General features: G+C 46.2%; 2 protein-coding genes across 2 annotated transcripts; both read right to left on the bottom strand.

The window, feature by feature from the left end:
- Positions 1–3,939: 3,939 nt before the first annotated feature.
- Positions 3,940–23,714, bottom strand: BFSP2 (beaded filament structural protein 2). Its single transcript, XM_034069656.1, has 7 exons — positions 23,201–23,714; positions 15,402–15,484; positions 13,454–13,610; positions 11,190–11,351; positions 6,057–6,188; positions 4,976–5,196; positions 3,940–4,179 (listed from the first exon to the last, which is right to left on the bottom strand). The coding sequence occupies exons 1-7, from the start codon at positions 23,651–23,653 to the stop codon at positions 4,176–4,178; spliced, it is 1,212 nt and encodes a 403-aa protein (XP_033925547.1). The 5' UTR covers positions 23,654–23,714; the 3' UTR covers positions 3,940–4,175.
- A 2,915-nt stretch (positions 23,715–26,629) lies between these two features.
- Positions 26,630–44,413, bottom strand: TMEM108 (transmembrane protein 108). The gene is given in 5 exon segments (XM_005152482.4): positions 26,630–26,961; positions 28,397–28,551; positions 37,458–37,763; positions 37,766–38,569; positions 44,252–44,413. Coding segments are annotated over 5 exon segments (1,401 nt in total). The 5' UTR covers positions 44,265–44,413; the 3' UTR covers positions 26,630–26,838.
- Positions 44,414–72,089: the final 27,676 nt, after the last annotated feature.

The following is a 72,089-nucleotide window of genomic DNA, read 5'->3' as shown; positions in this document are numbered from 1 at the left end:
CACTCTGCATCCTCTCCCACACTGCAGCATGCCTGTTGTGGCAGACGGAGGTGCCTTGGCTCCATCCTGTAGCTGAGTCTTACCATGATGCTGTTCCTTGTGCATCCTGATGCATTTTACAAAGACAGAGGGGTGAAGTGCTGCTCCCTGTAGGGGAAGTGATGCAGCAGCCACTGTTTACGTGGAGAGACTAAAAAGAACTGTGGGTGATGCAGGAGTTAGGAGCAGACTTCCATTTCCAGTCATTCAGCGTTTTGTCTTGCCCTTCTTCACACCCAATTATTTCCACTCTGTGACAGGAAGGTGATAGCACTGCAAACTGCTTTGGGTTTGCAGAGCACAAGCAAAACAATTCATCTGATAATACTTAACAAATGCCTGCTTAAGGAAGTTGGAGAAGGTGCCCTTAGGCACTGAGCAGCCTGCAAAAGGGTTCGGTGGGCCCTTGTGGCAGTGTAAGCCCTGGTTCTTCTGAGGAGCTTAACCTTCCAGTCAGCTCTGTGTTTCAGAAGGGAGGAGTGTTGCTATGCCCATTTCTCCACCAGCAGGTGCCATCTGAAAGCAGGCAGTGTTAGAAGAAGTGTGTGGTGTTTTGTTGAAGTATTAAATTTTACACAATGCCAGCTTGAAGTCACCTTAAAACCTAATTTTTCAGGCATAGAACCAGTATGCTATTGCTTATGCTAAACTGAAAACACTAAGCTGGTAGGCTAGAGTACCAGTTCCTGGCTGGGATGCTGCTCACTCAGTGTGAAATCTGAAATGAAGCATGAGCTAGCATTAGGCTGGTACCCTCTGCTTCCCATGAGGGTGCAGCAGTGTCTGTTCCAGCTGTGGCACAGAAGAAGCTGTGCCTGGGTGAAGAGGAGAATAAAGTACACATATGGTTTGACAGTACAGCAAATCCAGCTGAGTGACTAGCTAGCACCAAGGGGGTGGCTGTGTTTTACAGCCCTGACAAGTCCTCTCTCCCCAATCCAGCCCTGTACTGGTGCATATCTGACCCTGTGTTAGCCTAGGTTCAGGGAGCTGAGTGGCAGGAAGGTTTGCCTGCATTTTGCAGGGCTAATTTTCTGCTGGGTTTGCTTCCTGAACTGTCTCCTGAGATGTTGGGTGTTGGTGCAAACACAGGATCAGCGTGAATGGGAAGCACATAGCAAGTGAGGGGGGCATAAAAGTCCTTTATGCAGTAGCTGGCTGTTATGTTGTATTGTCTACAGCATCCTTGAGCTTCCTAACAGCAAACACCACAAATCCCTCCATAGGAGTATAGGTGTGATAGTTACTGCAGTAGGAGCTAATCAAATCTGGTTCCTAAGTTTTGGTTTTCTTAGGAAGACCAGTTGGAAACAGTTCACTTGTATTTAATACAGCAGCTGCTAAACTAAAGGAGAAAGGTAAATCAGGTTATGAACCTTAGAAGTGACAAATAGTTGTGAAAGCCTTTAGTCTTTCACGTTCTCAGTTTCCCATCTCACACAGTGAATGCTTAGCTAGCATTCAGGCTGGCAAGACATGCTGGAGGGGCTGTGTAGGTAGGTAGTGTCAACCCTTGTGAAAGCAGAGATTTCTTCACCAAAGCTTTAGCACTTCCCATGAAAACCCGTTTGTTTTCAAAAGGCCAGATATGTTACATGTGACTTCTGATAACTAATCACTAAAAGAATCTATTTCAGTTGCATTTGGTCTGTGCTCAGGATAGAGAGAAAAGCTCTTGGAAATCCATTATTTCTGCTTAGGTGCTCTCTCCCTTTCCAGCCACTTCCCTGGAGTACCTTGATGATTTTGCAATAAACCATTTTCATTCCACTGAATAAACATCTTGGTAGGAACCTAATTGAATTTGAATGAAATATGCTGGATCGTTTGAACCTACCATCCAAGCTGTTTTGGAACAAGCACTTGGAATAGGCAGGTAAGAAACTCAAAAGAAATCCTTCTTATCATTTCACAGTGTGGTTGTAGACTCATAATTTCACCAGGTTTATCTCTGTTAGTGACATTTATAAAGCACAGCTTCTCAGTGGGATAGCCAGCAGTGTTTCTTCATACCTACAGCATCACTAGAAAGCAGCAAAGAGATCTGACTCCAAATTGTATGGTTTTATGCTATAGATTTGATTATTTATAGAAGCTGCTGTTTGTAATTTCAGCACACATGAGACAGAAAGAAAACCTGAAAACCTTTCAGGGGGTGCTATGAAGAAATACACAGATAATGTGTAAATTCCCTCTTCTTTCTCAAATCATAGAGAAACTGCTCTCTCATGTGTCAAGAAGGAGGGGGAGGTTTCACTGATGTCCAGAAGTGACTGTCCCTAGATAGCATCCAGCGAACAACCCAAGGGTCTGTGTCATCTTTTGTACCACCTTTTGTGTCTGTTTTCTCTCATCATCACTATTGATGGAGTCTCAGCTTGGTATCTTCTGTACTGATGGGTAAGTAGTTATCACTGCCTGCATACTCCGAGGGAAGAAAAGGGGAATCTGCCATCATCAACCTTTCTTTTTTTGGTTGCTGTTAGATAATCTCTTAATCCAGTGAACTGGGGGATTTTTCCATCACAATCTTGCAGGTGGTACATGCCAAATGGCCTTTTTTTTTGCAGAGATTAGGGAATTGTTTGTCAAGTAATCGTATCAGGAAGGATTTTCCCATGTGTGGGGAAACAGGCAAGGGAAGGCATGGCAATACTTGTATGCTGATTCCTGTTACTCACTGGTGGGTCAAGTATAGTGGATTTGGAAGTGTATTTGATTTCATCAAAACTTAAATAGCTTTGTTAGCTAGTGTTTCAATTGAAGATCAAAATGTCTAGCAGACCACCTCTCATACATGCTGTCTGCCATTATGTCTCTATAATACATGCTGTTTCTCACTAGCCTTTGAGTCCTACATAATGAACTATGTTGTCACCTCTGTGTAACTGTTAATATTAAAGTCCTAATCCCACAAACATATGTATGTTTAGCTTCCCATGCAGGGACTTGAAAAAGAAAGGCAGCCATCTGCCTAGCTGCAGATGCAGCTAGCCTTGATACTGGGCTGCATTGAGAGGAGCATGACCAGCAGGTGGAAGGAGGTGATCCTGCCCCTCTGCTCTGCTCTCCTGAGACCCCACTTGCAGCCCTGTGTGCAGCTCTGGTGTCCTCAGCATCAGAAGGACATGGAGCTGTTGGAGCAAGTCCAGAGGAGGCCACGAGGATGCTCAGGGGCTGCAGCACCTCCTGTATGGAGACAGGCTGAGAACATTGGGGCTGTTCAGCCTGGAGAAGAGAAGCTGCTGTGGAGACCTCAGAGCAGCTTCCAGTAGTCTGAAGGGGGCTACAAGGATGCTGGAGAGGGGCTCTTCATCAGGGACTGCAGTGATAGGACAAGGGGTGATGGGTTCAAACTGAAGCATGGGGAGTTCAGGTTAGATATGTTAGATATAACCTCACAGTGTTCAAGGACAGGTTAGATGGGGCTTGGAGCAAGCTGCTCTTAGTGCAAGGTGTCCTCTGCCTGTGACAGGGGGTTGGAACTGGATGAGCTTTAAGGTCCCCTCCAACCCAAACCAGGCTGGGATTCTAACATTTTGTGTGATAGGGGCCAAAGTTTGTTATGATCTGTGAAAGGGCAGGTCCATCTTGGAACTTTATATGATCATACTGCACATGCAACACCATGAGGATATCAGTGTTTGAAATATAAAGAAAGAAGGGTAAGGGGGCTTTCATCATCATACCATCAAAATAAGAGAAACTACCTAGGGTCACCCACATGTTCATGCTACCTGGGAGCCTGTTCAAAGGGAGTTAGGCCAACCTGCCTTAAGGGATGCTGACAGCAAGAAAGAGCCAAGCAAAGAAAGCATTTACTTGCTGGGAAGTGGAGGGCCCATGTTCTTAATCCTATCATGACAAATACTGGAAGGAGGAAAAAGTCAAACAAACCCCCTGATCTTCTTTATGTTTATTGTAATTTTAACAACATGAGTAAATTGGAATCTGTAAGCAAAGCAATTACATGAGGAGGGTCTAATAAAGTTGTTCAAGCTACAACCTACTTCGATTGTTGAGTCAAACTGAATAGAGCAGGCTGCTTTTTGGGTTTTTAGCTTCCGTGAACAGAATGGGCAGTGACATCTGTTGCTTGCATGGCAGTGGGCTTCTGTGGGCTGGGAGTTTCATAATCAGCTGAAAGGAAAATAGAGAAAACAGAAATAAACCTACTGAAAGCAGGAAAAATGCTGAATTAAGAAGTATCTTCAGTGCAGCTGGATGAAATCCCATCAACCTCAAGTGGGATCTTATTATAACAAATAATCTCCCTGACCTGAGCAGAAGAGCAAGTCAAAATCTCTGCGTCAGATTCTCACAGGTTCCATGCCTAAGTGGTGATTAAGGTTCTTAAAAAAGCCCAATCCAACAACCCACCTGCTGTAAAGGCATTTACAGGTTATTCCTGGAGGACACATGTCAAGAGTCTGAACTGTGTTCCTTCACAAAAGGTACAGTCAGAGTGCCAGATCTGCTTTGAGGGGCACTGGTGTGCTTAGAAAGGGAGTTCCCCCAGGATAGCAGCTTCAGTATTAGGATTGTATAATAGCAGAAGGGAAGGCTTAATGTACCCAAGGCAAGAAATGAAAGAGCTGCTTTGCAGCTAATGTAGCCCCCAGATGCTGTAGTAGTCTTTTAATCTCACATCTCAAATCTTCAGGGAAGTGAAACTCATGGATCTGCTGGAGTATTGCTAAACCTCATCCTCCCATGCCAGTGCTGGAAACCACCTCCTCCCCAGTACATTAGGAATCTGCACAACTGGGATTGGGGTGTTATTCCCTTTGGCAGCTTCTCCAAACCTCACCATTTACCACCCAGCCTCATGAAACACAAGAACCCTCCTAGTCCTGTTCCCATCATCCTCACTACCCCTTCCCAAGGAGCACAAGTTCTCCATTCTCATGGCACACTTGGTTTCTAGGACCAGTACCTGCTGTGTTCTCCATCCAGAAGGCAGTGATATGCAGCAATGTCTTTCTCCAGCTGTTGTTTGCTGCTCAACAGGTTTTCACGATCCCGTTGCTGCTGCTCAGTTTCCATTTTGATTTCTCCCATCTCTGACTCCAGCTTGGAAATGACAGAGCCTAGGTTCTGCAGCTCGATGTCGTGCCAGTGCTTGGCGTCATATAAAGAGTTCTCCAGACCCCTCTTCTGTAAGGGCAAGACAGCAGACATTAAACCAGTCAGCTTTCATATCACACATGAAATGTGTGTCATAGAGAATGGTTGGGGCTGGAAGAGACCTCTGAAGATCATCCACTCCAACCCCTGCCAAAGCAGGGCCACCCAGAGCAGGTCACACAGGAACATGTCCAGGTGGGTTTGAATGTTAACTGTCCTCATCGCATCCCTGCATACTCTGACAACATCCCTATATTCCTCCCAGTGGCCTGTCCCTTTTTTCACATCCCATAAACTTCCTTCTTGCCAGAAGCTCCTTGCTCATCCCTGCTGGGCTCCTGCCTGCTCTGCTTGATTTCTTACTCAGAGGAGTGTATTGATCTTGAGCTTGGAGGAAGTGATGCTTGTATATTAACCAGCTCCATTGGACCCCTCTACCTTCTAGAGCCCTGACCCATTTGATTCCTCCAAGTAGGTCACATATGCCTTATAGGGATCTTTATTCAGGTTTGGCCAGTATCTCTATTGAATATGCTTAAGTGGAGAGGGAATATCTTGAGAATTCCTTTCTTTAGATACTTTGCAAAATGTCTATTACCATTACAAAGGTTGAACTACTTTGGTTACAAGGTGCAGGTATTCTTCCCATTGTCAAGCACTGCCCACCCAGCAATTATTATTGAGTATGAAGACATTGCAGATTGACATTTGAGGTTTGGTTGTCAAATGTGGCACACTTAATGCACCACGTCAATCAAGAAGAACCCAGAAGGGTCTGGCATCTCTGGAAACTGGAATACGGGGTTATTCTTAAGTGTCTATCCCAAGTTGGGAATGTTTTCCTTAGAAGGCATATTGAATTCACACACCATACACATGACATGACTTACCAAGGTCCTCAAGGACTCCGTTTCTGCTTGCAAGCTCTGTATTTTGCAGGCAGTCTCATGGAACTCAGTCCTGAGGCCCTCCACCAGCTCCTCCTCCTGGGTTCGCATGGCCGCGGTTGCTTCGGCCTGCTGCTGGTAAAGGATTGCCACTGTCATCATAACCTACTCAAACGATGGGTTAGTTTCCTCACATACCAAAGTGACAGCTAATATTTGCACAGTTTATGGCAATTCTGACTTCACATCTTGTTCTTCTATTTTAAAGCCCTCACTTGAACAATTTGAGATACTTTTAGTGTCAAAATTATCATCTTTTCTATGCATTTACTGTAAAATGGCTTATACCTCTAAGTGGATATATTTTATCTCTGGCAACAAAGGCTGTTCAGCATTCATACTGGCACATTTGAAATTACCTATAAAAAGAAAATGTTACTGTAATTCTCCATTTTGTTGCTATAATTAATATAATTATGCTATATATATGATATGGAATATAGAATATAGAATATAGATTATAATATAATTATGCTTTATACATTACATGGAATAGAGAATAAATAATATAGACTATAATATAATTATGCTTTATATATGATATGGAATAGAGAATATAGACTATAATTATGCTTTATATATGGTATGGAATAGAGAATAGAGAATATAGACTATAATATAATTATGCTTTATATATGATATGGAATATAGATTATAGAATACAGACTATAATATAATTATGCTTTATACATTACATGGAATAGAGAATAAAGAATATAGACTATAATATAATTATGCTTTATATATGATATGGAATAGAGAATATAGATTATAATATAATCTTGCTTTATATATGATATGGAATAGAGAATAGAGAATATAATATAATTATGCTTTATATATGATATGGAATATAGACTATAGAATAGAGAATATAGGCTACAATATAATTATGCTATTATTTTCTAAGAAGCAAAGTGATTTCACTTAGTCTGTTGGATTTCTGAGGTATTTATGACTTGATTTCCCACTTAGGATGCAGTGAGTCAGAGAGCAAGTCATCTCACACAAGTCAGGATAAGTTGAATTAAGATACTCTTATGTCATTTCATGCTCTTGTTTTTTGTGGGTTTTTATATGTGTGTAGGTCAGGGTCCTTGAAATGAGGTGAAGGAAAACATAGCTTAATAATGTCTATAGCTTTTAATGAGGGCTGAGATCAAGGTTTTCAGTCCAGAGCTCTGGGCTCTCTGGCAAAGGGAATTCTTCAGTCAAAACCTACATTTCTTCTGGTTGATGTTAAACTATGCAGAATAGCTCTGTTCCACTCAGAAAGTTCATCTTGACCCTGTCCTGCTTCTCTGATCATGCATTTTCTTCTCAAATAAGTTTAAAAGTAAGTCTGGGACCGTGCATCAGAAATAGTTTTTATAGGGGGTGGTTTTGGTACCATCACGTGAACCCCACAACTTGGTCACTGTGAGTGAAATCATCTCAGGTGCAGGAGGTTGTTTCAGTACAAGGTGAATCTCAGCCAGAATTTAGGCTTTCTGAAGCTGTATTGCAGAAGGTGAACTTCAATCCAAACACCAGCTGTCCTTCACTGAGGCTGTGCTTCAGAGAGACCGAAGCTCACCTCACTAGTCCTGATGATCCCAGCCTAGTGATCCCTGGACTTACCACTCTGGAGTCATTTGTGCCTCTTAAGTTGCACTGAGAGTGTAGCCTGCATGTTATTATGGTATGAGGACTATAATACCTCTTTTTAAAGGGCAAGAATGGTGCTTTTCACCTATATGTATAACCTACACCCATTACCTGAAGCTTAGTATCTCTCATTCACATTTACCCTGCTGGTGGCCCAAATGCTACCTATAAATCCAACTTGCCTTTACCACAGGTGATGTTGAACCTCCTCCAGGAGATACCTAAGCAGTCACAGCTACCTGACTTTAGTGATGTGATTGATACAACAGGCAGATGGAGTAGATGGGCCCTAAATACCGAGGATTACACAGCAAGTAAGCACACACTGAATGAGCTCTTCTGTAGAGAAACCTCAGCTTTGGGGTTCCTTCTATAGAGAAGTCCAGACATGGTCCTTGTGCCCTCTTCCCTTGTCAGTTTATGGTTTCTGCTCTGCTCTTCCTATTCCTGAGAGGCTCCACAAAGCAAAGGCCATACTGAACTGTGGTGCCCACAAACAACTGGATTGACCAGCATGACAGCTGCAGGAGAAAAGTGACTTTGATAAGCTCTGATTAATGCTGGGTATGTGTTAGCAAAGCAGCAAAGAAGGGAGAACCTTCCATGAGATGTACTCTATGGGACCACAGAGGAAGCTGTGTAATTGTGTGTTCAGAGCACAGCATTGCCATGGATCAACAGCTGGTCAAGAGACAGGACATCAAGAGGATTAAGGTCTAGTTCTGTTATGACAGCAGCTCAACAGCTTGATGCCTTGAGGGTTTACTGCACTGGGGATGAATCATGAACTGGAAGGGTTTGTGGGTGGCAGGTGGAAGCAGGAGCAGGGGTGGGTGTGTGGAATCAAACGACATGAATGAACAGCACCACGTCATTGAGGAAAGCATTTTCCAGGGAAGAATATTAAAGAGCTTGAGTGTCTTACAAGGGTTTAAATCACTTCTGACAATTCAGAGCAGGGTTTGAGCACTATGGACAAAGAAAGGTGCAGGTGTCAATGGACTGGAGTTTCGAGGTTAGTTTCTCATCTAAAAACATCTCATGTGAAACCCCATTAGGTGTGTATGTAAATTGGTATGCTTTGGTGCCTGGATATCCCTGAAAAATCCAGCCAAGACTGCAACTCCAGTCAGAAACGAAGCAAATAGGGCAAGAGTCAGAAAACAACAGAAATACTGCCCTGATGTGTAAGGCAGTGCTAGGACATCATCTGAAATACCTTGGCCTCAGCTGGTCACAGCTACAGCAAGGAGTGGGTACAGAGAATCATCGAACCATAGACTCACAGAATGGTTTGGGTTGGAAAGGACCTTAACATCACCCAGTTCCAAGCCCCTGCCATGGGCAGGGACACCTCACACCAGACCAGGCTGCTCCAAGCCCCTGTGTCCAACCTGGCCTTGAACACTGCCAGGGATGGGGCAGCCACAGCTTCTCTGGGCACCCGGTGCCAGTGCCTCAGCACCCTCACAGGGAACAGCTTCTGCCTTAGATCTAACCTGAACTTCCCCTGTTTCACTTTGACCCCATCACCCCTTGTCCTATCACTACAGTCCCTGATGAAGAGCCCCTCTCCAGCATCCTTGTAGCCCCTTCAGACACTGGAAGCTGCTCTGAGGTCTCCACGCAGCTTCTCTTCTCCAGGCTGAACAGCCCCAATGTTCTCAGCCTGTCTCCATACAGGAGGTGCTGCAGCCCCTGAGCATCCTCGTGGCCTCCTCTGGACTTGCTCCAACAATTGCAGGGAGCTTTCTATGTCAGCTCATGATTTAAAGAGGAATCCAGTCTGTGACTTCACTCTTCTTGCTTGTTCCCATTTTATTATCTGATTACTCTTTACCCCAAGAACAGCACATTAGGATGTTCTCTGTTACCCAATGGGGAACTCTTCTCTCATTTTATTTTCTCAGCCTGTTTTCATACTCCAGCCCCCTGAGAAATGAGGTTAAAATATCAGGGACCAAGGAAATCTCACAGGGAGAGACTGAAGGAAGTGGCAATGAGGAGCAAAGAGGAGGGAGCTGCTCTCCCTCTGCTGCTGCAAGAGTAAGAGCAAGTTTCTCACACAGTGTGGGTGACCAAATGATGCAACCTGGCCACGTAAGATGACAGAAGTCCACAAGCTGAAGAAAGCTAAGGTCTTGTTACCAATATAAATAGTGATAATCTAAATAGATCTGTCCTGAGATACAAAACTGCATGAGACATGAGATACATCATCATGTGGATGTAATGAGGGGTATACTTGGGGACAAAACCCTCTAGAATGTCATACCAGAACGTGATCAGAACCACAACTGATCTTGCCAGAGCACCAAAGCAGGAAGAACTAAAACTGGTGAGGGCTTTATGGATGGCTGAGCAGGGATAGGTTAGATATCAAAGGCATGGAGAGGGATCCAATGATCAGTCCAGTATGAGCAGGCAGTTTTGTCCTCTGCAAGACCAGATATTGGAAGGTGTGAAAGAAACAGGAAGAAAGAAGTTGTGGGGCTTTGTTTGCACAGGAGGAGGCAAACCAGGTCAGACAGGGAAGTGGGGACACTGAGGAATTGGTGTGTTGGAGGAATGAAACCTGTCAGTGAACCAGGAACAGATTTTGTTTGCAAACGTAGTTTTGGCCTTTACCTTGCTGTTTGCCTTCACTTCTCCCCACTTTGTACCATGGAATGAGGGGAGAGGGGGGTGTTCTTACTATATATGACATACAAATATTACATATAGCACAGCTGTAGTTACGATTTGCTGTGCTATAATAGCCACCGCAGAATGAGGTGGCTACTAATAGATAGAATCATTCCCTGCTGATCACCTATGATCATTACTTTTCTCATCACTTTCCATTTCTGAGTTAGCATCCAGCTTTCCCACTGCTGCCAAAGGAAACAGTGTTAAGGAGGAATCCATGAGGAGTCTGTGTAGTTAGTGGAGAGCAATATGTATTACTGCCCTGGGTTCAGGACAGTGATATATAGACAGTGATTTATAGACCCCTCTAACGTGTTCAGCAGAGGAGGGGCCCTAGTGAGAAGGGTAACAACTGGGGTTTATCCTACACAGAAGGTATCAACTGAGTAAGTTCTGGGCCACCTGATCTACTTGCAGATGTTCCTGCTCATTGCAGGGGGTTGGACTGGGTGAGCTTTAAAGGTCCCTTCCAACCCAAACCATTCTATGGTTCTATGATTGTTTTCCTCAGCCAAAATTTCAGAGCCCCTGAAGCCTCCCACAGACACCTGTGATATCAGCAGGGTCATTCCCAAGACAGCCACACACTCTGTTTGTACTTTCCCATGGATTTGGACCAAAACCCCTTATACTTTTACAACCATTTCTGTTTCAATGGGAAACCAAACCCCCAACCCTCAAGGTTACTGCAGGGTACCAGGTTTGTGTCTGCTTTAAAGCCTGTGCTGCTGCTGTGCTCACCTTGGTACGAAGCAGGACTCCTGTCTCCACACGATTCTTTTCAATGTCTCTCTCCCAGTGGATCCTGATCTTTTCCAGGATGTCATCCAGGCCACTTCCCAAGGGAACATCCAGTTCTTCCAGCTGAGATCCCGCAAGCTGCTTGTATAACACCTTCACATCCTTGAACAAGAATGACAGTGTAAAGTGAACTGGATGATTGACTTCAGATAGGCTCAAGGAAGGGCTCGTTTGGTGTCAACCAAGAGCATCATGACATTTGGCCCCGAAAGGCAACCCTACAGTAATGATCCAGTGCACTGGAGGGTTTCTTTGCCCCATATGGATTTGCCTTCCTTCTGCATGGGGAGGCTGAAGCCCTGCACCAAGGCACTGCCCTCACAGTGGTTAAGTTTCTCCAGCAGTCAGAGCTTGACACATGCACACTGCAAACGTGGGGCCCAAACCCAGCACAGCTGCACTGCCAGGAAGGCTGCAGTGGGGACATGGGACCAAGGAACTAACAGCTTACAGCAAATCAATCCCTGCTCTTCCCTCTGCTGCACTATGCAACAACATAGGCATCTATTGGGAGACACAACAAGCTGGGCAAGCCACCTGTGTGCTTTTAGGCATGTGCATGTTAGATGAAGAGCACTCTCCTTCTCTATGGCAACGTTCTGTTTCTTATAAGTGCTCCAAAGCCATGTAAGCAGTAGAGAATGGCTGTGTCTAGAACTTAAAGGTAGCCCATCAGCTGTACCTTGTGCTCAAGAACACAAGAATAAGTGAGGTTTGCACATGTGTCTGAACTATGTGGTACCACAAGCCTTTTACATCAATCTGTTTATGTGTTCTATGGGTGTGAGCAAAATGAAAAGTAGCATAAAACCATCTGATAACTGTATTTGTAAGCAATGGCCCCTGACAGTGACAATACTGGGGGGAAATGGGTGGGAATTGCATGAATTATGAACCTTTCAGAATGAAAGCCTTCAAATGTGCTCACAAGAGCTTGACATGGATTGGAGGAATACGAAGCTGGAATTAGTTCAGGAAGGTCCTTGGGATTTACTGTGCCACAGCTCAGCTGGATTAATCCCAATAGTTGCTTCCAGCCTTTATTCTTTACCTTCTCTTGAGCAGCTTCCCCTGGTGCTGCTGCCATTGGAAAACCAGGTCTGTGTTGAGCTTGCTCAGATACTCCAAATGGGTAAGGAAATGAACATCATTCTAACCTGCAAGGGCTCCTCACTGGCTAAATGTGGAGCATGAGAAGCTGCTGGAAAGGTGGTGTGTTTGTTATGCCATATATATGGGCAGAGAACAGTTTCAGTGCCACCTTTTCTGGTTTCAGGAACACAGACAGATCCTGTGTATTTCTATCAATGTTTTGTTTTCCCTCTTATCTAAACCGATTCCCATCTTTCTCATGCTGTGCAGCAGTGATGGAGCCATAGGTTATTTCCTGCAGAATGCCAGCCTTGGGGTTAGACTTCATCCTGGCAAGCCAAATCCACATATACCTGCCAGTGATGCTGAAATCTTGTGCTTGGAGATATAACCTGGAATAAATGTAAGGTAGGATAGTGCCTTGCTTCCATGAACCAGCTCAATTCAGGCTCCCTTTTACTTCTGAAGCATCAGCACAATTGCTTGTTGCCCCTTATGTGGGATTAGGAGTAGCTCCATATCCAAACCCCCATCAGTGAAGAGGCTGATGTGGATCTGAGCCTGAAACCCCTGTTGAAGGCAATAAACCACCTTCATGCAAATAGTGCTGGTGAATGTAATGAGTGGGAAGGCATTGCAGAAACTGGGTAATAATGGGCTTCCCTTCCAGCTGCCTGTCCCATGACTTGCTTCTGGGGTGTGTTGCTCAGGAGAGATTCTGTTGTGGGAAGCTGGGCCAAGCAGGGCATGTTCAGAAGACACTGGGTAATGTTCAGTGTTAATGCAGCAGGACCAGGGCTCGTTCCCTGCACACTCTTTACATCTCCAGCTCAGGATCAGACCTCTCTGTTGAGATGCCCACATAGGTGCAACCCTGTGACCATAGCAAGAAGTGATACCCCTTCTATGTCATGTTTATCAGGCAGGAAACGCAAGCAATTTAGAGGTTAGTGCTTGAAATTAACAGAGAGAGAAATAAGAGCAGGTTTCAGAAGAACCCCCAGCCCCAGACATGACAGAGGTTTTTAGTGCTTGTTTTGCACCAGATATATGATACCAACCAGATGAAACAGGCACACATTGGGTTTGCAGTGTCCCGAGTCTGGACTTACTTCTTCATGAGTCTTTGACAGCAAAGTTAGTTCTTCCTTCATGCTCTCTATCTGATTCTCCAGATCCATTTTAGTTAAATTAGCATCATCAATCACTTTATATAGCGAATTAATTTCATCTTCCACTGCCTTTCTGAACGGCTGCTCATTTTCATACCTGCAGAGAGCACAAAACCCCCCCAGAAACCTTAATCCAGCACAGTTCAGCAAGAAAAACCTGCTTTCTTTTCAGTGACACCATTTGGGCTAATTACCTTGTGTCCCAGACAGAGGCACAGAAGACACACTTTGCTCTCACCTTGTCTCACTGTGCTTGAATTGAACTGCCAAAGGACCCTGTCATTCACTCTGAGTGTAATAAAACAGGCCACGTTTGTGCTCTGCGCTGCCGTGGTTACAGCCCAAGAGGAGTCCTCAACAAGCACAGGGAGGCATATGGTATTTATATACAGTATGACTATGGGTGGCTCATTTTCTATTTGCTTGGCTGTAAAATGAGAGCAACTGCTCCTTCATCTACATGAAAACTGTTCAGAGCTATGGTTAATGTGCACATCAAATGCATTACTGTTACTAACAGACATGCTGATGGGAGTCTGGTCTATGTTCCAGGGCCCCAGCCCATCCTTAAGATGCAGTAGTATCGAAAGAGGGAATTGGAGTGGTTGGTTTGTCAACTAGAATTGCTGTCAAAGCAAACAGCTCGTTTCTAAGCCATGGCTGCAGTGGTAGGAAAAGGTTGTGGCAGGCAGTTGCTATTCTACAGCACTAACCCACTCGTGTTTCTGCCCTTTCATTTCAGGCTTTCCACTGAAGATGTGATGAATCTCCTTGGTGAGATGGTGAGAATAAGGGGCTTTTGCTATGCAGTGGATTGATTTGACACTGGTTTTGTGATTGATTTGACACTGGTTTTGTGCTGGAGACTGCGTGCCTACACCGCAAGTGTAGGACATGAAGCCATCCAATGAGTATCACAGAGCGGTACCTTTCTGAAATGAAAGGCAAACCTCAGAATAGGATTAATGCACTTTTTGATATGGTTAAATAAAATCATACCAGAGAGAGACAGAAGATTAAAAGGGATGATAAAAATCATAGGAAATAAAACCCGATGAGTCTGAAACACAGTTTGTGTGTCAGACCCTGCAAAAATCTATTTGTAAATGCATGAGTGCATTATGAGAAGAAGCTGGAAGGGTCACATCTCCTGAGTCAGACTTAAAGAGCTTCACGCACTCATGTGCATCAATATCAGCCTTTGAGAACAAAAAGACATCAAAGCAGTAGTTGGCCAGTATTTAAGATCTTTTGCTATTCCTTTCTCTCAGTAGAGATGAGGAAAACCCATGCAGCCCATTTGTTTTCTTATCTAACGCTTCCATGCAGACATTTGTAGTGGTTTGGTTTTCGCTTGTCAGCTGCTGCAGCAGAGTGGTTGTTACTTCTCAAACCATGTATGTGGGACTGAAAATTACAACTAAAAAGCACATGGGAATTTTGCCTTTATTAAATGTCAACCCAAATCTGAATGAATACTGACCTCTCGGTGAGAGACCAATGTCCGTATGCCAGAGAACAGCTTGAGTAATGTTGTAGTGTGTATCTCTGTTCCTTTAAATCCTCAAAATATTCCCAAATAACGTTAGCATCATTTTGCTGTTACAACCCCCTCCCAAGCCAGGTGAATGCCCCATCCCTGGCAGTGTTCAAGGCCAGGTTGGACAGAGCCTTAGGGTGACATGGTCTAGTGTGAGACATCCCTGCCCATGGCAGGGGTTGGAACTGGATGATGTTAAGGTCCTTTTCAAACCAAACCATTCTGGTATTCTATGAATAGTGGAAAGAATGAGCCCATTCCCCTCACTGAGCATTGCTCCATCACAGAGGAGGGGTTTACCAAGGTAGTCCCAAAGAAAGTGTCCGGTTGTTGCCACCACAACTTTACCTGTCTTTAAAGTCTTCAGCACAGGCTTGAATGTTCTCGGTGTGCAGCATGAGACGAGCATTTTCCAGGACTGCTTCACCCACCTAGAAGTAAGAGACAACAGAGCCCAAGCAATGAGGAGCGTCAGCACAGAACTACATGCACTGTACATGTGCCTTAAGCAGATGGATAGCTTTGATTCTGAAAATAAGCCTCTAGCCTCGGGCTGTTCAAGTGACTCATTCCAGATAACGTAATCAATTACATTTGTACCTATAAAGGCACAAACTCTCTGCAAATAGGCTGTAATTTGTCACCAAACTCATGCCTCCCAAGCATCCATCTTCTTGTGGAAACACATTCATTCTGATCAGCAGCCGGTCGCAAGGGGCACAATTCATTACAGGACGCAAGGTACGGTCATCACTTAAGGCCCACTTATATCTTCACGGTACAATTTAAGCAGCACTTATGCAGTTCCTATACTACTTCCCATATCAGCAGGCCTCTGATGGGTTGTCCTCTTTAGGGAGCCAAGGAATACTTGTTGCTTATTCTGCCTGCGAGCCGTCCTCAGCTCCCAGAGCATCGTTTTCCATCTCCAATGGGATCCTGTAAGCTCCTGTGGTGCATATGAGACCTGAGAAGCAGGGAGTCTTGCAAGGTTATTACACTGAATGGGAAATGCTTGGGAAAGATGGAGCAAATAAGACTGTGTTATCATTGCTACGGCTCTGGGGTGGATATTTAATGTGATCCAAGAAGGATATATAAAATGATGAAAGGGTTAAAAACACCACATGTGCACTGAGCTATGGAAGTGACCCAAACCATGTGGCATTTAGTACCAGAGCATTCAACCCTGCCAATAGCTATCTGGGGGCTCCAGCCTTCCCATGGTCCATGATGTCACTCTGAATGAGCTAAACTGAGCATCTCTTTGGTCTTTTTCAGGACATACCCATGGAGATTTGCAGTTGAATCTAAAGCACCACATGAATAAAAGCAGGTTTTAAAGTGGGATTAAAAGGGAGAGTTCTTGAAGCAGAAATCTGTCCTTAGACAACTGAGTCTGCAACTAAATGAGATCACAAATACCCCAAAGTGTTCTGCTGCCCTGAGCTGAAACCGGCCACGTCACATGGAGACATCAAGGCTGAAGTACCACAAGTGGGATCATTGCCTTAGTATGGTCCTCCCTGTCCTTCAGCCTGCTGCTTGGTGATGGGGTGAAGGTGAACATGCAAGGCTGAAGCATTTCTATGTGGTAATAAGTATTCAGCCCTATGAAAAGCAGTTTGATGCTCCAAATGTCTTACAAATGGTGGGACAAGCAGATATGAAATCTATGAAGGCATCTAGCAAGGAGAGATCTGGAGGAATGATCTATTCCCCACATTAAGAACCCCATAATGGATCATGGCATTAAAAGCACTCTGCATCTTCTAAAGACTTAAAAGTGGTTTGCTTACTTCTCACCTACTGTTAGGAACACAGAGGGAAGGTGGCTGTGGCTGGAAGCCTGGGGCTGGAGCTCCATTCCTGCCAGCTCCAGCTCAGCACTTGGCTTCCAAAGGAAACAGATCTCATACCATTGCACTGATGGCCGATTTTGCTTTCCTGTGGGATTTCTTGGCCAATTCCAACCCATAGGATAGAGGGATAGGCCATTGGAGACATGCAGCTCCAACACGCTGCATGCAAATAGCATCTAGACAGAGGAGAGAGGCCTGAGAACACTGGGCAGAAATGGGTATACAGCATGGGAGAATGAGGGAGAGCAGGAGCCAGGGGTTACAAAAGCCACAGGTATGGGCAAGGAGATGGTATCTCACCGCACACCAGCCAGCCCTGCTGGGCAACACAGGTACATGAGACCTTCATGTGTTTGCTGGCACACAGAACCGTCTCTGCTTCATTGTTCAACCCCTTAGCTCCTTCTCCCTGCCCTTTTCCAGCCCCATTTTGCCACCATGGGCTTGACACCTCCTCCTGCAGCACTGGGGACCTGCTGCTTTGCCATCCTCAGGTCCCAGTACACCAACAGACCTGAGTTTCTCCTGAAGGATGGAGGGAATACATTCAGTCTTTAGACGGCAGCAGGATGGAGCTAGAGGCAGTTCTTTGACCCAGACTCAATGGTCCAACTGTTTTCTTCCTTCCTTTCCTTTTCCTTTTCCTTACACACAGTGCTTTGTATTCCTGTCAACTCACACTGGTGTGGATCCTCACAGGAGCTTTGATTTCTCTTTCCTTCTGACTTAAAGTCTGATGAGAACGAATGTCTTTGAGGGTATTTGGAACATACCACCAGCAAAAGTAACATTGAATGCTGTGAGCTGCACGGTGCCACTCAGAGGTATGTCAGTGGCCACAGTTAGAGGCTGAATCCAGTGTAAGATGGCTTTTGGGCTGCAATGAGAGCAGAAGCAGGGAATAGCTGGGGATCTGCCCCTATACAAAGTGCTTCTTAGAAGTGCTTTTCAATAGGAACCTTGTGGGTTTATGGAGGCATTTGAGGTGGCTTCTTACCTGCCCCACAGTGGAACCCTTGTACCATGCTCCTGAGGACTTGGTCAATACCAATAGACAGGCAGCTAATGCCAAACACCCAGTGAGGAAGATGAGGGTTTCCAAAGCTACACACAAACCTGAGTGTACAAACAGCATAACACAGCCTAATGTTTGGCAGGCTTAAAAGAAGGGCTATGGGGGAAGCCAGCAGGCTTTAGCCTTTCAACCCTCCTGGAAACCAGCTGAGCATGCTTGAAGTCCAGCAGTGAACCTGCAGGGTGAATAGGACATGGTGTTTCTATGCAGAAACCAGGTATCCTGGGAAACCCTGATTTGCACTTCAGCAGAAGGGGTGTGAGACTCCCATCTAGCGGCCCTTTGGTTTGATTTAACTCAATAGACAGCGGGAGGCAGACAGGCAGCGTTCTGCTGACACATGTACTAAAGTGCACGGTGCAGCAGTTTAGGAAACACGTTACTTTCTTTGAGTCCATTGGGAATGAGAGGGCTTGCAATGCTGCAAGCACTTAGACATTGCCTCCTCTTGCACCTCCAATCCTGTGCTCAGCTCTGGGCCCCTCACTGCAAGAGAGACATTGAAGTGATGGAGAGGGGCCAGAGAAGGGCAATGGAGCTGGTGCAGGGCCTGGAGCACAAGAGAGATAGGGAACGGCTGAGGGACCTGGGGGGTTCAGATGGAGAAGGGCTGAAGGTCTTTTCCAGCCCAGTTGATTCCATGAGTCTATGACTCTCTGTTTGTAAAGCAGAAGGCAGCACTGTCCTCCCTCATTGGGCTTATGGTAGGCTTCAGTCACTGATGCTCCTATGGCATTTGAACAGCCAGAATTAGAAGTGTTATAAAAATGCAAATATCATTACTAACAATGGCTCCTTTAAGTCACACATCGCGTTCAACACCCCAAGCTGTGATGCACATACACCTTTTGAACACGTTTTCTTCAGCTCCTGAGCTAACACTGAGTATTTGTGGTATAAAGCATCTTAAGTAGAAAACAGCAACAGTTTTCTTTGATTTCACTGGGATTTTAGGGACATGAAAATGCATTTCTGAGTTTTAGAATAAAAACCTTACTCAAATCTGCATGAACATCCTGGCCCTTTTACTGGGTTACAACTAACAGGGAAAACCAGCTGCTTGCAGGGAGTGTGCAAGCTCCAGCCTCCATAGCAAAGTCTGATGTGAAACAGACACTTATGGGGAGAACTTATCCCCAGTGACTGCAACCTTTAATGGGACCAAGCCTGGCATTGCAATGGTTACGATGCCTTTCAAGACCTCAGCTGTGCTTTACTGTAGCTTTGACTAGTTTTGCTGTTCTTATAGATGCCTAAACCCTTTCTGAATGCAGCCGTATTTTGACCTGTGATAATGAAGCTCATGGTTTAATTATCCATGTAGTGGAGAATCACCTGGCTTTTAAGTTCCTCAGTTAAAGCAAATGATGCATCTCTGGAGAAGGATCAGAAGACATCAGTCTGGTCTTTGCTTCCACACACAGAAGGGAATTGTTATCAACCCATCACCTCCAACACACTTTAACTCATGCCAAATCATGCAACCCAGTGCCTGCTGCTCAGGAGCCAAGCAGGAAGCATGGAACACTATCCATCATGCTTTCCATGTTGAACCTCTTCTCAGGGCCTGAAGGATGAAAACTCCATGTTCACAAACAGTGTAGATGAGGCCTCAGTGCCATGGGTTAGTGGTGGCCTTGGCAGTGATGGGGAACGGTTTGGACTGGATGAGCTTAAAGGGGTTTTCCAGCCTGGCTGATGCTATGGTTCCATGATTCAAAGGTAGCAAGAGTGGCATTTGTAACACCACCTTGGTAAAGGTAATACCTGGAGTGGCTGGGGAGATTGATGGGTTCTTTGCTGATTCCTGCTGCATCCAGGAAAATACGACTTCATTTATACATCAAATACTTCATAAGCAAACAGGACTGCATCAAAGGATGCCTGGTTCTTAAAGCAGGAGATACCTCCTAAAGAAACACTGTAAAACCTGGAATGTTGCCTAAGCACAGAACTGCAGCCCTCCTCATATCTGTATGTGAAGGGAGTCCAAGGTTGTGCCATTGGAGGTGCCTGAGATGATACCATTGAAACGGATCTGCTCTGTATGGTGATCATGCTCCATGCCATTTGGTGTCAGTTTGTTGTGCCATCCCACACATTTCCATACACTACTCATGCACTGTGTTGTATTGGGCTGTGTTACAGGTAATAAACACCCAGCCACTCTCCTGGCCCCAGAAATAAATCACTGGCAAATAAATCACTGCATGTGAGTCCTCAGGCTGTCAGTCCTGTATTAACTGTCAGTCCCAGGCTTAATATTAACATTGAGTAAATGCTGACAGTAAGGTCAGGTGCACATAGAAGTATCTCTATAGAAAACACCTGGTGATGAGTTTTCAAGTGCTCCCAACCATGCACAGGAGTCACAGCAGTGATCAAACTGGTCCAGGACATCGGTTCCTGAACCATGCCACATGCCAGCTCATAGACCCCATAAACCTGTGTCCCCCACAGAGCTGTAACTGAATGGTCACGGAGGCTGAGCCTCTCCTCTCTATAAACTCACTGAGAGTATTCCAAGCACCCACTTTTCCCAGGTGCTGCCCTGCTCCAGGGGCAGGAATTGCCATTACAACCAACCTCCTGTTCTGCCTAAAAGAGACAACCCATCAGAGATGGGATTTTCCACAAGAACACTGGGATGAAGCCTGGAGAACAGGAGTGTGCCCAGGATGGAATGAGAGGGATTTGGATTCCTTTCACATGAATTCCTCTCCATAAGGATTTCCTATTTCCCTCATTTCCTGCAAAACTCCTCCCATTTTCTGCCTGTCCCAGTTAGTGTGTGTGTCCCTGCTCTGCTAGAAACCAGCTGCCCAGCAGAGAACTGATGCTGTGAGCTGGGTAACAGCTTCCCATCATTCATCTCCTGTCAGCACTCCCCTTGTGCAGTAACAGCCCTGACAACCGCAGTGCAACATGAGTGGGTTTTCCCCTAAGGGTGCCTCCACTCATAACCTCCAAGTCACTTAGAACCATGGAACCAACCAGGTTGGAGAAGCCCTTCAAGCTCATCCAGTCCAACCATTCCCAGCACTGCCAAGGCCACCACTAACCCATGGCACTGAGGCCTCGTCTCCAGCTGTGTGAACACTTGCAGGGACGGTGCCTGCAGCCCTGCCCTGGGCAGCCTGTTCCAATGCCTGAGCACCCTCTGGGCAAGGAATTGTTCCTCAGCTCCATCTAAACCTGCCCTGGGGCAGCTTGAGGCTGTTTCCTCTTGTCCTGTCCCTTGTTCCTTGGGAGCAGAGACCGACCCCACCTCACTCCATCCTCCTGTCAGGCACTTGTAGGGAGCTATCAGCTCCCCCCTGAGCCTTCTCATTGCCACATTTCCCCCCTAGTTCAATGCTAGCACCCAGTTGTTATTGCTGGGAGGAGACCACCTGAAATCTGCTTTGCCAAAACACACCCTAGGAAGGGCAGGGGGGAACAGGACCTCAGGACCACTGGGGTTTCTTCTATCCCACTGTGGAGATGGGCCTGACACATTTCTGGTTTGGGTTGGAAAGGACCTTAAGTTAATCCAGTTCCAACCCCCTGCAATGGGCAGGGACACCTCACACCAGACCAGGTCATTCCAAACCATGTCCAACCTGGCCTTGAACACTGCCAGGGATGGGGCAGCCACAGCTTCTCTGGGCACCCTGTGCCAGCGCCTCAGCACCCTCACAGTAAAGTGATGTAATTCAGAAAACTTAATGTATTTTCTAATGTATTTTAATGGTTAAATAGATATGGATTAAGCTAATCTTTTATTTTCTATGACACTTGCAAAAGCTATTACTACATAGCTTTACTGTGCTGATTTTACATAGGAAAAGCCTACTGTCTGAGCTCAATTTCATTATGAGCTGCTCTTATTTACCCATACAAGGGGAGATAGAGGCAGGGCAGCAGGATGACACTATAAAGAAAGGTTAAAAGGAAAGCAGTCTGTATGAAAACTCATTACATGAGTAGGTTCATCACCTCTACAATGCTGGGCTTTCATAGCAAGACAAATCAAGTGCTCCTTCCTAAAGCACCTACATTCCTTACTGCTTTGGTCCTAACCATAAGCCCCAGTAGGTTTTACAAGCGAGTCTACAACTGCAAAGTGGGACACTCATCTGGAAAACATGGGATGGTTGCAATGCATTAACCCCCATCTCACATCAGTCTCCATCCTACCCCAGGGGGGTGACAGGTTTGAGGGCATGGGTTTGGAAGCACACGTTGACATGATTGTATAACAGTTTATGCTGCTGTATTCAGGATTTAGATGCCATTTGTGGTGTTCTGGGTGAAGAGCTGCCCTAAACATGGAGCACACCATCAAAATGCACCCTTCCTCCTGCACCAGTGTGAAACTGGACAGCCCAAGGTAAACACACACTTGTCTGGGGAGCCTCAGTCCTTCATGCTTGCTGAAGGCCATCTGAAGATGGTGTTTTCTGTGCCTGCACTAGCACTGCTGGGAAGAGATGGGCAATGTTCAGGATTCCAGCTCTTTGGCTCCTCTGGCTGGGAGCTGGGAAGCTGGGATTCACAAAGTGCACTGGGAACTCAGCGGATAGAGCCCTGTGTTCGCTGCAAGCAAGGACATCAACTCACAAGTCCTACTCGTCAGCAACAGGAACTGGGTTATGTCCACAAGGTCAGTGCAAAGACCAATTGGCACCTAATGCAATAAGCACTTTCCTGGAAGCACCCACAGCCTGTGCCTGTATGGAGAAGGTGGGAATGAGGAATGGTGGAGTGGTGAGGAAGGGAAGGAAAGGAGCCACTCATTGGTAGCCATTATTATTAACCAATTATTGTTTCTAAATAAATAGACCTTTTGGAAAGGATGATGAAGCAAATGAGGGAATAAAGTAAAAACCTGAATTGCTGATAAATAAACCCAACCCAACGTGCTTGACATGCTGAGGGATAAACTGATCCAGCCCTAGCAGTCTTCTGTTAATCACTTTGATGCTCAGTGTCATAACTACAGCCAAGCAAAAGATAAGAAACACCCTTTCCCCCCATTATTGATCAGCACCTTGGGCTGCATTTCAGTTGCCCCTAAGTCAATCCTCCTCCTCAATAGGCATCTTCCACAGCACACTGTGAAATGATAACTACCATAAAGACAAATTCAAACCACTTGAGCTCAGACATCCTCCATCACCAGCATCAACCACCCCTCGCTCTCAGCGCTGAAGCTCTCCCCCACTCACCTGATGGTAAATGGCCTCCCAGTTCTCCCGCAGCGCTCCCCAGCTGCCCACACTGGCCGCTTTCTTATCCAGGTACACTCGGATGTGCTCCTCCAGCTCCTGGTTCACCTGCTCCAGTGCTCTCACCTTCTCGATGTACTCCACCAAGCAGCTGTTGAGGCTCTCATAGGACAGACCCCGGCCCTTCTCCAGCCCCGCAGCCAAGGGCACTGCGGCAGAGCTGCGCAGCCCCTGCAGGAACACGCTGCTGATGCCCAGCGCCCTGCGGGACACACGGGTACCCAGGCTGCTCACACCGCCCGTGGGGACGGTGCCCACATACACACCGGGGGGCCGGGACAGGCTCCCTGCGCCGCCGATGCTCACCCGACGGCCGGGCGGCCCCGAGCCGTCGGCGGCAGGGGCAGAGGGCTGCTGGCCCAGGAAGGAGGACCGGCGCCTCGGCAAGGGCATGGTGCTGCTGCGGCCCGGCCCGCACTGCAGGAGGGATGTGCCGAGCACAGCACGTCGGGGGGTCGGGAGGGGTTTGGCTTTGTGCGACGGCTTTCTGGAACGGGGGCTTTGTGCTGGGCACATTGTGCGTGTGGCCGCTGGGTCAGCAGTCCCATTGCAGGGGAAATCTCCCTCCTGCTGCTGCTGCAAATGTGGGCAGTGAAAAGCACAATGGTGTTTACAGGGACAGCGGGATGAGGATTCAGTGCAATGCACGTGTTGAAATAGCAGCGGTGTTTTCTATGCTGACAACCCGATGGTTTCCCATCCTTGTACCCACAGGTACTGATGCACTGGGTGCTCACACTCATGCTTGCTCCAGGCAGTCTCCTTGCAGCAAGATGTTACTTGAAGTTAGTGGAAACCCAACCTGCTGGGGAGCTGGCAGGGTCACAGCTGAGCAGAACCAAGCAGCCTTTGCTGCTGCAGAGCCTCAAATGCTCCCTCGGTCCTGCAGCAGCTTCTGGATTTCTCTGTGCTTTGGTTTCATGGAATCACAGAACAAGTTGGGTTGGAAGGGACCTTAAAGCTCATCCAGTTCCAACCCCTGCCATGGGCAGGGACACCTCACACCAGACCAGGTTGCTCCAAGCCCCTGTGTCCAACCTGGCCTTGAACACTGCCAGGGATGGGGCAGCCACAGCTTCTCTGGGCACCCTGTGCCAGCGCCTCAGCACCCTCACAGGGAACAGCTTCTGCCTTAGATCTAACCTGAACTTGCCCCTGTTTCACTTTGAACCCATCACCCCTTGTCCTATCACTACAGTCCCTGATGAAGAGCCCCTCTCCAGCATCCTTGTAGCCCCCTTCAGACACTGGAAGCTGCTCTGAGGTCTCCATGCAGCTTCTCTTCTCCAGGCTGAACAGCCCCAATGTTCTCAGCCTGTCTCCATACAGGAGGTGCTGCAGCCCCTGAGCATCCTCGTGGCCTCCTCTGGACTTGCTCCAACAGCTCCATGTCCTTCTGATGCTGAGGACACCAGAGCTGCACACAGGGCTGCAAGTGGGGTCTCATGAGAGCAGAGCACACGATCAAGGCACATTGCCTCAAACCCAGCAGATGTTAACTAGGGACAAGCACCTTCATGTCTGCCCCTGCTCAGTTTAATGTCACATTATCAACTGCACTTGGTCTGTTCAACAAGGGCCCATTTCACTTTGACTGCAAAACGTGGCACCAAGTGAGGCAACTGGGAACTGAAAGAAAAGAGCAAAACAACCCCTGAGATATTGCAGGAGATGGGGGAGTTTTCCCCTGCTCATCTTTTGGAGCCATTGCTCTTCAGCGAGCAGCAACCAAATGGGCAGTTTCCAAGTGCACAAGTAGGATGTGTTCATGGTACAGTGGGATCCTTCACTGTACAGTGCTAGATACAGCTTTTCCTACCTACACCCAGGGACGCTTCCCAGCCAGGATGCCACACTTGTTCCAGTGTAGGATTCCCGTGGGCACATCATTGCAAGCATGCCTGCAATGTGCTGATGTTGGACATCACCCTAATGCGGAGTTGGTTTGGACAGGGGCTTTGGCGAGACAGAATGTAATCAGAAATCCCTGTTTTCCGTGGGTGCCTAATCCTGGCTCTCCACATCAGTGCCCGGGGCTTGTTTGACTTGCTTTTTAAGCCTGAGATCTGGGAGAGCCTGAAGTTGGGTCCCTGCTTCCCAGTTGTGTGATGCTTGGGAATAACACAGCATCCAGCAGCACGGTGAGGATCTCTGCTTAGCCTCTGGCCATTCTGCAGTTAGACCAAGCAGGCTGGGCTGGCTAAATGAGAGGAATCCTCCAGTGTTTCTTATACAACATCCTCAGTGTATTTGCTTTGTGTCAAATAAAACCCAAGCATCTGCCTTGCAGAAGCAGCCCCATGCACAGTAAACACATCTAAACCTATGGAGTCTTAAACAAAGAACTGAATTCAATCCTCTCTATCCTTGTTCTTTCTTTCCACCTCCTTGCTGAAACAGAGGTGATGGTCCTCAGGGGTTGCTTTTCCTCTTGGCAAGACTCTGAGAGAGTTTTACTCTCTTAATCAACCCATGATTTCCAGGAGGCCATTTGGTGTTTGATCCTGAGGCTCACAGATACCACACTGCATTTACTTCACTGTGAGAAGGTATATTCCCAAAGTTCCCATCCATGTCCATACACAGCCATGTGTTCCTGCCTGCCCTGGTCACTGTGCAGGGAAGCAGTGGATTATCCTGATGGGAACAGAAAATCACATATCTAGGAGGGCCCCTATAGCATTACAGTGTTCTCCTTTTAGGCAGCCTGTGGCCCCATTCAGATGTCTGCCTGGCACAGTGAAGTGCACATGTGGGTCAGGGAGCAAGGAGGGTGACAAAGGCTCTGTGGCCCCTTGGTCCCTGTCTCAGGTGTGATTACAGCCATCATGGAGTGAAGTTGTCAGGTTGCTCTGAGTAACTGCAGCCACTAGGGACACTGCTGGCAGGTGGGAACAGCTGGACCAGATGTGCTGTAGTGTCCTTGTCTGGTACCAGCTGTGACTCCCCTGGACAAGGTGCTTGGTTGTATTCTCTCCCTGCTGCCCTGTCACCCAAGCCCCTGTGTCAACCTGGCCTTGAACACTGCCAGGGATGGGGCAGCCACAGCTTCTCTGGGCACCCTGTGCCAGCGCCTCAGCACCCTCACAGGGAAGAGCTTCTGCCTTAGATCTAACCTGAACTTCCCCTGTTTCAGTTTGAACCCATCACCCCTTGTCCTATCACTACAGTCCCTTATGAGGAGCCCCTCTCCAGCATCCTGCCAAGCAGGAATGCTCATGGCCAGGCTGCAGGATGTCCTGTAGGATGTAGGATGCTGTGCCCAGCACATGCTGCCTAAAACCAGCCTTCCCCAATCCTCTTCCACACCAAGCATATTGAGCAGCAGGTTGTAAATGACAGTGAAGAAACCAGTCCACCCAAGAGGTGTTTTGCTTAGAAATACCTTTATTTTATAAAGCCACAGTTCTGTAAAGTTTTACCACACTTATAAAAAAGGGGCTGACAATTCTGAGGGAGAAAAGAAAAGCTGAAAACATTTCTTGTAATTCAGGGTTACACAAAGGCTATATTTATAATATATATATATATTTATAATCTGGGGACAGATGGAACTGCAGTACGGGGGAGATGGGGGCTCATATTTCAGACACTTGCTCGTGTCCTACAAACAGTGTCTCTTGGCAGAAGGGGTTCACAAGGACCATCCCACTGTCACGGTAGTCACCATTGGCAGGGGAGCGCGGCTCGGAGAGGTGGTCCTAGGATAAAGACAGAGAAGCAGGTTGAGCACCTCGCACCCCACTGCGAGCACATGGGGAGCTCCATGCCCTGTACAGCACATGTGGGAATGGGCTGATGGTTTTGTCATAGAACCATAGAATGGTTTGGGTTGGAAAGGACCTTAACATCATCCAGTTCAAACCCTGCCATGGGCAGGGACACCTCACACCAGACCAGGTTGCTCCAAGCCCCTGTGTCCAACCTGGCCTTGAACACTGCCAGGGATGGGAGCAGCCACAGCTTCTCTGGGCACCCTGTGCCAGCGCCTCAGCACCCTCACAGGGAAGAAGCTTCTGCCTCAGATCTAACCTGAACTTCCCCTGTTTCAGTTTGAACCCATCACCCCTTGTCCTATCGACTGACAGTCCCTGATGAAGAGTCCCTCTCCAGCATCCTTGTAGCCTCCCTTCAAGACACTGGAAGCTGCTATGAGGTCTCCACACAGCTTCTCTTCTCCAGGCTGAACAGCCCCAATGTTCTCAGCCTGTCTCCATACAGGAGGTGCTGCAGCCCCTGAGCATCCTCAGTGGCCCTCCTCAGACAGATGACGTGACCCAGATTACAGCTTTTGAATATGTGAATATATAGCATAAATATATGTAAATGTATCATTTGATTCTTGGTAAGTCTAGACCAACTCCTGCTGTAGCTTGAGCAACATGATTGCCAAGCAAAGTGGGGTTAATGAAGCGGCTGTAAGTGCTTGTGTAATCACAACTCAGAGGTTCCTTTCTAAATGCTTTTGTTTATCTCTAATGAGATGAGTTGGTAGCAACTGATCTGAAAAGCTCTTCAGCATAAACCCAAACTCTCAGCTGTCTCCAAGTTTTAAATACCTTTGAACTAAGCTAACTCTTCTCTATCTCTGAGGCCAGGGATGCAGATTATCACAGGATCACAGGATCACCTGCACATGTATGATAATCCCACTGAACCAGTCAGATCCCTGTAAGTCAAGGCTGATGAGTACACACCCCTATTACACCCTCCCATTGATGTTTCACTTGCATATATACTGGCAACACTCACCTGAACTGGTACTGAAGAAGCTCCTGAGACATAAATGCATAAAGTTGCTTGCATTATAAAGTCCCACTACCCCCCTTGCCTGATGCTGTGTGGGACATGCACAGCACACAGAGCAGAAGGCCTGACTGTCAGTAACAAGCCAGCACAAAGAGCTCTCCTAAGCAGTCGTGGTATGGACAAACATTGGCCATAGGCTCAAAAGGAAGAGACACTCAGGAACAAAGTCACCTAGAGGTGATTAACTCCCATGACCACACAGCATTACGGAATACATGTGCAACAGCTGGGAACTAGGATGGCAATCCGGTCTTGGTGACATACACATTATACATGTATAGGGGTGAGTCCTTCCCAAAAACCTGTTTCCCTGGAACGTGCACATACCTCTGAAGTCTCCAGTGACTGGATCTCTCTCGGTAACTCTACAGCGTGCCTGTTGAAGTAGTCCATGGTAATAGCATTGTTCCAATAGCTCAGGTTGTTTTCTGGGTTGGATGTCTTCTTCTTCCTCCTCATGCAGCAGACTGTCAGCAGAACTGCTGTCAATAGAAACAGGTCAAAAATGTGGTTATTTCCTTTCAATAAGGACTCATCAGTACCATGGAGTTGGGTTTTTAAGGGGAAGGCTGGTGGCCTTTGTTCATATGATTCACTCTTGGTCAGATCTAGCTCTCTCCTACCAAACCCCACTTCAAGTAAGTCAGAATCTGGGCCAAGCGGATGAGACTTTGGGCTTGACAGAAAGATCAGGTTTTGCTTCCTTTTTGAGGTGAGTTTATAATCTCCAATATACTATGATTCTATGATTCTATGATGTGTCTGCCTGGCTAAGGAAAAGCTTTGGTGGTGTAGCTGATGGTATTTTAATACCTAAGCAGGGGTTTATAGACCCTGTAGGACAGAGGACTCTCCATAGGGACCATGAAGGATGCTGCTGTGCACATCTCTTCTGCTTCTAGTGTGTTCAGACTACTTCAGTGATGAGCCCATTAGTAAATGGGCAAGTGAGAGACGTGTCCTAGGCTCAGACACCAAATGAATACATGCAGGTGGTTGCACATCTTCAACACCAAAAGCCTCTGCACTAAAGTGACACCGATCCCTGCCCTCTGGCACCTTCCATTTGTAACTTGGATTTTGGGTGCTTTGTGACCACTGCTCCAGAACATCAGTGACCAGATGGGCTCCTGAGAGGGATGAGGTGGCACTAGAGATCCCCTCTGGTACCTGTCTCACACAGTTTATGCTTCAGTGCAGCATTTACCCCAGAGCCTGGGGTTTTCCTGCCTGTCTCCATCAGCTCTATATCGGGATGTGGGATCTACTGATAAGTGCAATCCATTCCCCACACCTCCCTGGGCAGCAGCAGTTTCTGCACCTTGGCTTTTCCTCTTATCTATGGAGCCCACTGAAGCTCCTGCAATCTGAACTATTGGAGCTTAAAGCAGAGCAGTGAGGGAAGATGAAGTGGAACCTGTCTGCTCTCCCCTGTACCTCCTCTGGTGTCCTGGTGGAGATTCCAGCTGGGATAACGCTCCCACATGCGTGCAGTCCTGAACACAAAGCTTTCTGTTCACTCATCCCTGCTGCCATTCAGACCAGTGATCCTGGCACTTTACAAGAGCCAGGCAAGCCCACTGTAACAAAACTCACTGCTCCCAATGGTCCTTGCTCAGGCAGAAGCCCAGGCATGTACCATGCTCTGCTCAGAGGGTTAATGCATACACTGGGTGCTTATCTTACACCTGTGGAATGAACCAACCACTTGTGCTTGGGATGTACCTGATTTATACAGGGAATGCCCTGCTGTAAATTCACCCTTTTCTTTCTAAACCCCAGTGGTAGAAAGAAGAGATAAAATATTCATGAAGCAGAACAAGACGTGATTTTCTCAGCTACAGCCAACATTATTTATTAGGATGATAGCCCAGAGGCAGGAGCAGACTGCAGGGAGGTCAGAGCTGCTCTGCGTGTTCTGACAAACACTGCAGCTCCCCATAAGCCGTGGGTAAAGTGGCAATACAGAAGTGCAAGGCTAGAGCTCTGTTTAATACCAAATAATGAGCTACTAAGAGAAAAAAACCCTGATGGGTTTGAGTTCAGGCAATTTATGCCTCATTCAAAGGGCAAGGTGAGCTGAGGCCATAAATCTTCTCTCGAAACTAATGGAAAAATCCCCCGTGCTGCTCCTGCAGGTCTCACAAAAGCAGGTCATCATCACACTGACTATTAGCTTTGACTCATATTGCTTCAGTCCTTTCTGTCACCAGTAACTTCATTTGCTGACAGCACGACTCCTGCTGCTGTGCCTGTTAGCAGGCACCCCATGGGGGCCACCAGAATGCCCATCCTCCTCAAGGGCTGCATCCCTACTTTGCCCTCTCCGTGTCCCATCCTTCCTTAAGGTTAGAAAGTGAAGCCAGCCCTACCTTTAGTCCTCCCCACTGCTGGTGAGAGCCAATAGACCTTAGAGCTTCCCAGTACTGCATCAACAAGTGCTCCATAAGGCACAGAGCATTTGTGAATGTGCCTGAGGATATGAGACACCAGTAAACCCAACTCGATCGCTGTGCAAATGGCTTGGAAACATGAGGTTTTCCAGCTATAAAATGGTGTGGCTGATGACAGAGAAGCTTTGGATTTGGGTTTTAGGGGCTGGAAAGCTGGTGACAGTCAAGAGAGACTCTTCTTCCAGCAGGAAACGGCCTTGCCATGTGCAGATAGGGCTGCTCTACAGCTCTCTCCCTTAGTTACACCCTTGGCCTCCAACCTTAGAGCACACACAAGCAAATGGATGGAAACCCATGGCAAATGGGTTCCTGAGATTCCCTGTAAACAACATGTCTTAGCAAAAGGCTGTCTACCAAAGCTGAACCAACTCAAAGCGCAGATTTAATATAGAGGGAGAACAGCAGGGCTGGAATAGGGCTATTTCTATCCTATGTGAACTACCTTTTTGGGGTACAAGTTAGTGAGGTTAATGTAACTAGCACAGGACTGATCTTTCCAGAACATTCCTAGGATCAGGGTACAGCTTTACCAATATTCTCTGAGATCTATGTGCTCCCACAATTAGAGTTATGTGTATTACAGAAAAAAACCCTCTTTCCAGAGAGGCAGCTGCAATGGGCAGCTAGGCTATATTCAATGGATGAAGATACACAGAGGGCAGAGATGGCTTGGGAGGGAGAGATGGCAACAGCAACAACAGAGCTGAAGGGAGAAAGAGTAGCTGCAATACCCTGCTTATCTTTCCTGCTGTGTTATGTGATGTCCTCATATGGAGGAGAAAGTGCATGCTGCTCAGTGCTGCCATGTATCACTCTGCTTCAGAGATGGTCCAACCCTTTGGCTAGGAAAAGGACCTAGCTCTTCTCTGGTTTGCAACCCATGCACTTCAGGGGCTGAGCATCTGACAAGCCCCAGCTCTGACACTTGCTTCCTTCTGGCCCTATAAGTGCATTATCAGTTGTCCATCCCCTACCCCCCAGCACTGGAACAGGACACGAATCATCCTACAAGCAGGAAGACATGAGGTTCTCACAGCTTTACAGGTTTTGTTGCTGGTGGGAACATGTCCATGACCCACATCTCCTGCACAACACCTGCACACCAGGAGACACTGCCTGTTAACCACAAGCTGTATTTAAGGTACAGCACATCTCAAACCCAGCATCATTTAAGGACATGGAGTTTCCAGATATCCATCCCATTCCCACAGTGTTTGTTTCAATGCTCGGTTTCCATTGTGGGGACATGTTTACACTCCCCTTGTTGTCTAAATACAAGCTTCAACCATCACCTCCTCAATCTCCTGTTGCCTTTTCTATTAAAAAGCTTCCCCTCTGCTATAAGAAATGTCCCCTATACATGTGGGCTTTAGCCTCTTCTTGGACTACAATGTGACACGAAATGTGGCTTATGTGGCATTTCTCAGCTCTTAAACAATTCACAAGGCTCTCTCCTAATCTTCCAATGTTTTAAAACACATAATCCACCAGGATTATACTCCATGTTTAATACTGGCTTCATAAATGCAGTGTAATGAGATCATAACAACTCCCTACAATTTCCTGATAGCCTTCTTTTTCCTTTCAACTCACTTCAATAGCTTACCAATCTTATATAGCCACATACCCCTTTCAGACACATTCCAGCTCCCACACAGAACATGACATTAACAGACCTGAAGGAAATACTCAGACCATAGGTTGTTAATTTACTTCTCCCTATGCCTGCAGATCATAACATTAACTGGGTTTCTACAGCATCCTTGCCTCACTGACTACATTAATGAGGATTTAAGTTCCTTTTAATATCCTTACCTTGCTGTAACCATCTATAGTTGTATATATAGTATACTATATAGAGAGTATATGTGTATATATATAGTATGTAGTACTGTACTATATACTATATAGTGTGTGTGTGTATATATATAGCTTAGCTATGATATAGTTGTCAGTGGGTTGGGTTATTGATCACAGCTGCTTCCATCTGGAGCCAGGAGGCTCTTCTCCAGCTCAGCCTGAGCTCACACCTGAGGATCACACTCAGGCCTTAGGATCTCTCTTGCTTCAGACCAGGAAGCAAGTGACGAAAGCTGATATTGGAAAGCATCCCAGTGCATGCAATGGGAGCTAAGTGGGGTTAGGTCCAAGGCAATTCTTCACATACTCTTTGAGTTCTGCTGACGCCAGCGTTCGGGGGCTCAGCCTTCCTCTCACATTCTCCTGTGTCAGCAGAACTGCCTGAATGGATTCACTTCTGCACATCTGATTTGCAAGTCTCTGTTCTCCCATGTTCTACTGTGCCTTTCTGTAGTTACAGAGACACAAGCATTGGGAGCCCAAGGACCAGGACCAGGGTTTTCTAATGAATTCATACTGTGTCCTTGTTCTTCACTGGCAGAACCTCCCCATGCACTGAATGCATGGGCACAACATGGTCAAGGCTGCCTGAAGGACACAGCAGAACCAGCCCCAACTGTGACATGCCAGAAATGCTGCTATGAGTGTTTACAGCTTGCTTTTCAAGGAACGCAGTGATACAGAACCCTTCATTTTTGCAGCCCTCAAATGGCACAGGTGACATTACCCCTGTTATTTCATACCAGGAAAGTGAGGTACCTAAAGGTGTAATGATTTCCCCAGGTTCATGCAGCAGACACAGGCTCACACATTCCTATTGGAAGAATTACTTTTCTGGCTAGCATTTTAAGGGATTTCAGTGGGACTCAGAATCCTACATGCCCTTAAAGAAACATGTACTTGTAAGGACAGGGAGGTTAAATCCCATCTCTTATTTAAACAGGTGAACTCCTGAGGCCCAATGTCTTCAGGCTGGTGTTTGTAATCACTGAGCTGTGCCACCAGCATGGCTGGAGGGAACTGCCAGTCCTCAGTGGGGCTCAGATGCCAGGGCACAGCGATGCTGAACAAACCCTCTGCTGCTCCCTGCTCTTAGGTGCACAATGAGGAGCCCTGGTAGGGTCTTTCCTGCCAGGAAAGAAGGAAATAGCACATGAGGAGAAGCCACAGCATCCCAAGAACTTCTTCCAGACAGCTCTGTGGCCACTCTCTAGCATGTCACTTGCCCTGTTATGGAAGCTAAGATGACCACAGGTTTTCACTTAGCAAGTGCTTGTCTATAGTCAGGTATCACAGCAAGTGGTCCATGTGTCAGGAGCAGGACAGACATGTCCCTACAGTGCCATGCTCAGCTTTCCCTCTCTAAGGATGTTACCCCCACAAACCCCCTGATAAGAAAGGCTTTTCCAGCCTCCCCACCACCCCTCACACAGGGGAGGGATATGGAGAAAGGCATCTCTGCTCTGGCCACTGTCAGCTCCGCAAGGCAACAGCAGGTTAATTAGGTTCCTGCAGCTCTGCATCTCTTCATAGGCTCTGCTTGCATCTCCACTCCTCCATCCACTTCTTTCTAAGGTGCTGCTGCCAACCTCCCTCCCTCCTAAGCCAGCTCAGATATTTAAGAGCATGGAGCCAGGATTCGATACCTGAGATCCCTCCACATTCCAGCATCCCAAGCCTGGAGCAGGACAGTGCTTCCTCAGCACACACCCGCAGGCTGTGAGAGCCTCTCACCGGAACCGTTTTCACCCCTTGAGGAGGAACTGACATCCCAATGGCTGTGGTCTTACCCATCTCTCGGCATCAACCCCTCTAGACCATAGGTGACAACGCCAGCATGGGGCCTGTCCGTCCGCAGCTGTAGGTGCTTGTGCCCGGGAGGTGGCGACAGTCCCCTTCGCATGTCCCACACCATGCACCCACACACGGTACAGCGCACACGGTACACCCCTCACTGTGCAGTGTCGGTACACCCCACACTGTGCAGTGTACATCCCATACCATACACGGTTGTCCTGGCTTCAGCAGTAGCAGTCATTTTTCTCCTTCCTAGTAGCTGGTGCTGTACAACATACAACCAGTACTGTACACTGTACACCCCATACCATACACTGTACAACCTACACCCTGTATCGTATGGTGTACACTGTACAGCATATACCCCATGCTATATGGTGTACACTGTACAATCTACACGCAACGCCATACACTGTACGCTCTACACCATACACCCCATACCAGACAGTGTACAATATACAACATACACCCCATACCATCCTGTACACCCCATATTGTACAGTGTACAACATACATCCAATACCATACACTGTATACTATACAATGCACAGCCCATACTGTACAGTGTACCCTGCACACCCATGGCTGAAGATACACAGACGCCTGAGGGTCAGGAAAGAAAGTGCCCCTCAGGTGTGCAGCACAGAGGGGAGCTGTGACCAACACATGTGCCCCTGGCTAAAAGCATTGCTGGTATTACAACTTGCTTTTCTTCTCTCTAGGAATAACCATTGACTGTACAACAGCGCTCAGGTGAAACAGCACAATGTTTGGATAAGGCATTTCCAGCAGACCCCAAAAATGCCCATTTAAATGCCTGCCTACCATTCATTTCAACTCTGGAATACGTCTGAGGATTGTAAGAGTCCCGCTAAAGAGCATCCTTGGATATCTGGTCCTGAAAGCAGGACTTCAATACTGGAATAATGTAAGCACTCAGTTGTATTAGAGCTGGTAGAGATCATTTTCCCAATAACATTCACCCTGCTTACAAAGCACAGCTTACAACAAGAAACAGAAGAGGCACATCCTGTTATGGCACGTAAGAGTTTAAACACTATTTAACCAGTGAGTTAGAAGCCCTGCCAACAGACTCTTCATATTGTTGTTATTATTAACGGTAACAACAATAATAATTACTGTCATTAGTTATTAGCTCATATACGGCACACTTCAGGCAGAGACATACATCAGTTTACTCACTGGTTATGCTTCCTGTGCTTGTGTTTTATTACACTGTGGTTTGTATTTAATACTAGACTCACAGAATGGTTTGGGTTGAAAGGACCTTAACATCATCCAGTTCCAACCCCCTGCCATGGGCAGGGACACCTCACACCAGACCAGGTTGCTCCAAGCCCCTGTGTCCAACCTGGCCTTGAACACTGCCAGGGATGGGGCAGCCACAGCTTCTCTGGGCACCCTGTGCCAGCACCTCAGCACCCTCACAGGGAAGAGCTTCTGCCTTAGATCTAACCTGAACTTCCCCTGTTTCACTTTGAACCCATCACCCCTTGTCCTATCACTACAGTCCCTGATGAAGAGCCCCTCTCCAGCATCCTTGTAGCCCCTTCAGACACTGGAAGCTGCTCTGAGGTCTCCACGCAGCTTCTCTTCTCCAGGCTGAACAGCCCCAATGTTCTCAGCCTGTCTCCATACAGGAGGTGCTGCAGCCCCTGAGCACCCTCGTGGCCTCCTCTGGACTTGCTCCAACAGCTCCATGCCCTTCTATTGAGGACACCAGAACTGCACACAGTACTTTGAATGCTTTCTCTCCAGATCAGTTTGCTTTCTGAATACTGGCCCAAACCATAATGCCTGGAAGAATTTATTTGATCCTCTATTTCCTCATTGATAGACAAAGCACTGTTCAGCAAATCAAATATTGCTGCTTCTCATCATGTGCTTGCTATATCCCAGGTTCTCCTCCCCATCTGCTGCAGAAGCATGCATTCACACTTCTGCTTCGGTGTCTCTTTGATTGCCCATCTTTAGATGTAAGCTTTGCTCTCACTCATGTTTTTAACCACAACTGGAATAGCAGAACCGATGGTCCCAGAGTTGCAAGTCTAACAGGCAGTGCTGAGCCAATCCAATACACTGGAATGGATTAGTGCAGCTCCCTCCCCAGGTGTGTATGCCTGCAGCCTCATGGCTCCAGGTCTGACCCTGCAGGGAGCTGATTCAGCTCCCTGGGTGGACAGAAAGTACAGAAGAGCAAAATGAATGGGTTTTAGCAATCTGGAAGTGTCTCAGGGAGGTGCCAGGGCAGGCCCAGGCAGGAGAGGGGCTGCATCAGGAGGCTGTGCCTCAGGGAGGGCAGGAGACAGCAGCAGGGGTAAACTGTGTGTATGGGACTGGCTCGGGTCAGCTCACCTCGCTGATGTCCTCAGTACAGCCCATAGCCATATGTAACAGAATCTATACTCAGTATTAATGGTGGCTGTTCCTCTTTCATGTTTCCTCAGGCAGCATAGGCTGGGTAATGTTGGCTCTTGTCCCACTCCAGACAGATCAGCATAATCACACCCCACACCAGTGAAACACCAGAGAACACCTTCCCCAGCTTGCCTACATACCCCAGCTAAGCAGGTGACACCCAGCACCCAGCTTTCTCATCATGTCCATGTGGGTTTTGTACCTGTGTCGAATGCTGAGACCCTAAAGCCACTGCTGGGAACCCAGCCTGCCCTGTCTCTGCAGGTGCCCAAAGACCAGGATTTCAAACTCTTCCTGCTCCCTGGAATTCTAATGGAGGAAGCCAGCACTTCAGGTATCATTCTTTAAAACCTGATAGTTCATGAACTGCCTGCAATGAAATATTGCCCTGGAAAACCGGTGTTTCCTCAGGTATCAGCCATTACAACTGGCATTAATCCTTTGGGTTAGCACTGGGCTTTTTAAACCCAATTCCAGGGCAGTATATAGCAGTTCCTAGATTAAAGACTGGTACGACTTTTTGGACACCAGCTTATATGATTTGAAGTAAAACTGCTTCACCTTCTGGAGTTGTTCAGCCTCATGTTATACCCTCAAATGAAGGCCCAAAATGAGCAAGTGATTTCTAATAGCAACACAGCAAGTATGCTTTGAGTGTAAACATTTCAGCTCTGCATTTTGAAGCATTTTGCACAGTGAATGCGATCTCTATCTAGCAATTGCTCCTCATCCATCTCAAGGCACCCTCCTCTGTTAGCTCACCACCTCCTCCTTGAATCACGGGCTGAAACGTGAATTTCATGGAAGGAGAAAGCAGAACAAAGCAGCAGTTAACTTACAACATGAGGATATAGGTACGCTGATAGCCAGAATGATCCAGGCAATGTCCATCTTGCTGAGACAGATGGTTGCCCTGTGCTGGGGCTTGTCCCCCTCGGTGACATGGGAGATGTTCCCTTGCACTCCAGGTTTCCAGGTCCCAGCAGGAACCAGTCTGTTTAGGAAGTTCCCAGTGGCAGTGGAGCCAGCAGTGGAAATGGAGCTGGACAACCTGGTGGCAGGAGCTGTGGAGAGAGCAGTGCTTAGCAAGGTCACGTTGGTCACCATCCCATGCTGGGTTGGAGAGGGTCCTTTGGGGTCTCCACTGCTGGGGAGGAGACACTGACATCAAAACTGGTCTGAACTGAGTGCCCCGATGCTGCTGTGGCAGATCCAGGGCCAGCAAACAGAGGGACATTTGTACTGAGGTTCAAGGTTACCCAAGAGCTGTTTTTGCTCAGCATATCCCATACGCTGTAGTGGGTGGGTTTAAAAGGCACCGACACCGCTTCAGGATCGGTTGATGGTCCAGCAGTTGTGGTGGCAAAATCTGCCTCCTGCAGCACCAGCTCGGCCCCATTGCCTTGCTCTGCTTCCCTAAGGCTTCCCGAGGTGCTGCGGTGGGGTGAAGGCTCTGAGTGTGTAGTTCTTGCCAGCCCCATGCCATTGGGATCACCGGATGCTGCAGTCTGGGACTGAAAGGGGTGGTCTGTGAAGGGGCTCCTCAGGGTAGGGAAGGGAGAGTGTAGGGTCGTCTTTAGGTAAGGCTCTGAGGACTCTGTGAAGTTGCCTTTGAAAACCTGGAATATTTTCCCCTTGGGGCGAGTCTGTCCCGAGTACAAAGCACTCTGGTTGTGTAAATGATACGTTTCCTTGTCGCCGAGGTGAGAGCTGCTCCCTTGCTTCTGCCCCATGGAAGGGGCTTTCTCCACCACATTGATGGAATGGGGCACGGTGTGAGCAGACGTGGGAAGGGGCTCTGCTGCGTGGTGGTCTTTGTGGCGAGGTGTTGTTCCCATGGCTGTGACAGTGGTAGTGTCCATCGGGAAGCCCTGAGAGGAGGAGACAGTGGGAGACAGTACCTGAACAGAAAACACCAGCTCTTCTGTCAGTGCCAAGATCAGTAGAACACCTAGAGGAAGAAGCACAGAGACAGGGTGAGGACCAGCAGGGCAGGGAATGGCACAGCTTGTGTGTCTGGCAGGAAGGGATACCTTCCATATTCAGAGTTAGCATCCAACTTTGTTGGCTTCTCTGGGAAAGTAGGAAGGGAAAGGAAAACCCATGGTGGCCCCATGGCTGTGGAAGAGGCGAGGTGGGAATGGGAAGGTCGCATCACTATGGGGGTCCTTGGTCACTCCTTTGGCTGAAACACCCTAAATTGGGCTGCCTCCAGTCTTGGATGTCATTAAGCAATCTGGGGTTTGAGAGAGCAGCTGCTTAGCCCTGGCTGAAAATGAGGTCAAGAAGGATGTCTGATGAGAAGGCTGCCTGGGTTATACACATGCTGCCCTTTACTGAGCCATTGCAGACAATCTCGTCACTTCTTTTGGAGTATGAGGTGTGGACAATCTCCAAATGTTCAAAACAAACAAGAAAACATAAAGAAACAAGAAGAAAATCACAGCCTTCTTTAAAGTCAGGTGACTATGAAGGCACTAACTCAATCCAACACAACTGCCCTTTACACCCATGTACTAACAGTGGTACCCTGGTCTGTGCCCACATGTGCTGTGGAACTGGACTGTATGAAATCTGTCTCCTGCCACTCTCTGCAGTGCACACATCTCATGAAGTACCAGATTCACACCACCGGGAACACCAATTCTTCCATTTATCCCTAGTCCAGATAACAGACATGGGCAGCTGCAGTAGCATAAGCCTCCCTAGGATGCAGGGCTAATACACCGTGAGTTAGTGTGACATGCAGGGACCACATCAATCACACGTCACCATTTCCATATGTTGAAGCTGCCGAGTGTAATGTGGAACTTTGCTCACTAGGAAGCACACAGGATAAATCCATTTTGCACAGTCCACTGAGCATCATCAGATGGCACCATTAGCACTGTGCTAGTGTGGATTTCAGTGGCAGGGTGAAAAATGTTGCCACAGTCTTAATAAATCAGGGACACGAGTTCATCGAAGCTGCAGGACTCCAAACCTTCCAGCCAAGACTGTGGAGAACCTTCCTGCTCCTTCTCCACCCTTCCTAGGCTTGCCAGCTTCCTCCATGAGCATTGTAAGGCCATTTGGTTCTACCTTGCTTGGAAAGAATACCTGTTATGGGCACCAGCAGAAAGGGAAGGCAGGGGCTTGGGACAATAAAAGATCTCTGATGAAGTGTCCATTGGGCCCTAGGGCTCTGTGTTGCATGTTGGGCAGATGCCATGAAATGTGTTTATTCTGAATCCTGTGCATCATTCACATCCATCCACATGCATCAAAGCTGACCAAAGGAGCAGTACCTATTCCTCCAACCCAGCTAAATCCTCTACTTCGATCACTAACTTTGATTTCTGAACCAGAACAGCACAGAATTCTTTAACCAACAAAATTCACCTTATTTCTTCTCTCCCCCCCACCTCCTGTTCATTCACAGCATCCAGAAAATGAAACCACTGACCAGGTAACACACTTGAAAAGACAATTACAAGCAATGTATTTGTAATGTGATGTACTTGTAATGTGTGTGTTTACTGATGCTAAAATTAGCTTTTTGATTTATTTATTCCTGAAATAAAGATCTATGCCGAAATAAACCATCGTCTGTGATCCTGCTTCCCAGCTCCCAGCCAGCTGCAGACAACATGCTCTTAGCAGAACACCTCCTCCAAGGGAAAACCATATTCCATACACTGAGATGCAAGCAGGAGAGCAGACTGTGCTGTATTCATGGAAATGAACAGGAGAACATATCTGCACATTTCTGGTAGTGCTTATTGTGAGGTCAAGGTCAAAGAAGATATTCTAGTGTCCATATGGCTAATGCTTCATGCCAAGACAAGTTGCTGCCACAGAACAAAGAGGAAAGGATGATGATTTATTTGGGATATGGTGTGTGGAGATAATGGCACAGGAAACTTTAGCCCTGCTGTTCTGAGCACACAAGAGAAAGCGCATTGGCAAACCTTAGGAGACACTAGATTGGAATGATTATAATGCCTGCTAAGATTTGGGGATGTTCTTTGTGTAACTACTTGCTCTCACACCTCATGCAGACAAACGTCTCTACTGGGTTAATGTTTTACTCCAGGATCTTCCTCAAGGAATGAGGAAGTTGACAGCTCTGCACATTGTGCCCTGGGGTTAGAATCCCTGCTCTTTGGCTGAACACCCACCTAACATCCACCTCCACTGCTTGCAAAACTGATCAATCAGAAGCTTGCTGCTATGAAGATGTATGATCTCTCCAGGGCAGCCTGTTGTTGTAGCAGGTCACCACACACCAGGCATGGGAAGACAGATGCATTTAGCTAATACCTGTAGGTGGCTTGTAAAGTGTAATTATTCAAAGGAAATATAACATCAGAAGTAATTTATCTGACAATAAACAATAACCCCCAAGCCATGTGGCTGTCTCAGGCAGCAGCAGTCACAGTTTGCTTGTCCACTAGGCACCCTTCAACAGCTTCTGCAGAGCCAACATGGCCCATAAGATATTTAGGACTTTGGTTTGCTGTTTGAATGGACCACAGGAACTCCTTCAGTGTCAACCAGAGCTAATCTGTGCCCCTAGCTACTGAAAAGCTGTTCAGTTTAGGAGATCATTGTGCAAACAGTCAGTGCTATACATAGGGAGAACCAGGCAGTAATAAGGACTTTGCAGTGGCCTTTCAAGTAGAATTGATTTGCTTTATAAGTGGTCAACAGCCAACTGGAAATCAAAAGTAAAGCTGGAATTGGCATTTCCAGATGCTCTGCATCACTACCTAAGCATGCTCTGGCTGGATGTGCAGTGACCTGACTGCCCAGAGCTCCCAGTTACTCTTCTAACACTTGAGGATATGTAATGTCTTACGAAGTAGGACTCATATGGAGGCCCCTGATATTACACTGCCCTGTTTGTCAATTCTAGCTTAAGCCTAGGAAAATGGTATCCTGAATTCCTCCACTAAATTGCAGGAGGCATTTACCACAGAAATGGACTTATCCAAACCCTTCAATTTTCCTTCCTTCCCAACCTCTGTCTCTGCATTGCTTCAGGAAAAGGGCCATGGTGGGTACGATGCCAACTGTCCCCCAGTGCCTCAGCTCACCCTCAATCAGGCTACCACTGGAATGAAACCTGGTTGCTATCAAGTTGTCATGGCCAAAGTTCTGATATCCCAGCTGAGATGGTCCCCAGCAGATGCCTTTGGGCTGTTCAAAGCAAGTCCAGCAGCTCTTTGCCAAAGTCCTTCAGTTTTGGCTGCCTAAGACTGCTAGGACTGATCTTACTTAGAGCATAAGCCCTTGGGGTTAAGGACTCACAGTCCTTAATATCTGCTGGCATAATGGTAACATATACTGATGTAAGCACATTACAGCAAATAATAATTAATTATATTTGCAAAGGTCAGACCACACCATTAAGTTTTTTCATAAGGGGCCATTTCTAAGGCACAGGAGCTCAGGCTCAGAAGGGGTCAAAGTGGTTTGGCTTCTTAATGCTGTGTGTCAAATTCCCACTTTCCGTGTCTCATTTTATGGCTCTGTTAAAACCATTCAACCCTAATGAGAAGGCTGATTGACCTGACACCTCTGCAGTGTGAACTGTGTCATCCCATGGTCTTGCATAGCACACCAAGAAGGGAATTAACACAGAATGAATTAACTCAAGGATGAAGCACAGAAGAGTGGACACAGAAGATGATGATGTGCATTTGGCCATGGTGCAATCTCAGCAGCATCTCCCTACAGTGCTTCATACACTCACATGAGGAGCACAGAAACGGTGTGGACATGAAGAAAATGAAGGAGTTCCTATCCAGCAATGCTTTGAAATACTGCTTGATGTGAGCCTCAGGGAAGTTGGGGTTAGGAATACTTTGCTTTCCCAGACTATGAAATCCACAGGGTCCTAACATTTGGGAACTGCCTCACAGCCCTTTTATTTGCATGCAGGAGGCAGAACTGCCTCCCTCCAGCCCAGAACACCAAAGCAATTCTGGCCCCAGCAGCTGACATCCTGTGACTGTTTCATCTCAGGACCTCAGAAGCCCCTGCTAGAAGCCAGTGTCCTGGCACAGAACAATATGAAAAGGCTTCATTCAGGAGCTGGTGCTGCATGGGACACTTCACGGGCACTTTTGGGAGCAGCCTTTTTGCACCACATGGCAGAGTCAGCTCATGCATTCATCCTCCCTGAGACGCCCCCTTTAAATGACACAAACTTTGGATTTACAACCAACTTCTCTTCTAAAGCCTATGGAAAGGTTCCCAATGACTTTAGCAGGCTTTGGACCAAGTCCTGAATGCCAGAGGTACAGTGGAAAGTTCTAAGCTGCACATTCACATTCTCTACAACAAATGAATGTGCACCATGCGCTCAATCTGGTGTTCGACCCCTTTTGGCCTCTGCTGCCTCAGACCTTGGAGCAGGACAAACAGAGCCAAACAGTTTTGCTTTAGGTAGTGAGGAAGAGCTTTTTGTTCAGAGCCCTACTGCTGGACTCATTACTTTCAGACTGTCATGGGCAGGAGAAGCAAAAGGAGCTTTCCTACAAAGGACCATTACCTACAGACCCAAGGCTTGGGGGACATGGGCAGTGCAGGGGATGCTGAAGCCTCTCTGTGCTTCCAACACTCCTGACTTACTAATAGTGAGAGAAGGTTGCACAAAACCTGTTCAAAGCAACAGCAATGTTATTGATGTAACGAAGGCTTTCTTCACGACACTATTAACTTCTCCTGTGTCTCTCGGCAAACCTAAAACGTTACAAGGAGTAAAATGAATCTTTAATAGATGGAAACTGTGCAGAAAGTACAGATCACTACTCCCATTACGGTCATTTTTGTGACGGTTTCTTTGTCATTGTCAGAGCAATATGATTTTCATTCACAATAAAGCAGCCCTTGTACAAACAAAGAGTTAAGCAAATTTCATCCACGACTGGTGGCAGAAGTGAGGGAAGGAAAAGTAGGTTACTCAGCACAGAACATTGCTCTTCCCTGCCAGTCTCTCAGTGGCTGTTACACCAGAACGCCCAGGTATTCATTTACAAGTTATTGTCTGCTTTCCCGTGTAAGTACTGGGTTGATTAACACCGACTTCAATACACGAGGCATTGCAAGGAATAAGACACAGACTAACAGCTCTATTTGCAGTAACACAAGCCAGCATCAGCAGAAGGTCTGGAAATCACATGTACAAACACAAATTAAGCAGCACTCACTGACACTCCCTGTGCAACAACAGTAACGGCAGCTCCAGTTTTCCTGTGGTGAGACTTCCCAGCTCTTTAACCACATAAACCCAGTGCAGACCAGTAGCACTTCCTCTAAGGTGCACTTCCATCATGGACTTGGAGAGAGTGAGCCTATAAACCAAAATCCATTTCACTGGGGAGTTAAACAATGGGTGATACAAATAGGACAGTACCGGGTAGTTGCAGAGCAGGCAGCTCCCAGTTCATTCTCACACTGCACTAGAGACTCACAGATACTACAGGAATGCTTCAGATCCCCTGTTCAGCTAAGTATACACAGACAGCCGAGCTGCTGAGCCTTGTGAAAAGGCTTACAGGCAATCTAGGACACCAGTAATGACTGAGAGGAGGGTAATAAGAAGAAAGAGCCTGACTCTAGCTGCTTGCTCAAGGTAATCACTTACCTGGAAATATCATTTGGGCTTGTCAGCAGACATCCTCACCTGCTCACATCACACGGGTTGGGAAGCTTCATCCCTCAGCAGAGAAAGGCAAAACACATCTTCTCTCTACCGAGGCAGCTGCAGCAGGAGTTGCTGTTATTGTTGGAACTGGTTTGGAGGAATGAGGGCAGAGACAGCCCAGGCAGGCGTGTCTTGCAGGGCTGTGCAGTGAGAGGGCTCGCTCCTTTATGGACTACCTTTGCCACTGCAGGGCAGGATTACTCACTGAGCCAGACCCCCTCTCTGCCAGCAGATCCACGGGCTGCTTGGTATTCCAGCTTGGTTCCCCATCAAGTCCAGATACAGTTTGTCTGACACGGGTCTATTCAGATGCCAGAGGATTGCTGGCAGTGCTCCTTCTCTGGGAACAAAACAGCCACAAGCACCCCAGCTGCACGCCCTTGGGAGGCTGCTCAGTCCCCATTCCAAGGCAGCGTGCCCTCCCTCCAGCTTTCTGTGTGTGGATGGCTGTTACACGTCTACCTCCTGCTTCTGTGCCTCCACCAGACTTTCCACTTCATTCAATTACCTCTAATGATATTAATATTCCTGTCCGAGGGAAATACAGGGAACGAAATCAAAGGATCATCTCTCCTCTGGCATCGAAATGCATGGTCTGGTTTTGATTTCTTCACTCCTCAGTGGTGAATTGGCCATAAAGATGCTCACAGATCCCGTGATTCTTAAAGCCATAATCCTGCCTCTCTTCTTCCACTTCTTATTTCCCCCTGTCTCTCTGGCACAGCTGGGTGTCTGGAAGAACACGCTGCCTGGAGAGCACACAGACGTGCCCTGGGCAGCCAACTACCCATCCCTCAATATGGAAATGGTGTGAGAGCAACAAGTTAGGGGCTTCTTGAGAGTGATGTGGGGATCCTCTGGGAGTCCCAGGGCAATCCCCATCACTCAGGCTTTGATTCAGAGCCCCTGCTGTGCTGCAAGAGACTGAGCAGTTTGTTATATGGGCTCCCTGCAAAATTCATTCCTAGTATTTTGCTATAGAGAAAAGTCAGTTCCTTCTTCACTCTGATCCCACCAGGTGAGAAAATCCTTCTGTTTTCAGGTCTTGATACAAGCATGTTGCAACCAGACTTCTTTGTTGACGCTGGGGCTGAATCAGACAGGAATGATGCTGTGACAATAGGTTTGAGTTTGGCAGCACTCGCAGCTATGGGGCCTCCAACAGTGACCCCACTTCTGACTAAGTCCCTAACAGGAAGGCTAGGCAGGTGTATATATTATATCACAAGTATATCTTACCCTTAGTTATACAAACTCTGTTTTCACAGCCACAATCACTGCATGAAGGATATGGAAAGACAAAGTGCAAATAATAATCTGAGATCTGCTTTGCATTCTTGTGTTCTCCTGCTGATGGTTCTTTTCTCCTCCCCATCTGCAGCTCACTTTTCCCCCTTGTTGTTTCCAGTCTGAAGGTTCTTCTAAATAAAGATATTTAGTGCATTATAAACTAAATGGTCCTTACAAATATCAGCTTGTTTAGCAGTTTCTGGAGCTCAAGGCTGATGAAGAGCTTGCTGCTGAAACAATGATTTAGCACGGAGCTGCAGCTGGCATAACAAGAGAACCATGCCATGTATTTAACCTTTGCTGGAGGATTTGCCACATCTGTAAGTAGTAACTCACAGAGATTTCTTCCCCATGTGCTGTCATGGATGGAAACATATGGCTCAAAACTGCAGAGACCATTGTTTGGAGTTTCAGATGAAAACCCTTCTGAACGACAGTGGCTCTGTGCATTCCCTTGCCCAAAAACACATGGAACAAACCAAAGATCCTTTCAAAAGCATATGAGTATTCCTTGGTCTGACAGCTCCCCCCTCACACAAAGCTTGTCCAGCCCCAGCTTTGCAAATGCACATCCCTTCCTTTCCAGCCTTTACTTGGCAGCAGTTTTTGTTGGCAGGATGCTGTTGCCAAGGGAGACAGAAAGGATGTGCAGCTGGCTTTTCTTTCACCTGCACTTACTGCTGCTGATCCTATTTATGCTACTGCAGAACTTCTGGCTTCTAAGAGACCTCCTGTCAATGTCACTGGACCTTTTGAAGAGTTTCAACAACGACACAAATAGCCATGGCCTCTGATAGAAAGCTAAAATAGGATCTCGCCAAAGAGAGGATGCAGTTGGTGTCACAGATGCTGACTTAAGCAAGGGTATCCATTTAATGAGCAACAATAAGGGGGAAAGGAGGATTCAAAGCCATCTTCAAAAGGTTTCTGACAACTCCCCAGAGCAGTAACTTCAGATACGTGGAAGTTACATGCTTAGCCTAAGGTAGCTGTGGTTCTGGCAGGCAATTCACCCCATGCACACATTGACTAGTACCCAGAGAGGTTCCTCTCTTGCCATTAGCAAAAGGTCACATAGAGGATGATGAGCTTTAACCAGATGTCCAGCTTTCAGGTGATGAGAGTTAGGTGAGATGAATCCCACCTCGTATCCCTCCATCTGTTTACGTGGCATCATCATAAAGCAAAGTGAGGATTTGTTTAGCACAAAAAAGGGATAACTAAAAGTGATGTCTGAAAAGGTGAAATGTAGTCTTTGTATTGCAGTACCTTCCAGGAGAGGAAATCCCACTGCTTTGGCCATTCAGAACCAGTTTCTCCTGAACACCACACAACAAACCTTATAGAGCAACACTTCATTGGCATGAAGAGTGGACTAGAGCAAGACAGCCCTTCCATGGTAACACATTAGGAAGACAGCACAAGGAAGCAGGAGCCACTGCTTCATGCACAAGCCTTTTCCAAACAACCACAGCTCCTGGTCCTGCTGCACTCCTTTCAAAACCCTCTCACCTGCAGTTGGAGGCAAACAAGTCAGAGGCTTTTGATTCCAGAACCACATGATACAGCTTTTCCAAACCTAGCCTCCAGCCCTAATTTACACTGACTTACCCATCAATCAGGACACTTATTCTAGACCCAGGATGCTCTCTCATCACAGCACAGTCATTTTTAGCTTGCCTTTTCTAAGGAAACATTTGTAGGGACAGGTTGTCTCTCCCTCTGCCTGTCTTTGATCCATGGCTAATTGCAAATACTACAACACACTGTATGATGACTGGCCAGAAGGCAGAGCACCCCTGCTTATGGATCCCTCTGTTGCAATGATTCAGGCCTTTTTTGTTCCTCTCTTTGCAAAAGCTGTGCTTAAATTCTCTAGCTGCAGGTGCAGAGATGTTGATGCTACAGCCAGAAGGGATGTTACAGCTAGGCAGAGGCTGACTAACTTCTACAGACCCTAAAGGTATTGCGCTGATTTCATCTGTTCACTGAAAGTAATTTGGATGATGTATTACTTATGCCTCCTTCAAGCACATTATTACCTCCAAGTGCCTGGTTACCCTTGTGCTTGATCTCCAATGAGAGCTTGTGATGAAGAGCTTGCACTGATTTGTTATGTGAGCAGGTAACATTAGAAAGTAACCATTAGTATTTACCTGCAGGAAGGCTTTACTATGAGGTTTGGACCAGTTGAAGCAAAAGGGACACTGTGCCTCAGAGTGAGCAATACCAGGGACTTATGGAGTTATTCACAACCTCAGTTTATCATCTGGGCAAGTAAGAACCAAACCAGGTCAGGATACAGGGAGTCAGCATTTCCAATATGGGAGCACCAGCTCTGTGGATAAAAAGGGTCATTGGAATAGGGATAATCCCCAAGGTGGACTTGGGCTATAAAAGGCAATGAGAGTTTCCATGCCTGGGTTTTCTCCTGTGAGCACAGCCTGAGGATATAAGGTTATGTATAAACCAGCCGGAAAGGCTGTAATGTGCTGCTTTTATTATCTGCTGGATTATACAGGACTAGCAAAGCCTCTGGAGTGGATGTCAGGTTGCTAAGGAAAGAAGGGAGCTGTTACTTTTCATTTCTGTTTGTTCTTCTATAGACTAGAGAGAGCTTTCATTTGGCTTCTGGAACAAAAGCTTGTACTGCCTCTTAGCTGTCCTGAGTTGAACCTAGCTTCAACTAAAGCTGATTTCACAATAACCTGGATGGTCACCATAGCCCAGCTGCACTGAACCACATGGGTGCTCCATTGAGCAGCTCTTCATGAGGTCTGCTGATGGCCCGAGGGGGTCAGAAACTGGAGGTACATGCTTGAAGCTCAGGTGGGTCAGGGGCTGCAGGTTGCATTCTGACATACCAAGATAAAAGGGAAAGATCAAAATTCCCTCTCTGGAAGTATCAGCTGCTCACTGCAGAGATGAAGAAAGGGGGTTTGCTCCATTAGACTGAGATATGGGTATTTTGCCATCCTTCAAAAGCTGGGTATTGGTCTGCAAGGAACAATGGTCCAACTTGGTGCTGTAAATCAAATGTTCATATAGGTAAGGTCACAGCAGTAGCTGGATATAATTTCTGCTAATGGGAGCAGGACTCTGCTGCTTATATTTCACTCAGTGGTACTGCTCCTGCATTAGGTTCATGAGACAGAGATATGCAATATCATATGCAAACCCCATAAGGATGAGATGGCATGGGGCTGCAGCATTACCTGATGAGTCAGGGGGATCAGTAATCCACGTGGAAAGACATATGAAGTTAGGAAGAGGATCTCACTTATAAAAATATGCTCTATCAACTGCAGTTCACTTCTGCAATTTGTATTTCCTATTCAGCATGCATGTAGTTACATAGCAAAGTAAAACGTTTCACATTTCCATATGGATAGTCTCTTTTGTGTGTGCTGCTTCAGAGTGTCCTTTTGAACACGTGTTTGTCCTTTATTTTCCTGGTCCTGTCTTTTCATAGGAAACTACTGCATATCTGAAACATCATTTACATTCAATGCTCTAAGTGTTCATAGCAGACTCAGGTCATCAATTTCATCTTGCCTTAAACATGACAGGCTAGCACTGATGTATGCTCTTCTTTGCACCATTAACATAGAATCACTGTTTGGAATAATAGTAATAATAAGAAGTGTAACCCCTATTGCAGCATTATTCTCACAAGTAAGATACTTAACTTGCCTCTCCCTTCTGGTTCCACCAGCCTCTAACTATGCAGAAGAGAATCTACTTCACCCACTCCTGACATGTCATTGCCTCCACACTTAATTCTATTTTGGAAGGATATTGGACTGACAACCCTAACCACTTCTGATTATCCACACAACAGCCCTTCTGAAGAGATTAAACGTACCAGCTTTTCCATGTTGCCCTGTCAGCACACAGCCCTGCAGGGATCTTCTCTCGATGTGAAAGTCAGCTCAGCCTCAGGGTTCATCCATCCTTGACTTCTGTTTCGTTAATACCAGTTATGTTGTCGGTGATATGATGTGGTCATCTTATCTCTCCGCTTCCCCCTCCAGCAGCTACATTGGGAGCCTCATTCCACTGCACTTCAGTCAGGTTATTACACAGCTCCCAAAGTGTGGGATTTACTCTTCAGCTACTGCTGATAGGGGCCAGAGTCGGCTCTTCTCTTGCCTCTCCCCTGCACCATCTCCCCTCCATTATGCTGCACAGCAGAGAGCACCCTGTGCTCAGACACCTCTGCCTTTACATGCAGCCTGGGTGCCCCATGCTGAGAAAGCATCCCAGGAGCAATGTCCTAATGCTTTGCTGTGTGATGTGTCTCTAGCTCTGTGATCCGCCTGCCTCTGCTCTTGAAGGCTATTGATTCGTTTCCTGGTGGAAGTGCACAAATGCCAGCCATGTAATGGGAACATTCGATTTGTGGTGGTTTCAGTGCCTACCTCAGTGGTAGCACCTGGCTTTGCTGCAGTGTCCTTAATGTGTATGACTTGCCTGGAGCCCAGGGAAGGCTTGAGATCTCCTGATGCATCAGCAGCAAACTCCAAACACAGCTGAGGGTTGTTTCCTCAGAAACAATGCAACTGCAAATGTACCCAGTGATGCATTTGGAAAGACAAATTCATCTCTGAAACAGCTCATGACATAGTTTTACTGCTTACACTGTTTTTTGACAGCTAAACCCAAGTTATCCGGCATGAACAAAGGTCAGTGCCTGAAATGCCTATGATGACAAGAACTTGCTGTTCAAGCATTCTGAATGAACCACAATTAAACATCAGTCTGGGTCCTCCACAGACAGATGCTGCAAGAGCTGTGTGGCAGTCAGATGTTACATCCCCATGAAATGCAATGATAATACTGACATAAGTGTCTTGTCACACAGTTTGCCTTATTACATTTCCCCCTTCCTCCCTCTCCCCTCTCTTTAAGCATTCTCAGCTGTCACTGTACCTGAGCAGTAGAATTATCCCCATAGTAAAGTGCAATATTGGAAAGCAATTCTGTTTGGAGACAGAGCACTAAGTGTGGCACATCAGCAGGAGAACATTAGTCTTTGCATTAACATTAACTACCATGGCTAAAAGAATGTATTAGCAACAGCCCTAGTAAAGGTCAGGACACTGAGAGGAAGGAATATCAAGAAGCATTATAGGAAGGACATAATTTTAAGAGAAAATGCTGAGTTTCAGCCCCATTCAATGTGAGCTGAAAGGACTGCATGGAAATAAATAACAGAAGGCTTGCTTGAGGGACCAATTCCAGGACCACAAATAGCAGTGTCAGGAAAAGTCCATTGGGACAGATGGCAGCTTCTGCTGCACTGGTGTAAATCCAGGACAACTCCTCTGCAATCAGTAAGATGACGCAGCATACAAATGACTCTGAGAGGAGAACACAGAAACAAAGGAACCAAGGGGAAGTTCAGGTTAGATCTAAGGCAGAAGTTCTTCCCTGTGAGGGTGCTGAGGCACTGGCACAGGGTGCCCAGAGAAGCTGTGGCTGCCCCATCCTTGGCAGTGTTCAAGGACACAGGGGTTTGGAGCAACCTGGTCTAGTGTGAGGGGTCCCTTGTCCCATGGCAGGGGTTGGAACTGGATGATCTGAAGGTCCTTTCCAACCCAAACCAGTCTGGGATTCTATGATAACCAACAGAAGTAAAACAGTGGTTGGGAACTGAAGACCAATGAACAAATGAGAAGTAAGAAATAATCTGAAGATTTATGTCTAATAAGAACTGGAAGGAGCAGTCAAAGGAATGGAGAGGCTTATCTTTTGTTCTCTTCAAATCTGGGTGCTGGCTGGGCCATCTGAAGCCATCATGACAGCTCAGCACAACCAGTGCTTGGGTGCTTAATTCCCCCCTTTACCTGGTTTGTTGGAAATCAGTGTTTCAGACAAATAGGTGATTTAAACATAATCCAAGTGCCTGCATACCAAAGATGCAGAACACAGCTGCTCGGCCCAAGGTTATTCACAAATAGCAACTTGTATATAGCAGCTAAACCCAAGTTATCTGGCATGAACTAAGGTTGAAATGCTTCAGATGACAAGAAACACACATAAGGTTGTATTTTGATGCAGTCAGGATGTGACTTCTTGTTTTGGGCACTGGAGAGCTGCTTCCATCTGATGTTAGTGACATCACCCATGTGCCAGAAGCATCACAAGTAGTAAACCCTTAACCAGGACCAGGGTGAGAGCAGGCAGATAAAGCAAGAGGGAGCAGCACATTCAACATGAGCCTCTGCTGTTACAGGCCTAAAGCACAGAATGTTTCTGAGGGGACATACAGCACACAGCTTTTTATGCAGATGCATTACTCTCCCATTCTGCCCTGCTTATTATATTTATTCAACAGTGTCCCTGCTGGGAGCTGCTCCTGCCTGCTCCTTCACTGTCAATTACACTGCCAGAAACACAGCAGCACCTACAGCAACTTTTCTATTGCATTACAACTATTTCCCTAAGATGACCTTGGCTCCAAGATACATTTCAGGAGAGAAATAAAACAAAAAGAGGGAAAAATGACACAGCAACAGTTTGCAGCAATCTGTTTGTGAAGGTGGTGTGATCTGAGCTTGTATATTACCAGCAAACACTGTGTACTGTATGGCAATATAAAGCATCTCATACTCAGAGCTCCGTGTCAACTTTTGCCTCTGTCTAAATTAATGCTTCCAATTAGTTCTGTTTTATTGCACATCCATCACAGCAGATTCACTGTTAGGGCTTTGAACAGTACAAATCCATATACGAGGTTCATCTTTGGGTTTAGCAACCAACTGAAGTCTCAGGCTGTGTAACCCATTGCAGGAGGCTCACGCTTGGCTGCTTTGCCTTTTCAGCATGGCTCTTGAGGAATCATCTACCTACCGTGCATGTGTCCAAGGCATTAACTGCGCTTCCAAGCTACGTGGCACATACCATGCACTTATACCTTGGACTTATTCCTTGGAATGACATCATATTACCTAACCTACCCACTGCTGTTTCCACACGTTCCCTCTTTTTATATATAGAACCTCTGGCACATGTTAAAAACGTATGTGGAATAGCTTAGAAAGGACTCAAAAGATGGCAAAAAGGAAGAATGTACTTAAGGCACCAACCAAAATGATGGCTCTTAATAAGCTTGTGGTTTTAAGAGACACTGAAGTGCCACAATAATGATTTAACTGGGCTAAAACTTTTCAGTCTTGGAGTCAGTCCAGATATGGTATTTCCAGAAGACAGGAGGAGAAGGAGCAATATAAGGCTCAGCCCCAAACTGAAGCAGAGCAAGTGCTTGTCTCTGCTCGTTCATCAGGGTCTCACAAACAGCCTGTTACCACGGGAGCAGCCACTCTTGGCAGGGGTTGATGAAAAAGTGAATATAATGACAACTCTTAGGAGTTATTATTAAAAGGATCCCTGAAAACAAATTAGATCTTTAGGTTTTAAAATGACACATTATACAGAATTGTTGGAAAGCAAAATGATGACACCAAGCTTTGATCTGAGCAGATCTCCACTGATTCTTTACTGCCCAGTCATCTCTAAAGTGGTTCTGGAGGCACAGAGAGAGCACAACCTCCCTCAACAATACCCTTCTGACACAGGAGGACCGTCTGCATAGCACTGAGTTACCTTGCCTATCACAGACCTTGATGTGATGGATGAGGATGAGGGGATGCAAGGACAGGGATGAGGATGAAGAGGAAAGGGTGCAGCTGAAACCTCTGCCTCTTGGTTACTGGAAAAGAGAAGTGCCCAAGGGCAGGCTGAGTCACTGTGCTGAGAGCTGCTCTGCTTCATTGCTGCTTGAAAGGGAAACCTTTTGAATCTTGCTCTCTTTGTGCCTTCAGAACCACAACGACCTAGTGAGAAAGAGAGGGCATCACAAGCTCTGGGGCCAGGAACATCAGATGCACATAGCACCAGGGTTTTCCTGCTTGCTGCCATAAAGCCTATATGGGGGTCTGGGAGAAAAAGCTTAGCAGGGATGAAATCAGCAGGTTGCTGTGGAAATTATTCTTTAAAATACTATAAGTTTTAGTAAAGATTCAGATCTTTTTCTACAAGAGGCTAAAACTTGTCCTGCATTATTCCAGTCTTTAACTGTAGAGAGTGTTAACTCTTCCACAAGAGGTGGAGGTAAAGAGCCAGTGGGACAGAGGGAGGGAGGGAGGCAGGCAGGAAGGAAGCAAGCAGGCAGCAGGACTTGTGGTGTGAGCAGGTACCACCTAAGCCCTTAGTTTTCAGTTCCTGGCACAGGTAACACATACACTTGACCATCTTGCAGCACTTCAGAGCAACGGACCAGACCTTCAGCTCTTGTCAGTCATCTGGCCCTACTGAAACCCAAACCCCACAGCCTGGAGCCATGCTGGCTGGCTCTGTACCTGCAAAGCTGCAAGGCCAAGGGTGCTATATCATTTCATGATGTTTTTACACCACACTAACAGCCAGCAGTGCAGAGAAGCCCTCCAAAGCTCCAGCCCCATCACAGAGGCACAGTTCGTTAACAGGCTCGTGTCAGTGCATGTGTCTCCCTACACCTCCCTCCTGAGACAGTGCTGGTTAGCTAGTAACCTTAAACACGCTGGTTGCAAGGGGGAGGAGGAAAGGGCAGACAGAAGGAGAAGGGAGAAAAGGAATAATGATTTTAGGACAAAATAGTGTTCTCCATTCACTCACATGCATGAATATGCTCAAACACACCCTCCACAGACTGAGATGCTGATGGCAGTTATGCAAATCTGTTCCTAAAGGATGCTAGTGATGAACATTTACGATGTCTTTCTGTGATGTGTGTATGATTATGCTGAGTCTTCTTGTCCAAAGGTGCTATCTCTGGACTGACAAACCATCCCTTCTGTGTCCGCACAGGCACAGGTATGCTGGAGCAGCAATGGTGGGGGAATAAGGCTGGGCATAGCAGTGTCATTTCTAATGCTTGTAATAGAAATCGTATCATATGTATCATGAATAATATATATTTCATGTTGATTATTTGTTCTTATTTTTATCAATAAACATATTGGCAAAAAATGCAATCCTCTTCCACTAAATGCATCAAGGACTTTCATAGAATCATAGAATAGTTAGGGTTGGAAAGGACCTTAAGATCATCCAGTTCCAATCCCCCTGCCATGGGCAGGGACACCTCACACTAAACCATACCACCCAAGGCTTCATCCAACAACTACTGGGACAGACTGCCTAACAAAGACAGTCCAATGGATCAGATGGAGCAAGCTGAGGTGGTCTGAAGTGTCCACACAGCATGTGGGACACGAGATATAAATCCAGACTTGTGAGGCTCCTTGGTAATCTCTCTTACAGACCCTGGGCAAAAGCGTTTCATATGGAGGAATCACCCTGACATATGTCACAAGCTCCTATCATGTATGCACAGCATACAGCTCATGAAGATAGATCCATTTTAAAGGATGCCTGCTTATGCAAAGTGAAGCCACAATCACATTTGCTTAACTCTGAATGTATGTCACGATGGCTGAAGCTCAGCCCAGGTGTAAGGATTGAGTGCTCTGACTCAGTCTATACCTGAGGGCCTTGCTGAGGCACATGGCTGCTGAACCAAGCAGTGAATACATCAAGAGAGGTCAGAGAATGGCTGGGCCATTTGGTAAGGCCTCTTGGGATGGTTCAGGAGTGGGAAGACTTATTTCCTACCTATAAGTAGAAGCATTTCCTACCTGCTGTTCATCTGCAGTTTGCCTGATGCAGCACATGGCAATACAACAACAGTCAGGGGCTGAAAGATTCCCTTTCTGTAAATACACTCTGGTTTTAAGGGGGTTTAACATGTTCCCTTTAACCATTTACAGCTGACAGTGATTTTTCCTGGGACAAGCAGCTTATTTGAGGATGAAGGGGCAGATTTGGTGGCATTTTAAGTGGAATTCATGTAGAATTTCATGCAAAAGCTCAGCTTGACAGAAGCCACAAAATTCACCCAATGAAAAGCCCAAGTCAAAGGCTGGTTCAAAACCTCTCAATGGATTTATGTGCTTGATCCCACAACATCCTGATGAGATGTAATCTCTGCTTGTGCTCTGGGTTTCTAAGAAATGGAAGTTTGTTTCTCCTGTCACCAACATATCAAGTCGAAGCCCCAAACTGACATTTAAATGGCAGCATTAACTCTTTACTAAGACTCTTTAGAATGGGGAAGGCATTAGAGAAACCCCTGCAGACATCAGGCCTAGTGCATTGCTTTAAGGATGGAAAGGAAGCAGGAAGGGCAAGGAGGTGCCCTCAGAGAGAAAGGTAGAGGAAGGAAAAAGGGGAACTGAAGAACAGGAATGGAAACTGGGAGAGCATGCATATTTTCCTACCAAGCAACACTGGATACAAGATGCATGTCCAGAATGATGTTATCTGCAAAGGTTAATTGCTATATGTGGTCAAATCCTACCTCTGATCATTGCACAAACCTCCCATTGAGAGGGTTGAGGTATTTACTCCATGCTGAATGACCATTATTTATACTTCAGCCCATGGTTTTGCATCAGAGCTGGAACTGGGCCTTTTGTGCAGAATAAACCTGACATCCCCCTTCCACCCTGTTTAACACTGTAGGAGAAACAAACTTGTCCATGAACACATACAAAATGCCAAGACCAGTCCTGCCCTTAGGCTGGCATTTCAGTGGGGCTGCACTGCTGTATTTCAACCCCAGATTTGGCCTTCGACTTGAACTGCTCCCAACTCGAGCAATGTTGTTGGTTTCCTTCTGTCTTCTCCTTCATCACCGAGCTCTATAGAACAAGGTGAGTTCAGATTTCCTAGCATCAGCTGTTTCTGAGATAGGAGGGCAGGGAAGCTGCAGCCAGGATGAATAGGAATGGTTAGTTTCTTTTCACACCCACGTATCATAAAACCAGCCAGTCTGATTTCTGCTGAGTGGTCTCAAAATAGTCACCTTTAGGCTGAGGCCAAGTACCTGAGGAACCTGCTCGAGAAAATTAGGAACAAGTGGAAAATGGGGGTAAAATAAGTCCAAAGCCATAACAGTGATTTGCTATCACAGGCCTGATTAGCAATTCTCATGCTTGCATCATAAATCAGCTTTCTAAGAGCCTCCATGCTCCTGAGTGGGACTGTGGCTTTCTTCTTTCCTACAAGAGATGGTTTTGCTCCAAATGCTCATAATGGAGGGTTGAAGGAGAATTTGAGTTTGGTGCTTAAGAACCAGCTTTCTTTGTTGCATGTAAGGTGGGTTAGTGATTTAGTCATCCCTTTATTGCTAACAATCATGTGCATTCGAAAACCTTCTGACCAGCCTAAGTGCATGCACTTCTTTAGCCAAAGGCAGTGGTTACGGAACACTACTTAACTACCCTGTTTCACATCACTCCCTGGGACAGGGCATCAAGTATAGCATACAGACACTGAGGACATCACATGGGGCTACCACGTGAAAACATGTTATTACTCAGTTGTCACGCTGTCAAAAGCTGCAACCACTCACTGCTCTAGTGAGCCATGAACGACTTGCTTTGCTCCTGATCAAGTTCTCTGGGCAAGAATAGAAATACCAAGACAGAAATGCTCATATGCAGTTCACCAGCATTATGGTGATGATCAAGGGCAAGTGCTTTGGGCAGAAGACAGGAGTTTCTCCAGGATCTGGGTGCCACTTCATGCTTCTAAGCAAAAAAGCTTGTATAGTCCTCCTGTGCCATCAGGATTCCCAATCAGGTTCAGTCTCCCCCTGATGCTCTGACAATGGTCAGGATGTACCAAGATGCAAGGGAGAGCAGGATCTGCCTCTCCACGAGGCACCTGTGATGCACTGAAGTCACGGGGGTTATGGAAGCAGAGCTGAGGGTGGATTTGAACCCATTATCTTATGGCTGTTTTGAGAAATGAAGTGTAATAGTGAAGCTGTTCCTCTGCAGGAATGGCTTACAGGGTGTGTGTATTTATGGGGCTTTGCTTCCCAAGTCCCATTTAGCTGATGTGGGAATGCCGAGAGGTGGAGAGATGGGTTAATAGCAGGTTTACCACTCAGGCTTCCAGTGCCCGTACAGCATTCTTGTTTGAAAATAACAGAATAATAGCACTTACAAAGCATCTGCAAATCAGCAGTCAGGAAAAGAGGGGAATTTAATCAGGAAAACCATTCTGAACCCTGAACATGATGATATAATGCGATAGTAGCAAGAATTAAAGAAGCAGATACAATCTTGCCCAGGGACATGGGGGACAAGGGATGAGGAAGTACCTTTTTTATTAAACTAAAAAAAAAGGCATTTTTAAAGTGGGAAAAGAAGATCAGATAGATTGTAGAAGAGACCATCAGTCAACAGTACTGTAGGATATATCCCAGTAGAGAACACACTGGATTTTCTTGTACTGCATATGAGACAAGTGATATTTAGTGGGCAGGTGACCCTGTGTTTCTCCCTGCCTTTCCAATGGGCAGGTGATTTAGTATGGGCTCAACTGCCTGGAACGTGCATTTGGAATAGCTGCATGTTCTGGCCAGGACTCAGCAATTCTGGACATGCTCTTGCTGTCCAGATTGTAGCACTAAGAGCACAGGAATGATGTCCACACCACAGGGAATGTGGTGCATCATTCAGTGTGAATTAGGTTTATGGATCGACTTCCTGAATATGTAGTTAGTGAGTCCAGAAGCTATGAACACCAAACCTCCAGCATGCCCTGCTGTATGGATAGACAAGTGACTGTGAAGCACAAGGAAAGCCACCCAAGCCTTGACATCCAATGTGCTGCCCTGCCTGCCCCTGCCTTTCCAGGAGCTGACAAAGGAACCTTCTTCTTGTGAACTGCAGAAGGGCTGTCTGCAACTGCTGGGAGCACTGGGATGGAGCCTGATGTGTCCCATGGTGTCCTGGACTCCTCCTGCCCAAACTGGGACAGAACACAGATGATCCAGCCCACTTATGGCCCATTCTGACCTTGTAATGAATGGGGCAGGGCTTAAATAAAAGGACTTATTACAAGATGCTTCAGCCAGCTGGCTTATTAAGGCTATAGTAATATCTATCTATCTATCTATCTATCTATCTATCTATCTATCTATCTATCAATCACATGCACTCCTTTATATACATGTAGATATAGAAATAAACAGGGTAATATATATCCACCAGTACAAGATATGCTGTTAAAACAGTTCAAAACATTTGGAGCCAAATTTCCCTGTTGCTTTGCACAGCCAGGCATCCTCCAGTTGATTCAACAGGTTTGACAAAGACCTTTGGTGGGGAGAGAAGCACAGAGCCAACATCCCTGCAGCTGCCCTCATGCAGAGGCATAAGAGCAGCTAAAGACATGAGGGAGCCTGGCAAACCAACCTCCCTCAGGTTTCTGTTCTGCTAAAGGGCAGGAGCCCCAGCTGACTGGTTTGCCACTGGGGGATAGCTGGGATGGCAATGAAATAGATGGAACACTGCCCTGCATGTACAGAGTGGGGCAAATAGGCAGGGAGGGGGGAACAGTTGATCCATAGCAGTCACTGTAGAGCAATAAATATCAGCATTAATTTTGCTCATCACAACTGCACATTTATTATATCTTTCCACATACCAAATCCATAAGTCTGTATGTGGAGACCCAATGGCTTGCCATAGCAAGCAGCAAATAATGAATTACCTCTCTTGTAATGGATTGGTTAGTTCAACCATACTTGCCTTGATGTGATGAAATAGATGACAGCAATTTTGCTAATACATGGGTTTTCTACTCTCCCCCTCCTTTCAAATAGGGCAAAAAGGTGTCCTTTAACATTTAATGCCATGGAAGAACACAATATGCATGATGGTAAATGACTGTAATGTAGTATGCCATAAACTGTAAGTACCGCCTGGTTTGAAAGGAAGCTGATGTAAGGTATAAAGAAGGCATTTTACACACCACAGATGTAATAAATCTAGAGTTTGCTGGAGGATTTAGATCCAACTGGAAATAAATCCATTACAAATATTTCTGACGTATTGTATAGCTACATTAAGAAAGGACTTTGCCACCGGGCTGGAAGTACTTCTAGTTCAGCTGGTGACATTAGAGCTTTGCCAGTCAAATAGCATATCCATCAGTTTTCCATTTCAGACTGATGATGGGAAATGCATGGCACAAGCAATGTTACCACAATACCTGACTCAAAAGCAAGGAATTCTTTGTTAATTGCCCAAAGAAGTGGTAAATCCCTGGCAGTGTTCAAGGACAGGTCTGAGAGAGCCCTGGATGACATAGGCTAGTGTGATGCATCCCTGCCCATGGCAGGGGGTTGGAAATGGATGATCCTAAGGTCCTTTCCAACCCAAACCATTCTGTGATTCTAATGCAATCTGTTTGATAAAGAAATCAGGTGGGGTGAGTGCATCATGGCCTTCTTCCTTCCCTGTGCTCTGCCTTCCTTATTTATAAGCACAAGCTGTAACCAATAAATCAGAAGCAGCAGCCAGGAGCAAGTCTCCATGAGCCCAGTACTGGCATGGAGCATTTGAGAGCCCTTTTCCAAAGCTCAGAGCAACACCACCAAATGCAGCCTGCACAAACCCATGTGAAGCAGGTATGGCTGCAGACTCCTGAAGAGTCGTCTCTCCACACCTGCAGGAAACATAGAGGAAAAGGACCTTGGTGACACCTACATTATAAAGTTATCTTTGGGAAGGAAAATGCCAGGCAGGAGGAAAGCAAAGGCTGTTTCATGGCTGACAATACTGGCAAATTCTTAGGATAACATAGAGTCACAGAATGGTTTCGTTTGGAAAGGATCATAAAATCATCCAGTTCCAACCCCTGCCATGGGCAGGGACACCTCACACCAGACCAGGTTGCTCCAAGCCCCTGTGTCCAACCTGGCCTTGAACACTGCCAGGGATGGGGCAGCCACAGCTTCTCTGGGCACCCTGTGCCAGCGCCTCAGCACCCTCACAGGGAAGAACTTCTGCCTTAGATCTAACCTGAACTTCCCGTTTCAGTTTGACCCCATCACCTCTTGTCCTATCACTGCAGTCCCTGACGAAGAGCCCCTGAGTTCTCCACACAGCTTCTCTTCTCCAGGCTGAACAGCCCCAATGTTCTCAGCCTGTCTCCATACAGGAGGTGCTGCAGCCCCTGAGCATCCTCGTGGCCTCCTCAATGGGTTACTAATTTTCCAGCTTATTGCTTATAGGGGTTCTCAGCCCTCAGAGTTTAGCAGACACAGCAGGACGGATCCCACAGTGGTGGCAGTTGCTCCTAACATTTATCATCACCAGTATTACTGCTTCTCACCACAGACTCTAGTTTTTCCCCTGATGAAGGCTGACTCGTCTCTTTCCCTTCTGCCACTTTGCTGAAGTCACATTTGCCCTCAGAGAAAAACGTGGCAGTGTCACAAACAGGAATGGAAAGCTCTGTCATCTGGAGAGAGCAGGATGCGACGTGATTATCATGTTAACCAACTCACTGCCCTTTGGATGCTTGGCCTGCACCCAGCAAAGTGACATCAATACAGTGCTCTGAGCACATGCTGCAAGCACTCAGATCCTCCCTAAATGTCAACCAGCATCCTGGATGCTGCAGGGATCTCAGGAGCTGCTCAGTGCTGCATGTCTCTATGCCTGGCCAGACCCATGCTCCCTCAGCAGCATGTGCTGTGTGGAGGGAGCAGCACTGCTCACCCTTGGAAAGCCACCAAAATCATTGTGCAATCCCTTGGGGGTGAGCAGGCCAATTTTCTACAGCAAATGTTAGGTTCAATAAGCCAGAATCTTCACTGGACATCTGCCTTGCTAATAGAGAGCCTTTCACTGCAGGATGTCTTGAAGACCTTCTACTGAAATGCAAGTATTTTAGGGAGCCTTGTGTGCTTTGCCATATATTTCCAAGGCTGGATTTACAGCCACACAGACCACTGCAGACCTGGCTCCCAGCAGAGGTCTGCACTGATGAAGGTCTGGCACCCATCTGCCATACACCAAGATGTGCATAGTGGGCAAAGGTGCAGACTGAACACCATTTTCCAGCACTGTGCTGCTGGTTATACGCTTTCCCAGTGCACAAGCTGGGCCACAGCCTAATCCCAGGCATGGTGCAGCAAATCCAGAGTCAGGACTTCCAATGACTTTCTCAGGCTTGGTAGCACTACAGCCATGACCTAAGTCTTGCCCCTTTCACAAACGAAGGTCCATTTCCTACCCGCTCTATCTTTTGTCTTCTTCCTAATCCATCAGTGAAGTTCCAAAGCTGAATTTCCATGGCAACAGACTGTGAGGTCAGAGAGAAAGTACTAGGCAGGATCAAGGATCTGAAGGGAAATTGGGAAAGAACAAAATGACTTAAAAACTTAAGTCATAACAGAGGGAATAAAGCCAGATAATCTGCTCCTGGTGTGAAGACTCCCTTTGGTTTCTGACAAAGCCAGCGCTGGCAAACCACCCTTCTGCATCACAGAAACCCAGTTTGTCTCTTTGGCTCCTTTGAAGTCAACAGCAGGAACAAGGTATGATCATCCATGGAATTACACCAGGAATTTCCCAGCCACTGGGAACATTTCCTGGTGGATGTTGCTTGGTGAAAGCCCATCCCCTGTTGTCACAGCCCTCTAGTGAAAGAACACTGCCACCTCCATAGATGGTGGCACATGGAGACTTTAAATGCTGCTTTCTAAACAGAGGACACAGTGATGCCTTTTTCCCTTTAATCATCTCAGAGGTGCAGTGACCACAGCCAGCACCTTGCCATCCCTATGAGCAACTCACATTTGTGACCACCTCTGCCTACCAGGTGCTGATCTAGGCCCTACAGTTACTCAGAAGAATCCAATTAGGGGCATTGCATGATCCCCTCTTCAGATGAAGCCAATTCATTAGGCTACAGCCTTGCTGCCTATACCCAAGGAGCAGAGCACACATATCCCCCCTGCAGCACTCCCTCCCCTCCTTCCCATGCGATCCACATGTGCTGCACATCACAGGAGACAAGAGGCTTTGGGGTCTCTGTGTTCCCCATTAGGGATTTTCCTCCCTTGTTCAGGGAGAACAGAGGAGGAAGGAGGCATCAGACCCTGAAAACATTCCAATGATGCTTGGAAGCGGGGGCAGAAACCTCTAGTGCCTGTCTGGGATTTATAATGCATATGGGCCTTTGTGACTTAAATGACTGCTTTTTTCCCCCACTGCTTGATCTGAGAGCATATTTGAGTCAATCTGAATATCAAAGAGATTCAGAAAGGCAGTGGGGCAAAGAGTAGGGCAGAGACTGACAGGGAAATAAGAAACCAGGGAGGCGGTACCGAGATGGTGTTACAGATAGAGCAGATTAAAGATGAAAAAGGAGGTGACGTGCCTGGTCAGCAGGCAAAAATGCTCAGCTTGAACAGACTTATTTTCCCCCCCTTAATTTTCTCAAATAGACATTTTATGGTCTGTTCATAGGTCACACATACTCTGTTTGAAAACATGGGTTTCTGACATTGAGTGACAGAGAGCTATGATACAGCTCTGCACCACAGTACTATGGAGCAATCACTGCAGTAAGACAGCTCCCAGCAAAAAACCCAGAGCCTGAACTAGCTCCCAGGGATGCACACTTAGTGCACTTGGCCATGCAAAAGCATAAACAAACCCCATCAGATTACATGATGCTCTGCAGCCCTAAAACTGAAGGGGAATGTATGTGTAATTCCTGAAGCACTCCAGCCTCTTCATGTCATGTAGCTGCTTTTAGGAGGTGGAACATACTCAGCTCCATAGAAAAGAGCAGGAAGAGAGAGTGTGTCCACAGCCTCTCTGAGAAAGGACCACATAGAAGAGCTTATCATGGCTGAAAGGGCAAACCACCACTGCTTTTACTGTTATTACCTCTTCCCAGTAAAATACTCCTTGTCCCTAATGCCACAAAAAGTCTAGGAGGTGTTAGGAGAGAGCATGCTGGTTCCAGAGCATGTTCCCCATCACTCTGCCTCTACAGAAATCACCTCCTGGGTCACAAAACCAAACACACACATCAATAAGGACCATACCCTATGTTTAATACCAGGGATTCATCAGTAATGGATGACAGTGTTGTTACAAAGAGGATGGCTGTTTGGAGGCTTTATGGCTTCAAGAGAGTAGGAGATGCAGCTGGAAGATTTTATACATACATATTATCTATCTGTGTGTATAAATACATTTCTGCACATACATACATATACACACAAACCTATAATTAGTACTTTCACACTCATACATTCTCATGCTGCCCCTAGAATGCAGTTAGCATTATTATTCTATTAATTAACATTTTCTGCTGTCTTCAATTTAGAGTGCACATATGGTGAGTTGTATTGCTGGAGTATAAAATAATCAGTCTTTGTTTAACTCTGCGCTAAGATCACTCTCATTTTGCCCATATGCTGTTTTTGAGGGTTAGCTTTGCTGTGATTTACTTCCCTCCCCTATTGATAGTGCCATATTCTTACTTCTGACTCTTCTTGCATTGCTCCTATTGCTTTCACACATTCTCTTCACATGGTCATGAGTACTTACTGGTTTTATGATTTGCATATTTTCACCCATCTATCACTTGGCTCTCAGACAAGTCAGCCAACATTACATCTTGATTAAAACACATAACAATGGAGCTTTTTGCCCATCCAGCTTTCACAATGAGCCTGTTAAGGAAACCTTGACCTGTTGAACCGCAGCTCCCAGGTTGGATTCTAGCTGCATTTGGGAGGCCATTGCTTCTGAAGGCCCTTCAGACTTTGACTCCTACCTAGTGCAGAAACTCTGATTTCTGTTTATGTACTTGCTCATAATTTGGGTTCTGTTTCCAATCTGTCACTTGCTAAACCATCTGTGCCATCTGGAATGTGCCTGGCCCCGGTTTGGTGGAATTCTCTTCCTTAGGAAATTCATGAGATGCAGCCTGCAGATGCTTTCACTGCTTCGCTGACAAATATACTTCAATTGGCAGCTTTGAGGTTTGCATTATTGTCAGTTTCTGGGACTGCATCTTCTTGTTATTATGCTGGATGTGGCAGAGGGACATGGAACATGGATACGTATGAAACCTTCCCATTTCAACAGCTTTGATATACAAGTGAACACAAAGATTTCCGTACCCAAGATCCTTATGAACCATTTTTCCTCTGTTTTGCCATAAAATCATGGGCACTTGAGAATGCAGGTGTAACACAGATGACATTCATAGCTGTGCAGAAGGTCACCATCAGGTTTATATTGCAGATTAAGTGGTTCTGCAGATAACAGCATTCAGGAAGAACTGGTATAGCCAAGACTCTGGTTCAAATATTCCACTCGGATGAAACCAAACCTTAGCCATCAGTGGACAAACCCTCCTACCTGTGAGAGTTTTAGCTCCCATGAAACAAAACCATACTGGAGGTCTCCTGAAGATCTGATTTTGGTGCTTTGCAAATCAAGTTGGGCCCAATAAGCTCCTAAAGACTAATGAAACTGGCCAAACTTTTAAAGCATCATCTGAGTGACCCCTGGCTAATCAAAACATGCTGGACCAAACACGGGTAAAATAGAGGCAAACAGGGTCTATGTGCTTCTAAATCTGGCATTATAAAGTTTACTCCCTTCTTAATGCCCAAGATGAAATACCATATAGGAAACTTGTCCTTTACTTTTATTTGCTGACTCTTCCCTTTTCTGGACAGGATTCAGTTTGTAGGAACTAATGATTTGATGAACAATGATGGAAAAATTCGGTCCAAAGAGCACATTTCTAACAAAGTGGTCAAAATTACAGATTCTTTTTGTTTGTTTTATGTGAAAAACCAAACTTTTCCATAAGTGTTCTCCCACCTCATTCAAACTGTGAGGTCTTAGACAGAAATCATCAGCTGTGAGCACATCAAGTATGTTAGGATGTATTCTAGCACCTTACACAGTGAGCTGATTTCCAGGTAAGTAATCCCTTCCTGGAAGGAGTAATCTGGAGAAAATGAATAAAGCCAGGTAATAAAGAACTCCTGAAGCCAGATGGTACCTAAATCCATCCTGCTGTGCTTACCTATTTTCCTCTGTCACTCCCTATGGCTGCCATGCCTCAATCTGCTTCATATTACGGCATTAAACATAACTCCTGATGGCTGGAATTTAATCTGTTAGATTGTCATCAGAAAACATTCAAAGTGAGCAGGTTTGGAGAGAAACCCCATAAAACCAGGTATGTTTTACACTGAGAACAGCAGAGGACACCATTTGTAACAGCCTCCACTGAATCATTTCCTTACAGCCATAAATCCAGCAGTCACAGCTCTCTGGGCAAAAACACTATAGCAGGACCACAGCAAACAGAGAAGGGGACAATAAATAGGCTTTGCTTTATGTTCTCTTCCTCGGTGGAAGCAGTCATGGAGCTGTATTTTGCATTATTAACAGCAACCCAACTGCCACGGCTTGAAGCTCCCACTAAGATCAGATGATTGGCCTGACATGGGTTTGTGGCAGTACACTGCATTTCCACATCCTAATTTTACGCCCTCTTCAGACACGTTGTTATTGTGATTACAGTTGTGTTTAGTACTTATAAAACACACAAAGAAGCCATATAAAGTCAAAAGGTGCTATCTGGATTTGTATTTGTTAATGTCATTAGCGCAAAAGGCTCCTTTGGAAGCCCCAAAGCGATGTGGTCTGGATATATGCTAATGGACAGCATCCCAGCAGGAAGACGACGCATGCTTCATCACGATGCTGGAAGGAGTTTGTTTGCAAGCCAAAATCTCTCTCCTACTGTTTATAAAGCAGTATCTTGCTGAACTATCCCTCTTTTAACAGTTCATTACTGCACAGCCTTTGAAAGGCATTGGCTGCTGTTCAATTTCATGGCTTCAGGGTTGCAGAAAAGCACCTTTCAGGCTATCTAACCTTGCCTCCAATCTCCTGGCTACTCAATGCACTAGGTAATATTTCACTAGGTCTCTTGCTCAGAAATACTGGTTTTAGCTCCTGTGATAATCACAAGCAAACACAACATCCATCAGTCCTGTGTACCACAGATAAAGATTATTGGGGCTGCGCATCCTTCCTGCAAAGTTATATGGATCAGGATTTTAAACATGAAATGGTTTTCAGTGGACTGAGCACTCGGCCTCTGAATAATGCAGCCCATAAAAGTGCCTGTAAAAGATGACATTCATGTTCTTTATTGTCCTCAGTTAGAGCTGTTAGACTTTAAAACCAAAGCTGGTATTTCTCCTCTTCATAGGATTGTGGTGAGAGGTATCACATTGTATGTGGTGTAACTTTTAATTCTCCTAACAGTGTTTATGAATCCCTTCACATAATGGATCTCTCTTGTATCCTCATATTTTCACTTTTGATTGTAGGCAATTAAATTACTATTTTTACCATAAAAAAGCCTTCTGAAACTCTTTTATAAGCTTGTTTTCTTTATCTAGTCATTAGCCTGTGATGAAAGGGACACATCTAACAGCTCAGTCAAAAAGCTCTCTACTGGCAACATCTATAGATCTGCTCTGAGGGGTTAATCTTTTATTAGATTACAGTTACTGTAAAAGCTGCCATTCAATTGTTTAATAGGTTTTCTTAACTCTAATCTTCTATGCTCTAAGAAACAGCTAGAGATAGACGCTAAAAATGTCTTGGGGCTTTACTGCAGGTGGATGGTTTCCTAAGCATGAACTACTAATTACTTACAGGCTTTTCAGAACTAAAAGATCCTTTTATTTCCTTTCCAGCCAATGCCATCAACATTTTAATGAAGCATTTAGGAATTACTGAGAGAACAAACAGTTTCTTGAATGAATTGCAAAAATCACTTCATACAGATACATACATAGATGGCTTCCACCAGCACTTTCTGCCATACCTCTAGCATGGAGGAATTTAGCTGAATACATAAGATAGCATCTTATGTACATCCTTTGTGGTCCCACTCACCTGCAGGCAAAGACTGTTCTGACCTCAGGGAGCGCTGATGAGAAACACCTATAATCTGAGTGACTCCCTCAGCACTAAAACATCCAATACAATGAGTTCTGCCCTTACAGGATGGAACCTTTGCTTCTGAGCACACGTTTCACATCACAGTGCGCCTTGTTTGGAGGTGGTCTCTACCCTGGGCTTTGAGTTGTCAGCACTGGGTGGGACGCAAGAGTAGCTGAACCCAAGGTCTTTGCTGGGGCCTGCCAGGAGTGTGCATTTAGGAGTGTATATACTTGTGGCCTTGATAGTTTGTGCAATAATAAAGTATTTTTGCTTATGGACTGAATATCAATTTTAGTCAACAGTTTTTTGCACTGCAGGAGGAGTCCAAAATGACACCAGCCTTGTAAGTGTGGAAAACACACTGAAGAAAACCTAGGAAAACAGATTTCATTCAATGGAATATGCTAAGGGGAGAGAAAGAATGCTGATTCTTCAGGAATTTGCCATTTCTTTTCAAGCCTCTTCTTACTGCACTTACAAATGCATGCATTGTGTTAATGCTCTTTAGGTCATGGAAAGCAAATTGGCAAGGTAAGAACTGTTTTTGCTGTCAAGTTGGGCACCCTACCTAGTTATAGAAATGAAGACAGTCTGCTTCCTTCTCCCCTTTCCTCACTGGAACATACTGCTAGTCAAAGCCCTTTGGAGGCACCTTACAGCAAAAACAAGTGTCTGCTACATGATGAAAAGGGAATGCTTGTATTTATTCAGGAGGGCGTTTTGCAGCCCCAAAAGCAATGTGTGGATGTATGTATGTACACCTGTATGTCTGCATATAGGGGTCTCTGAGGAGGAGAGGGCTGTCTGTGGGGCTCTCTTTCCCCTGGGCAAAGCCTCAGCTTTGAACAGACCTTGCAGGCTGCAGCTGGCTCCTGGCAGGGCTCTGCCATCCCTTCCTCTGTTACCAGGCAACATTATCAGTGATGCTGCACATGTGCACGGGACATCAATTACCACTTTCTGGCTTGCTCTTTATGTTGTCATTTATACATTTTCCTTAAGAAACAAGAGGCATTCCTGTGGGAATGGGATTTGTGTTGAGGGGATGTCCATACCTATAAGTTAACCAGTCCGGTGGGTGAGATGTGCCCCAGTGCAGGGCAGGCAGAAGACCGTGGATCTCCTGTTCAGCTCCAGCCACACTGGATGTGGCTTCAGCTTTAGTAGGGCTGTGCTACCACCACCCTGAACCAAGGGCTTCCCAGCACAGCACTGGGCTCTGCTGGCATCTACCCACTGCAGCAAGTGTTTATTATGTTAAGGAATTAACCCTCAATCCCCCAAATGAGAGTTGCACTGGGATCAGAGGAAATTTACCCTGAGCTGAGGATTTCAGCATGTGAACATGAACAGAATGAACTAGGCTGGAAAAGACCTTTACGATCACCAAGTCCAACTGTTTAAGAGTGGTTAAGTATAGTTAAGGTGTGACTTTGTCTCGCTTTATAAGAACAGATTGCAAGAACTGGATATGTGAAAAGGTAGGAAGAAGTTATCAAGTAATTTGGTGCATTATCATGGTGAGTGCATGGTGATGTATTCCCCTATGCAGGAGAGACAGGTACTGGATGAACAGGAATGACATCTATATAGTAATACTTGTTCCTTCACTCTGATATACAGTAAGGCTGTTATTCAAACCAGTCATGAGATGTCAGGACTTGCCTTAAGCGTGTGGTGCACCCCACTATGCAAGACACACCACAGCACTGACCATCCCCTCTCATCCTACCCTGAGACCTCATTTCTCAGCTCCTGTTTTGAAGGCTGTTTCCTACCAGCTGTAATTACACACTGCTGCTGAAAGGAGAAGCAATGAGTCACACACTGTACAGCTATTAGAGAAAATCCTGTTGGTGTGGACAGGCACATGGGGGGGGACAGCAGCTTAGCACTGCCACTGCCTCACCTCCTCTGCTGGCCTGCATCAGCATGTATGCTGAATAGAACCATAGAATCAAAGAGTCATGAACCACAGAATGGTTGGGGTTGGAAGGGACCTTCAAAGCTCATCCAGTCCAACCCCTGCAATGAGCAGGGACATCTGCAACCAGATCAGGTTGCCCAGAACCACATCCAGCCTGGCCTGGGATGTCCCCAGGGATGGTTCATCCATCACCTCTCTGGGCAACCTGTGCCAGTGTTTTACCACCCTCACTGTACAGAATTCCTTCCTCACATCCAGCCTGAATCTCCCTGTTTTAGTTGAAAACCATCACCCCTCATCCTGTCACAACAGGCCCTGCTAAGAAGTCTCTCCCCATCTTTCTTCTAGGTCCCTTTTAAGAACTGAAAGGCTGCAATAAGGTCTCCCCGGAGCCTTCCCTTCTCCAGGTTGAACAACCCCAGCTCTCTCAGCCTTCTGTGAAGTGAAATGGGGGAATAGAAAGGAAGCAAACTCACTAGGCACATCCCCTGACCCTTCTTCTGGCTACAGCATCAGTGCCAGAAACGCCACAGCATTCCTCTTCCGACAGACTGCTACTGCCCATAGCAGAGTATGCAGACTTACTCCCCCACCTTCACAGTGTTTTAGATTGAAGTACCCCAAAACATTAGTCCCATTAAAAAGCAAGCAAGGTTTTACTGTAGGAGACTGTCTTATCATAAGCAGCATCCCTTTTTTTGCATCAGAAGCACTCTTCCATCATCCCTCCACTCCAGCATCACCTCTGCATCTGTTGCAGTCTGCACTCTCTCTAGCCACACATATAATAGATGATGTTCCAGAAGACACAAGACAGGATTTCAGAAAGGGAGTATTCTCTATCTGTCATTACCCTGCCTCTGGTTTCACTGCAATGACACAACATTTCCAGTCTCTTACAAGAAGCTCCAAGAAAGCATTTAGGGTATATGGCTCTTGTAATCCTCATAAATCTGGAATTACCCCAATTGCCAAGAAGAGACACATTTAAAAAGGAATGACTGTGCAACCACCTTCTCACCGTCACTGTCACTACACTGACATTGTAACTAGAACTCCTGCACATTCAGTTATGATCAGTTTGTATCAATAAGGAAGATACAGATTCTTTTAGACTGTGCTCATCAAAACCTACCTCAGTACCACTGCTTAGGGATTACAGCAAGTAACAGATTTTATCACTCTTGAAGATATGTGAATATCTCAAAGGAAAATCCTCAACCTTATATGCTTCATGCCAACATATAATTGGAGTTAACTGGAAAGAATCATCTTTACTGCAGAAAACATGACCCTGAGTGCATGAATGCACGTATTCATTGAACAATACAATGCACATACTCATTGTATAATACTCCACATTTTTTGCCCTGTGCACTGCTGCCTGTTATAGGAAATGAGGAGGGATGTGAGGGGATGAGAAGGTAAATGCTTTGTGTCAGCTGAAGTCTTCTCTGACTCTGGTCTCACACACTCAGATGTAAATCTGGAGCAGTTGCCTTGATGCTTGTGGAGTTAGGGGAGCCAAGCGCTTACCCATGGAAAGCTGATGCTGCTCTCCCATCCCAGACTGGAACTCAGGGAACTGTTTCAGCAATTCTTGCCATGTTTTGTGGCTTTCTTCAAACACAGAAGCAGCCCCACTGAAAACATACTTTGTATGTTTCTAACCCACCTAAGCCTCTAATGCTTTAATATCGAAAGGCAACTAAACGAACCCCAAATACATTTCCTAATCTTATACTATTTAAGACAGTCTCAGGATTTCTCAGAGCCTGACTAATGATTTCTAAGCATTTAGGACTGCAATGACTCCAGCTGGGGATGTGATATCCACTTATTTTACTGACTAAATTACTTCATAACAACTGCTCGCCTTTCCATATGTCTGATCCTTGACATCTGGTTTTACAGAAGCAAAGCCCAAATCTGTTCCCATGGGAAGGCTGTGGCACTCACTTCAGTCAGACTCTCCACTAGTATTATCTGATCCGGACAAGGAGCACTGACAACATCCTGCCTTCACAAAGCAGAGCTTAAGGTGACTGGAAGACACACTTGGCCCAGGGATGCAAAAGGTGCTGACATAGCAAAGGCAAGTGAAGAGAAAAGCCATCTCTGAAGTCAAAGAGGTTGAAGCACATTGGAAGGGGCCAAGGTTGCCTTTGACCTGCTGTTCTTTGCTGACACTCTGGTCTCTCCACAGAGATTCAATTCAAATGTGACTTCTGTCTATTTTCCTGGCATGCACCTGATCTGCAGTCCTTAGCAGACAGAGGGAAGCAGGCATGCTGAGTATGCATGCAGTTACTGGGAAGAAGCAGGCAGTGATTTCAGGATCACTAGGGTGTATCTGCTGCAGTAACACCCAGCTCCCATGAACTACTGCCATGACATCTAGAACAGAAAACATGCACCTTAAGACCTGGAGGTTGTGCAAAAAAGCCAGTGCTGGGTGGGAGAGCAGGGCATGCAGGAAGGAAAGCCAACCAGGTTAAGCTGTATTACCAGTGTAAGAGGCTGGGAAAGGACATGGCATGCTTAGGAAAGTAAAAAACCCAAACATCTCCCCTCAGAATACCTTAGCACCTCAAACTGATTATGGATTAATCACAAAAGGATCCGGTAACTCTCAAAACCAGCA

This window comes from Melopsittacus undulatus, chromosome 1 (assembly GCF_012275295.1).
Source record: "Melopsittacus undulatus isolate bMelUnd1 chromosome 1, bMelUnd1.mat.Z, whole genome shotgun sequence".
Lineage (NCBI taxonomy): Eukaryota > Metazoa > Chordata > Aves > Psittaciformes > Psittaculidae > Melopsittacus > Melopsittacus undulatus.
This window is presented reverse-complemented; position numbering and strand designations above follow the sequence as displayed.

Coding starts and splice junctions, on each gene's coding strand:
- BFSP2 (XM_034069656.1), bottom strand. CDS start 23,653: ATGCCCTTGCCGAGGCGCCGGTCCTCCTTCCTGGGCCAGCAGCCCTCT. Junction 11,352..13,453: donor TGTCAAAGACTCATGAAGAA/GTAAGTCCAGAC, acceptor TTCTTGTTCAAG/GATGTGAAGGTGTTATACAA. Junction 6,189..11,189: donor GAGTCCTGCTTCGTACCAAG/GTGAGCACAGCA, acceptor ATCCTTTACCAG/CAGCAGGCCGAAGCAACCGC.